Consider the following 60948-nt stretch of genomic DNA (forward strand, 5'->3'; position numbering starts at 1 on the left):
ATGATATTCTGGTCAGTCTGGATTTGGACAGACAATTTGCCAGGCATACCCATTTACTCAAAATGGGCCCAATTTGACAAAAGCTTTGTAAAGTACTCTGGCAGTCAAAAAGAATTGCTATCATGCATGTTGTACACTGATGTCCACCAACTGTTATTAATCTTTTCTTCTGTCTGTTAATGGAAGAAAATCACAACAAATGACAGATATTCCAACAAGACAAAGCAAGATGCCACATACTACATTCCCTTTTTGCCCAGTACAGAACAGCCAGTCACAATAGAGCTCATTTACATACATCATTCTTACCAAAAACATCTTTTTTAATTTTAAGGCATAAAGAGATGTAAAAACTCATCTGGTCATGTAAAAACTAATTAGGACTACTTTTCATGAATAAAAACCTTTAACTCTTTAAATGATGCCTGAATGTGAATGAATGTGTGGCATCTTGCTTTATCTTGTTGACGTGTCTGTTATTTGTTATGATTTTGCTTCTTAAGCGAACAGACATGAAAATGATTTACATCAGTGCATGACATGGTCGTGTGAGCAGTTCTTTGTGGCTGCTCATTTGAACCATTAGAAAGCATTTAAAGTGATGCTACCCTCTTCCATCTTTATGGTATAGTGGTTTTGGTAAACTCACCCAAGAACATCAGTTTAGGTCAGCGTACCTATAGCACATAGGAATTCTTCAGTGCTTTTTATAAGCAGAAATGTTTGTGAAGCAGCAAACATACTTTTGTTACTCTTCACTCCAGTGGATCAATGTCCCACTGTGTGTATAGATCTTCCTCATTTCCTCAGTGGATTCTGTTGTGTTGACTGAACATTGTGAAACTGAATAACATGCATTACCATGTATATATGTTAGAATTATACAAGCAGTTTTTAGACCTGATTTACTACAGTTGATAGCATGTGCAAACAAGCCAGAAAACACCAGTGATACTTGCCATAACCCAGTTATAATTTTACTAAAATTGCATAGACTAACCATATTGAACATGCTATTTGCTTTAGTAAATGCAGGTCCTGGTTTGTCTCACTCAGTTCAGGGTCAGAGGTTTAGAGCTGATTTTCCATATAATTGCTGCTCTATAACATCAGCATTAATCAAACAACATGGGACTACTGGTCTCTGCTTATATGGCTGTATTAGCTTTCGCCATACGAATGATAGGCCAGGGTGTAATGTAGTGCTTGATCTAAGTCTGAGCACTTCACGAAGGGGAGTGTTACATAAGACAGTGCAAAGCAGCTGAGACAGATGGACATACTGAGAAAACCACTGTCATCACCAGCCCCTCTCATGCGAATGTGAATGTTTTCCTTTTCTTCTTCATAATACACTGGAACAGCTCTGGTCCATCCCCAACTCTATGGACTCTATGAGGCTGTGAGAGCCTTTGCTGCTTCGCTCCTGTTTTTTTCCAATGATGCTCAGCACATATGCTGTATTATATACAGGTCTACTAACAATGACATCTTTGTCACGATGGCTGTGGATAAAAAGGTTCAAAAGTGATGAGAAAAGCTGATTTGGACTTTTACATTTGCTGGTTGACATCATTACATGTTCTCCACAAGCTTTCTTCAAGTGTAGGTGGACTCAAACTCTGAAAAAGCCATGTGTAATCATATTGTACTAAATGCTGATAAAATCTGGTGCCAGTGTTGCTGCAGGTTTGGAAGGAAGAAGCGACAGAGCTGCCATTAGAGCTGAGACTTCACGCAGTAAGGAGGCTAAAGATAGCTCAGATGAAATGGATAATAATCTCAGATTTGCACTATAGAATGCTTTAAAATGAGAATCACACTGGCAAGCTGTCTTTTAAAAACTGAAAGAACTGAACAGACAATCTACCAGTAGAAAAATGTTCCTAAAATGTTGGCCTCTTCGGGAAAAAAAAAGACTCAAAAGCTGCCTTAGTGTACTTTCAAATGACACATGCAATCTGCATGCCAGTCTCAAAGACACTGCTTCTGTTTTCCATTATTAAAATTTCACCTCCAAGTTGCCTGCGCTCAAAGCAAAGGTGAGTGGAGCAGTGGCACAGAGGCCTTTAAGTCAGATCTGAATTGCTGGTGCAATTCTACAGAATTTTTGTCTTTAGAGAACTATGCAATATTGCATATGGGCCTGAAAAAACGCATCAGTACGTACTGGTGTACAGCGTGGCATTGCAACAGACCAAAGGGTGTATTGCCAGTATCTAAATGTCTTGTTTTACAGTTTGTTGCTAAATAACATGTTTGCACAAATCTATGGGTACGATTGAATCTGTTCTGTCATTCAGACTTGATTACAACCAGTGTTATTTTTTGTACATTTTATTGTAAAGTGCTTTTTTGTAGAGTGAAAATATTTTAGTTTTTTTTTTTTTTTTGCTTTTAAAATGATTGACTTTTACAACGCTCTGGAAAAAAACAGCGTAATCACTTTGTCTGGCTCTGGGGCATCATGGTGTCTTGTGGAAAATCTTGTTGGCAAAAAAATGTAACAAAGCACAATACATTCTCATGGCTGTCCTGGCATTTTGGTAGTCTATGTAGTAGATGTGCTGACTCACCCTTTTGATTCAGGCGCTAACAAAAAACATTTCTAATACAATCCAATTGCTGCAAAGATGCCAATAGTCGCTATACTTCGCACATGTGCATTTGTAACTTTGGTCCAGTCAGAATAATTGGTTTGTCCAATGAGCTGACGTTATTATGACTAGATAGCACCAGAGAAAAGTGAACATAATTGCCCAAATATTGGTCAGATAGTGACATTATCCCAGCTGTCCAGAAGCAAACTGGGTTACAGGAACCAGAACATCATAACTGATCCCTACATACAGACTGTATATAGAATCATGGCTACAGCCAAAATACTGCTGTACCTACGGTCATTTTCACACAGTATTCCACTTACTTCAGATGTAGTCGATCAGCCAAGACATTTGATGTCCAAACTTTGCTTCTTTAGTTTAAAACTGGAGCTACAAGCCTAAGGCTGCTAACAAAGACTAGAATCAATAGTTTTCCATGAATTTATGCTTGCTCAAACTGCATCCAGGTCTTCATTAAGCTCATAAATGATTTGTCCGTGTGGTTTATTACACAGTATGCCTTAACTGTGAAAATGAACAAATCAAAACTACACACTGTAGCTAATGCAGGTAGGGCAGCCATTTTAGACAAGAGGTGTAGACAGCAGCAAGTCATACTGTGTCTTAAGACAACATTAACAAGTCATTAACTTTAATGAAGACCTGGATGCAGTTTCAGAGGGTTGGAAAAGTATTTTTTGGGAGGTATTTGTGGAAAGGTTGTGCGAGACTGTTGGCTTCTAGAGTTTGTTAGCAATGTTAGCCTTGTAGCTAAAGCGCTAAACTAAAGAAGCAAAACTGGGACACCAAACATGTCTTAGCTGATCTGGGGTGAGAGGAAGACTGTATAAATTGTATGTTCTGTTTATTCTGTTTATACTTAAGAACAAGAGTATGACTACCCAAAGCTTTTCGTATACTTTGTGACTATTCCTGTAAGCCGTAAGGCTTAGCTGTTGTAGCTATTCCTCTGAACTTTGAACTTCTAGTTGTAATATATAGGAATGACTGAATGTAAGTAGGAGAATTACCTAATTTGGCTCTAGACCAACTGTCAGATTTGTGCTCCCAGGAGTAGCAGGCTGTGTCACTAATTAATATAGCATACTTATTCTAGTCCACCTGTGGCCCAGTGATTTAAATGTTTAATGTACTCGGACAAGTGGTTTCCATCTGTGTATTACATTAACGGGAGACTGGGAGAGTAAGCTTTGCTAAGGAGGGCTTGAATGTTAATAATGGTTAGGCTCTGGACTGTTCCTGATTCTGTGCTCTACATTACACCACCACTGCGATGCCGAGCAGCCACAGGCTGCTGGAAATACCTCAGAATTGCAGCTATGTACCTCAAACACCTTAATTTCATGGATTTATTTACTGTCTGAAAACAGTGACATTTTGTAAAATTGATGGTGTATCCCCTCAGCGTCCTTCTGCTACTTGTAAGGCCAGTCTGCAGGTATCACAACAAAACTGGATACAGTTGTGAATATTTAAATGTAGGTGTTGCACTTAAGTTTTTTATGCTCAGGATTGGCGCATCTCTGATATACTTGAGACACAACCACTTGTGCAATTAAAAACATCCCTGCTCCACAAGCCCGTTGAAATACTGAGTGAATGTGTATTTCTTTTCTTGACAGCAATAGTAACATTAATTTAGAGCTATGCCAAAGACGCTCACCAGGTAAATGTAACAACGCAGATAACAGTGAATCAGAAATTTCCAGATGAAGAAGGGTAGCTATGCGAATGATTCCACCTTTTTTCAAATACATGTCTTTTTATTCTCATATTGCTGTCAAGGATGACCTTAAATATTAACATGGACAGCAATCAGTAAGGCCAAACAAATCGCATCAAGTGCTGTGGGAGTATATTCCTTCTTGAATTTGAGCACCTTCTATAGATTTTTCTTCTCCAATGTGCTGAATTAAATAAATACATTTTTAAATCATCAGTAATCATCTGTTTTTCATATGGTAAGAACAATACAGTTTAGTTTCATTTAATGATCCATGGTCCAAAAGCCACCTGCAATTGAATTTGGTTTCATTAAGACAGAATTCTATCAATCCTACTGTAACACAACATCTAAAGCCATTTTTCTTCTTGTTGCTGAACCTTTCCTTTCTTAAAGCTGATTCATTTGGAATAAAACTACTAATGAAATGTCTCTGTTTTATGATTTCATTGAGTAGAAACCCACTGGAATATCTGAGATTTTCAGCAAACATTGAGTTTTCCTTATCCTTACTCTTCCAGTGAAAATAAGCAAGACTATATTTAAAGGGCCCATTTAATGGAAAACCCAGTGTTCCTTTTTTGGGGAATAAAAGAGTTTGATTCATTATGTAAACACTGTCCATTTCAAAACTTGACTGTTTTCTCACCAGATAACTAAAGTAAGCTGCAAAAATGTTTTCAATTAACAGTTTTCAATTGACTGCTTTTGTAATGTCACAAAGACAAATTGACATAAATCCCTCTTTTCAGCCTTTGGCAATTTAGCCCTGCCCATTCAAGCTGAAGTTTGTTTTAGGAGTTGTGGCCCAGACTTTTTGAAAAAAGGCACAGCATGGGGCAAACTCTCAGAACAGATTTCATGTACATGTACCAGTCTGAATGAAAACAGCCTGTTGAATTGTAAGGAATAAAGCAAGATTGTAAAATGTCATGTAAAAATGAATTACCAATACAAAAAAAGTACCAAATGTGGGCCAATTAAGGAACACATCCAGCGCAGATGTATAAAGGTTTCTGAAAAAGCCTGGAGAGTATGGAGTCGGTCTGTATGGAGAGGTACAAATGCTCTGCAAATGCTCTGAAGCTAATTAGAGCTGCACAAGGAGCACAGTGAGCAAAGACCTCGGGTGACCAGTGACAGGGTGCAACCGCATTACAAGTCTATAGTTACCTGTTCATCTAGTGTTTCTTCTGAAATCAAGGGCATTAATAGAGAGCTTGTCTCTCTTTGCTGCAGCAACAGCCTCTACTATTCTGGGAAGGCTTTTTCTAACTATATGTTAGAACATTGCTGTGAGGATCTGACTGCATTCAGCCATAAGAGCATTAGTGAGGTCAGGTACTGATGTAGGATGATCAGTTCTGGATCACAAACTTCAGTCCAACTCTTCCCCAAGGTATTGGATGGAGCTGCATCCCTCCAAATAACACAGTTTCACTGCTCAATATTGTCAAGTGCACTGACTTTCAAAATGCATAGATATAAGCTTACGTTTAGATGGATATGTTGCTATAGCTTCACTGCTAATGGCTGAAAATGAAAAAAGCTGAAAGCAGTCTTTTGAGGAAGTGCATGTATTAAAAACAGTCCAATCCTGGTCCTGGTCAGTGTATGTTATTTGAGACAGGAGCTGAATGTGCACAGTGAAGGATTTTGATTTTACTGTCCCTTTTTTGGTTTCAGAATCATGATCTTCTTCTTCTTCTTCTTTCGGCTGCTCCCTTTAGGGGTCGCCACAGCGGATCATCTGCCTCCATCTTGCCCTATCTACTACCTCCTCTACTTTTACACCAACCATCTCCATGTCCACCTTCACTACATCCATAAACCTTCTCTGAGGTCTACCTCTTCTCCTTCTACCTGGCAGCTCCATCTCCAACATTCTTTGCCCAATATATCCACTATTCCTCCTCAACACATGTCCAAACCATCTCAACCTGGCCTCTCTGGCTTTATCTCCAAACTGCTCCACCTTCACTGTCCCTCTGATCTGCTCATTTCTAATCTTGTCCATCCTTGTCACTCCCAACGAAAATCTCAGCATCTTCATCTCCGCCACCTCCAGCTCAGCCTCCTGTCTTTTAGACAGAGCCACAGTCTCCAAACCACACATCATAGCAGGACGCATTGTCTTGTAAACCTTCCCTTTCACTCTTGCTGCTATCCTTCTGTCACACATCACCCTGACACCCGTCTCCACCCACTCCATCCTGCCTGCACCCTCTTCTTCACCTCTTTTCTACACTGTCCATTGCTCTGGATGGTTGACCCAAGATATTTGAAGTCATCCACCTTTATGACCTCTACTCCTTGCATCTACACCTTTCCAGCTGCCTCCCTCTCATTCACACACATGTATTCCGTCTTGTCTCTACGGACCTTCATTCCTCTCCTCTCCAGTGCAAACCTCTCCAGATTCTCTTCCACCTGCTCTCTACTCTCACCACAGATTACAGTGTCATCTGCAAACATCATGGTCCATGGAGCCTCCTGCCTGACCTCATCTGTCAACTTTTCCATCACCATTGCAAACAAGAAGGGGCTCAAAGCTGATCCCTGATGTAACCCTACCTTCACCTTGAAACCATTTGTCACTCCAACTGCACACCTCACCACTGTCTCACTATACTCATACATGTCCTGCACCACCCTAACATACTTTTCAGCTACACCTGACTTCCTCATACAGTACCACAGTTCCTGTCTTGGCACCCTATCATATGCTATCTCTAGATCCACAAAGACACAATGCAGCTCCTTCTGACCTTCTCTGTACTTCTCTACCAACAGTCTCAATGCAAAAATTGCATCTGTGGTACTCTTTCTGGGCATGAAACCAAACTGCTGCTCACTGATCTGAACCTCTCGCCTTAGCCTTGCTTCAACAACTCTTTCCCATACCTTCATGGTGTGGCTCATCAACTTTATACCTCTGTAGTTACTGCAGCTCTGCACATCACCCTTGTTCATAAAAATAGGGACCAGTACACTGCTTCTCCACTCATCAGGCATCCTCTCACTCTCCAGGATTTTGTTAAACAACCTGGTTAAAAAGTCCACTGCCTTCTCTCCTAAACATCTCCATACCTCCACAGGTATGTCATCTGGACCAACTGGCTTTCCATTCTTCATCCTTTTTAAAGCTGCCCTCACTTCCACCTTACTAATTCTCTGCACTTCCTGATCCACTATCTCTCCCCGTTGTCCTCCTCTCTCTCTCGTTTTCCTCATTCATTAGTTCATCAAAGTACTCCTTCCATCTACTCAACACTCTCTGTTCACTCACTAGTACATTTTCCTCTCTATCCTTTATCAGCCTAACCTGCTGTACATCATTTCCAGCTCTATCCTTCTGTTTAGCCAAACGATACAAGTCCTTTACTCCTTCTTTACTGTCCAGCCTCTCATACAGCTCATCATAGGCCTGAGCCTTTGCTTTTGCCACCATTCTTTTTGCTATGCGACTAGCCTCACAGTACTCCTGCCTACTTCCTTCATCTCTCTGGTTATCCCACTTTTTCTTAGCTGCCTTCTTCTTCTGAATACTCTCCTGGACTTCCTCATTCCACAACCAACTTTCCTTGTCTTCTTTCCTCTGACCAGACGAAACATCCAACACATTTTTGCCAGTTTCTCTCACCACCTTAGCTGTAGTTTCCCAGTCCTCAGGTAGCTCCTCACTGCCCCCAAGGGCCTGTTGCAATTTTTCCCTGAACTGCCTGTAACCACCCTCCTCCTTCAGCTTCCACCATCTAATCTTTGGCTCTGCCTTCACTCTCGTCCTCTTCTTTGTTTCTAATCTTTCTACAGACAACCACCCTATGCTGCCTTGCTACACTTTCCCCTGGTACCACTTTACAATCTCCAATCTCCTTTAGGTGGCATCTCCTGCTAAGGATATAATCCACCTGTGTGCACCTCCCTCCACTCTTGTATGTCACCCTGTGTTCTTCCCTCTTCTGAAAATACATGTTCACCACAGCCATTTCCATTCTCTTTGCAAAACCTACAACCATCTGACCTTCCGCATTTCTGTCTTTCACACCATACATACCCAGCACCTCTTCATCCCCTCTGTTCCCTTCACCAACATGTCCATTGAAGTCTGCACCAATCACTAATCACTAATAAAATTCCTCTTTCTCATCTAACTGACAACCAACCTGTGGTGCATATGAACTGACCACATTCAAAATTACACCATCAACCTCCAACTTCAGGCTCATGATCCTGTCTGACACTCTCTTTACATCCAGAACACTTTTCACAAGCTGTTCCTTTAGGATTATCCCTACTCCATTTCTCTTCCTCTCTACACCATGATAGAACAATTTGAATCCACCTCCAATGTACCTGGGCTTGCTTCCTTTCCGGGCTTGGGACCGGCACCAGAAGTACACAAAGTACACCCCTAATGTGTTTGCTTCCCCTGATTTGCTTCAGAATCATGATATTATTGGTTAATATGATTTTCCCTGTCTGCTGGTGCACGCTGATGTAATGTGCTGACATTTTTGTCTCTTAAATGCGATGATATGTATAATTTTGACTGGAGACATGTAGCTAAACATGGTTTAAATAAGGTCCATTTCCATTTAAAGCAGCTTTCAAATAATGCCACTGAGATGAAAGTGCCCTCTGAAGGTGTTTAATATGTAATGAGCTGGGAATGCTCAGTGAAAAGCTTTGACTAGTGAGTAATTGGGAGCGAATGCTGAGGAGGTAGACAGCTGTAATTAAGCTGGGAGGGCTTGCAGGGCTGGGCTCCACAGCTGTTTTTTTTTCCTACCATATGCTCTCACAAGCTGTGACCAGGGCACTAGTGGAGGGTCTCGACCAACTGTGACAACGACTTAAAAGGACATACTCAAACAAAGCCCTGCCATAACTCATCATTACTCATGAGTGCCTCACACTTTTGAGGCTGTATTCAATGTGTTACTCCAAACTGTTACTACATTAAATGATTTTCACTTGAGCTGTCTCAAAGGAGATGTGATATTTTTATTTTTATTTTAACTAAATTATATTAACATAATATTAATATATACTGTTTATTAATAACACTTGTTATCAAACTGTTAGATTATAATGCGTGATGGTCTGTTATTATGAAGTGTTACCAATATATTTTGTTATTAGGGTTACATCAGAAAAATTATTTTACAAGGGAAATATGACCAAAGTTTTACACAGTTTAAAAATATCTGTTTTCTTATTTGGAGAGCAGGTGGGGTTAGCATAATTTTCTGGTGGGCCAAATCAAATGCCCTCACAGGTCAACTTTAGCCTGTGGACCACACCTTGGGCAGCCCTGATTCAGGCTGAAATAACCCTCGCTGGAGATTTTACTCCATGTAATTTTGGATGACTGCTACTGGTCCATTTATCATGTCTACACAACAGTGTAAAGGACAGCTGGTGTTGTTGAATGGTGTACAAAATAAAGGCCGAAAAAAGGGAAGAGGTATTGACAGTGATGTTATGTTCTCAGAAAACATGTATGTTATGTTCTCAGAAAACAGTCGCTGCCTCACGCTGTATGTTAGATGAGATGAAATTTGGTTCAACATCACTATTAGTGTGAAAATGGTCTGTGAAAAATTACACAAATAACACATACACTCAGTGAGGAGGAAGTGCAGGCTTGAGAAGCACTTCCTATTCTGTACTCATCTTGTCCATACAAGGCTTGAAGTCGAGGAGGAGAGACGGGTGGCCGGGGGAGGGCAGACAGGGTGGGCTGAGGTTGAGTGCACACTCAGAGGGATGTCTTAGATAAGCTACGATATCTGAAAGCCTATGTACAGTAGACAGGAAGGCATGTACTGAATAAGAATATTTCACTTTAATTGAGTGCATGCATGGCAGGAGTACAGGCATGTACAGTCATGGGTCTTTGAACCAATTCTATACTGAGCTCTAATTTTATAAAATACGTACTGTAAACTAAAGTTAATAGTGGCATTTTAGAATAGAATAAAATAAAATAGACTTTCTTGTCCATTTCTGAAAATGGCTTCATCAGGTGTTCAGTATTATAGTGAGCAAATTGTTTTACACAAACAAAAAGTGAGCTCATGTGGTGAAGCTGGAGAAATGTATGTCAAAGCAAGCTGCGGTCTTATAGTCTATTTTGGAACTACTATGTAAATTCAACCACAAATTGTTTTGTCAAAAAAACTCACAATTTTTTATTTGTTAATTTTTTAGTTTTTGTTACCTGTTTATTAGAGGGTCCCAAAGAGGAGTGCTACCTTATTACCTAACCTTGCATAAACAGTGGCTCCAAACATATATTTTAAAACTACTTTTTAAAAAAGTACCCTTTGCACAATTATTAAACCAAATAGGTCATTTTCTCTATCAGCATAACAAGCCCCCCCAACAACAGTACCTGACCTCACTTATGCTTCTGTGACTGAATGCAATCAAATCCACACACCTGTGTTCCAACATCTAGTATCATGCCTTCCCATAAGAGTAGGCTGTCACTGCAGTAAAAGGGGGGCAAACTCCCTATTAACACCAATAGTTTTTGATCAAGCATTGATGGGATCATAAACTCAACGTACCAAAACATTTTGCATACAAACCTGCAGACGTCTGTAAAGAAACTGCTTGAACTATAATCATCTGAATGACACAGCAACCTTTCAAATAATACTTTGCCAAAATGAAGTCTTTGAATGGTTGAATGGTTTGAACGTTTAAAATAAATGCCGCTTAGTAGAACATTTTGTTCTTTTCACAATGAATTTTAAAGTATGGAAGCCATATAAATGTACAATCACACTGTTCAACTTCTTTAACTGCAGAGCACTGCTAATGGTGTCCAATATCTAGACACTAAAAGGCACCAATCATAGAAGGAGCTTTTAGAGACAATGAAAGAGGGAACAGAGGCAGAGTGACCTGCCTGGTCAGTTGGAGATAATGTGGAATAATTAAGGCTAGCCAAGTAGCTTGTTGAAAAACTAACTGAATATGGGGAACCACTTCAGCATTCAGTGTACTACACCTGTGACCTGGAACTGAACAAACCATCATACAATCCAGACCAAATCTTGGGGGAAAAACCTTTCATAAGCAAGACTGAACAATTGTTTTTGGTTGTATTGACCCATTATAACAGTATGCTGAGAGCCAAGACTCAGAATATTAATAGCTAACATTAGCAATAACACTAGATAGCAATGAAAGCTGAGACTTTACTATAGAAACTAATTTGCCCATAATTGAGATTTTGATCTATATTGGTGTTTTCCTTCTAACCATTTTTTATAACAATCTACTCATATCATGAGTTTCTACAATTCCTTATGACAATGAATTAATTTTGTCCACATAATTGAGTTCATGTGAGCCACCCTCAGTGTCTAGCATCGATTATAATAAACATTTTTTTTGTACTCCACATAGATCATAAACCCGCGAATGTTAAATGACTCGGTTGAGAAATGTACTTTATGGTGTTTTTAATCCAGAAAAAATGCAGCTCTCCTGTTTACTTGTCTCTGTTTACAACCCAGTCTTCTCTGGACTAATATGGCAGACGTGTTGACATAACGCAAGCAATGTGTATGTCTGGCTGCCGTGGCCTTAACCAAAGCAGCATCTTGTAAATGTTGTGTTATTAAAGTATCCAAGGACACGAACCAAAGAAGTGGCCAAATAACGCGCCCTGTTTACGGCGAACTCGAAAACACTGTGGGTGATGAGCCCAGCTGTCAACCACTGGAACTTCATAGTCACTCATGTGATGCTGGTGAAGACGAATCCGGGTGCGTCTAGTGTTCGCTAGTCGTCATGACTGTTTGTCGGTTTAGGAACATGATCTGTTCAGACTGATAGTGTAAACAGGCAAAAAAAAAAAAAAAGAAAAAGAAAATCAAATTTGGGCCACTTTTACCTGCTGTGTAAATGTAGCCTATGATACATTTGCATTGTATTATGGGACATTCGTGTCCATCAACTTCATACGTACAACATTAAATTGACAGATGCTTGAATGTTTCACTTTGTTTGACACTTGTAAGTATATACTACATAGTACAGTCAACTCCAGAATCATTGGGACCCCTTAATAAACTAGGCAAAAACAATCATATACAATAAATAATGAATATGATCTTTCAAATATTAATTAAAATGTCTAGACAAATTGATTACTATTCATCTAATAGAAATCAAAACACACAAGACAAAATTATTGGCGCCTGTAAAGAATATTTTAAACAAAGCAAAGAATTTTCATCCTAGATGGAAGAATCTCTCTTTTTAATGCTGCTATCTCCAGGACATCTCTTTGATAATTAATACATAATATAATAAAACCAAATAGCTGACAACTCAGAAGGCAGTGGAGCTGCACAGATTAGGAAATGGTTATAAAAAAGTTCTATAAAAGGTAATAGTTAGCTTAGCGTATTTTAGCCCAAAGTTTGCCACTGTGAAGAGGCTGAAACTTTTCTGTAGGTGGACATTTCAGGAAGATAATGAACCCAAACACACATCAAAATCCCCACAGAAATAGTTGCGGGAACACAGAGATGCAAAGGGTCGCCCAGTTTTCTTGTTTGAGCCCATCTGAAAAGCTTTGAAGTGTATTAAAGAGGACAGTCCACAAGCAAAGACCCAAGAATATAAAGAAATGATCTGCATGGAGGTGTGGTCCAGAACAAGTGTTCCCCAACCTGGTGAAGCACTACAGGCTAACGACTCAGTGCTGGTATTCTCTATGGATTACAGAGGGCAACAATTTAAAATTCAGTTTTTAATCAGCACACCTAGTGATAATGAATTTGTATGTGTATGAACGGTCAGAATCACAAAGCTAGGATAGATCCAGTGTAGTGTTTTGTTGTGTGGTCAATGAGTGCATTGATTTATCAAACCTGCCTGGTTTCATTGTCCAGCTCAGTAGCTTAAGCCAGAAACTCAACATTATGCGGTGACTCTAAATATCAGGTTGAACGTTACATGTGCAACCTAGCAAGCATTGCTATAAAAGAGCAGAGATAGCTCAGTGGGAGCCTGTGGAGTTTCACCTAATGCCAGAGCTAAATCTATATGCTTAACTGATCTACAGCGCCAATGATAGAGTTTTTACACTTTACAAAGAGATAAGTAACCTAGATCATACCCCTTTACAGGCTGCATTATGGATTTATTGTTAGGGCCATTGAGACCATCATTTTATACACAGATCAGTGCAAGCGATGAAATTTTATTTCAGATTTTTTTCTGTATCTGTTCAATTCAGTGGTGAAATTTCAGCTGGAATGCATGTAAATGTGGTGATCATCGCATTACGTAGGCTAATTAAACCCCTAATAGAAAAGCCCAAAGGAAAAGTCCTTTTTGAGCTATGCTTGATCTATGCCAGGGCATTCTTACTCATAAAATATTAGGAAATGTGTGCTGGCATTCAGTGGTGTGATTAATTCTAATTGATCTCAGGCTTAAAATGTGCTACTGATCTTGACTGTGCAATGTCTAATGAAATACAAATTGATATTTATACAGCATTTTAGCCAAAGGATCTCTGCCAAAGCGAAGTTCTGTGACTCAGACCAAACCATGTAGTCACAGCATCGGTCTTTTCATTTCTACTTCTTTAACTGCAGAGCATTGCTGGTGTTGACCGGTATCTAGATACTAGATATATTGCACCAATTATAGAAGGAGCTGTTAGAGACACTGGAAGCGGGAACAGAGGCAGAGTGACCTGCCTGGTCGGTTAGAGATAATGTGGAATGATAAAGGCTGGAGACGTAGCTATCTGAAAAACTAACTGCATAATGGGGAACCACTTCAGCATACAGTGTACACCTAAGGCTGTAATAACACAACATTTACAAGATACAGCTACGGTTAAGGTCACGGCAGTCATAACTAGAATTTCCCAAATAAACCACAGCGTTCTAGTGTTGGCACTTGTTTTTATGGAAGCACATTTCTACTGAATCCCTATGTTTTTTCCCCTCCTTCTCTATTTCTGGCAGCATTGTGTCAAAATAATGACTTCATTTGAAAATAATGACTATCAAAATAATGACTTGTAATTATTACTATTCCAAAATATTTTTTTACTTACTTTCTTGAAATGTAATAACTTTATCATTATTTTGAAAATGAGTCAAGACATGCAGCGAATGTTTCAAGATACTAAATCAATGTTTTGAGAAAATAAGTGACTGTTTCAAGATACTAAATCAATATTTCAAGATACTGAATACATATTTTAACATACTGCTGCCAGGACCAGAGAAAAAGGGAAAAGATAAAGGCAACGTGGTTAGAATGGACTTCCATATGTTTTAGAAAGTTGAGAAAAAGAGCTGATAAACCAAATAAGATGGTGTGAATGGGGGATTCTGTTCTACAGCAGTGTAAAAAAAGGACTACTTTTTAGTCTTCCAACAATCATCCACAGGTATGCCACACTAACCCAGTACCTAGGTTTGAATGTGTTTGTTGGGTTTCCTCTTTATGTTTTTGTGATAGATCCACCAGGGGGAGCTAAAGTCACACACAGATGTGTCTATATTGAGATCTATAGCTCACACAACCACAACTCTGACCAAATCAACCCCTTCTTCCTTCACACATTCTGATACTTATAATCCTTTCATAGAATGAATACATAGTGCCACCTATGGGGGAAAAGCTATAGACACAAAGACCTAGACAACTGACAGAGGGCACACTACTGATTAGTAATTAAACACTGGTGATTTGAGAGGTTTGTCAGTCAAAGCAAACTGGAGATTATAACTCATTTTCTCTTAGTACTGTGGTGCATTTCTCAGTGAAGCAGGGAGTGTCTCTAAACAAGCTCAGTGTTTTTGCTCAATTATAGGTGCGGGTGGTGAGAGGGGGAGGACAAACATAACATTTAACTGACTTGACAAAGAAAATGAGAACCACCAAACTTTGCACAATCATAGAGTCTAGTGTTCTTGTGTTTTTCTAATCAGATGTACAATTTTCATGCAGCATTTGTTCCAAAAATATCTTTCCCCATAGGAAATGAATAGTGAAATGCTCAGAAAATACAAATCTAACTGCTATATCACAATGGACACCTCTCACACTGGTCTCAAAGACATTACATACAAATATACATACTTACTAGCAAACACTTGTAAAACCACAGCAGTCATTGAGCAAATCCAACAAATACCATATCAACCACATAGCAATACCCTAACAACTACCTGGAACAATTTGGTAACAACTAGCAACCATTAGAAACCATAGTACCATAGAGACTATAGTAATTACATAACAACTTTCTAGCAATCACATCCAACACCATAGCAACCACATAGCAACACTCTAGCAACCACCTGGAACAACATATGAAGTGCTTAGGAACATCCTAGCAACCACCAAGTAATCACCTAAGATAAAATAGCATCAACTTAGTCACACCTTAGCAACCACCTTGAACCCTTCAGGAACTGCTTAGCAACACCTTAGCAACCATCAATACCATAGCAGTGAATTGGCAACCACCTAACAACTGACAAGTAATTCCTTAGTAAGCAGATGGAATACCTTAACAACTGCATAGCAACACCACAGCAACTACCAGAAATATCACAGCAGCCACCTAACAATAAAAACATAGAATTACTAAGAAACTATATCGGTGGGAACAAGTCACCAAGTTGCAAGTACCAAATTAGTCTCAAGTCTTGACACTCAAGTCCTGAATCAAGTCCCAAGTCAAAAGAGTCAAGTCTTACCTATTGAATAAAACTAATCTCAGCTCTACTATTTCTAAAACGCATGGTCTTTTCTCACTCCAGCCATTTTCTCCATATTTAGTTGCTAATGCCCTGGCTAAAATTAATCCACGAAAAGCCACTGGAGAAGATGGGCTGGACCATAATTAAAAATTAGTTTTAAATGCCACGAAAACTAAGTTCATGCTGTTTTCCAGATCTTTTAATACTGATTTTAGTACTGTAAATATTACTACCCTGGCAGGATCCACTATTGAGAGAGTCACAGAATATAAATACCTTGGCATATGGCTGGATGATAAACTCAGTTTTATACCACACATAATTAAACTAGTCAGTAAATGCAGACAGAAGCTGGGTTATTTTTATAGACTTAAGTCCTGTTTCTCCATGCATGCCAGGAAAAGACTAGTTGAAGCAACTTTACTATCAGTGCTGGACTATGGTGACGTTATCTATAAATATGCTCCCTCCAGCTCTCTCAAATTACTAAACCCAGTGTATCACTCTGCCCTGAGGTTCATCACTGGAGATCCGTACAGAACTCATCACTGTGAGCTGTATGCAAAAGTTGGGTGGCCCTCTTTAACGGTACGAAGGGAAACACATTGGTTGATTTTTATTTATAAGACACTCTCTGGCCATTTGCCAGAATACATCACTTCATTGATGAATACAAATAACAGTAATTATCAGACTCGCTCCAGTAATTGGATCAGCTGCCAGGTACCAAGAATTTTTACTGAACTGGGAAAATCTGCTTTTAGTCACAGTGCACCAGTGAGCTGGAATTCACTACAGGACACACTAAAACTCAGCTCATTGGTGTCACTCAGTCATTTTAAACTTTTAATATCAAACCACCTACAGACAGCCTGTACCTGTTTTACTTAATCATATTTATTCATAACTTTTATTTTTGTGTTAGTTCTCCTTAGTTTTTTATCTTTATTTATTTATTTCCTCTCATTTTATTTTTAATAGTTTTTATCATTACTTTTTAAATTTGTGATATTGTATTATTACCTTACTAATTTCTTATCTACTTTTGATCTTAATTTTTTATCATTTAAATCTCAAGTTCTATTTTTATCTACTTTTATCTTTTATTCACTGTTATTTAAAATTTTCTTTTAATTTAAAATGATTAAATGTAGTTATTATTTTCTTTGTCATGTCAATCCCTGTTTTTGTAAATGCTTGGCTACATTGAAAATGAGGGTTGCCCTCAATGTACTTCCGAGTCAAAATAAAGGTTGATTGATTGATTGATTAATTAATCCAAGTGCCAAGTCTGTACAGGCAAGTCTCAAGTCTTATCTTGAAGTCCTAATTCTTCAGCTAATTTAAGACCATTTTAGCAGAGAAAAATGATAACAGTACTATAGCTTGTTACAGCATGTTAGTAGTTAATTCAATTAATGCTTGCTTGTTTTACTTTCAGAACCTGTTAAAACTGGTCAGAGAGCACTTTGTTTCTTTTGTTTTGCTACCATGAGGAAAATGGTCAGTTTGCCTGGTACGTTTCTCTTGGAAAAGCACTGAGCAAGGGCCTATTGATGCTCCACTTGTTTCTAGCTTATGGAAGCAGACTTAAATTCTAAACCCTTCATGTGTCTTCTGAAATGAAATAAGCAACACTTAAGCACAACGGACAGTTGATGATGTTGTTGTATATGCGATTTATATCAGAAAACAAATCCATTCACACAAAAAGTAAGCAGGTGTGTAGAGTCCCATCTACAGTCAGACTCTGTCCATGTCTCTTCCACACTGGGCTCAAGTCAGAGTCAAAGTCCAAGACAAAGTTCGAGTTAAAGTCTAAGTCAAAATCAAGACACAAGTATTTCTCGATTTTGTCGAGGCGACTTATCAAATTCATGACTCAAGTCAGACTCCAAGTCACATGACTTGAGTCCACACACCTGCTATATAAATCCTATTAAGTTATCAAAATCAATCAACGGCTATCTACAACTGTTTTTCAATGGTTTTTAGCCATGGCCATGGCCAAGCATCAGCTACAGAGCAGTGGAACTGCAATTCGCTATATTGGCATGAGCTAAGTGGCATTTAATCATCTAACATCAGTAACTGACCTCACGAATGCTATTGTGGCTGAATGTAATCAAATCTTCTGAGCTTCAAAGCTTTCTCAGGAGAGTAGGAAAGGAGAATAAACCCCATATTAATACCCTTGATTTCAGAACAACTCTACAAACACTGGTGCAAAGTGGCAGTATACTGTCTGTATTAAGTCCCTTTCTTGGTAAATCTATGGGAAAAAACAAGTACTTCCAACTGGCTTATGCTTAAAAGCTTTGTGGGGGATCCATGGCAGACTACCTGTGGTACTTTACATCTATCCATACACATATAATGAGCTTTCCACAGCCAAATATGTCAAAGTTGAGAACTCTCAGTTGTGGATTGGACAGCAAATAGCAGAAAACAGAAGAAGCTGAGGGAAAGATCATCATCTCCTGCGTGCAGTTTCATCAAAGAAAGCAAGGAACATGGAACCGAGCTCTAAGAAGTGAAATGAGAAGATTGATTTCAACTTCTCCACGTGACTTGTCCATTCAACACTGCATTCTGTGCTTAAATCACTCAGTGCTCTACTTCTCATTTTTCTTTTACTTGCTTATACGTTTAAGACCAGTTATAGAAGAGTTTCTTCAGAATATAGCAACAAGAGACTGAAAAGAACTGACAAGATCTACAGGTATAACTGCTGTTAATAATCCTGTAACATTATTACTTTAGCAGCTATTTTATTTTGTACTGACCTTAAAGCTATTTCAGAGTTTAATATATTAGTTGTCACAGTTCTCCACAGTATAGCATCAGTCAAGATCTCCTACAGCTGCATTTGAAATGTACTGTGGCCTCAAAATGTACTTGAACACTAAAAATTGTGAACTTTGAATAGGTTTTTTAGGTCACTTCATAAAATGCTTAACAAAATGATATTTCAAACTGCACACTGCACCAATGCTTATCAAACTCTGGAGCTGTTTTTCTTACAGGGGTGTTGGTGAGCTTGTGTTTATTGATGGAATCATGAACTCAGACGTTTAGGCATTTGCAGAACTCTGCAGAGAAACTGCTCAAATGATAAGAGTCTAAACTCACACAAAATAACTAAAAATAACTCACAACACATGAAAAAAAAACAATTAACATTGTATGGATGGGTCAAAATATGGAGGTGAAATTTCCCCACTGTGGCACTAATAAGGGTCACTTATTTCATTTAATTTAAAAAGCTGTTAAAATTGGTCAAAATTGATTCCAGAATACCTCTACAAACATTGGTGCAAAGTGTCAGTAGACTGTCTGTAATCAGGCCCTTTCTTAGTAAATCTGCCCCTCTATAGCAACACACACACCTCAAATCAAAGAACAACAACATTAAAGAGCATTTAAACCCTTTTATTATGGGAAATGTGTGCCTCCCATTAGCGCCCTCACATGGCCCTATGTGTGGTCACTCCTCCCAAGCCTCTCACAGCCATGGCTGAGAGTAGCGGGATGCTACATTATTATATTTATTATTTATATTACTATTATCATTATAAACCTGTTTAAATACAAAATAAAAAGCAATGATTTATAAATCCTCTTTGACCTGTATTGAAATAAAGAAAGTACAAATACAAGATATTGAATGTACAGCATTCATGCACAGAAACGCCACCTACATCATAGACATTGTGTTCTCCGGGAAAAAGAAGAAAAACATCATCCAGACTGTTACCAGCTTAAACGTCTAAATCGAATTAGGATAAAGGGCCTACTTACAAATAAAAATAAATACAGAACGGCAGAAAATAAAACGTTGTTTTGTTTTAAATTGAATAAAATTAACCAAACCTATAGTTTTCATTTGCAGTTTCCGCCTCATAGATATCTGTCACAAACCTGCATTTACATGCCTGTACTGGACACGTAAAACAGGTTAATAAACCTGAGGCTAAATGGACATAAATTCCTAGGATTCCTTCAGTTAACTAAGATAACTTGTAATAATTGTGTCATTTCTGTACAAAGTGATATGGATGATCTGACTCAACTTGTCCCCAGCATTTCTGTCAAATGACTGTGATATGTTGGCTTCTCATCTGACTATTCACAACAGTAGCACTTCATCCTGATATTAATTTATCCTATGGCCACCTACTACATCACTTTGTGAAATACTATTCCTCTGGGTTAATGCTGATATGCCAGAAATGGTATAGATGCTGTATCTCTAACCTATTGACGGCAACAGCTGCTGGTGTTGATCATTCAGTCACTCCAAAGCGAGTCAGTCCAAAGGAGTGACTGATGAAGCAGCGGCCATTCTGAAAGGTAAGCTTGCCATTGTGAGAGGTAAAATGTTTCAAGTATCTCTTAATTCACAGATAAATAAACAAGGAGGAGAAGCAAAAGGACAGAAGTTTTATCATTCCTTTCAAGTCAACGGGGAAGAAAAATGCATGGCCTTTAGAATGAATTTGAATTTTTTGACAAATAATGTCATCTTTATTGAACTGCAAACAAATGTAGAAGCTATTTGAGAGAGCTGAGGTTGCTGAGATGCTCAGCAACTGAAAATATTTATTGTATTTATTGTAAGTATTTGTTGTGGCAGCTGCTGCTTGCTATGTGTTACAGAAGGGGTGTGCAAAGCTGTGGTGCACTCTATCAGACCCCAATGAAAAGAGACATTTGTTGCTGCTGCTGTTGTTTATTAGCTTGAGATGTGTTTATATGTTGTCTGTGTGTTATTATGTGTTGGGGTGTGGGTTGAGAGTCTACCATAGAGAGGAGTCCTATGGCTAGAGGTGACCCTCCCTGCTATTTGGACAGTTTTTCAGTGGCCTTTCTGCCTTCTGCCATATAAAAAGAACTCCTGAAGCAGAAATAATGGCCTCCTCTAGTTCTTCTCTGCCAAGATGCCACCTTGTTAAAGACTAGAAAGACTAAAGCAAAACAAACACTTAACCAAACTAAAACGTGCACTGAAATCTTCCACTGTCTTGGTGTAAAAGAAGCATAATTTATGATCATGACAGAGAGAGAAAACATATTTGCCCCGAGAGTGGCCTGAATATGAGGAGGGGAGGATATGAGGTATGATAGGTACTCATCATGGAGAGCGATTATCTAAAAACCACATCCAGCTGCCAACAGAACTTTGCACTGAAATAAGTAATGCACTGAATTTGACTTAATGCATTTGGATACATCACTCCCACATGAATAAAATGTATTAAATTAAAGCATATATTAACAAACCTAAGTACATTTTGTTTACAAAACAGTGCTCATATATTTTATTCAAGTGAAAATTCAATGCATTGCTTATCTTAGAGTGGGCACTTTACACAGTCACCATGTTTCTGTGAAAAGAAACTGACACATCTTCAATACTTGAAATAACACACTGGCAGCAGTATGAGATTTTTCCAGGAGCAGTACAATTACTGTCTTGCTCACTGCACAGAAAAGCTCACATAGCAGGTGAACAAACAACAAAACCAGAATATTGCTCTGATCCCAGAGAAGCGACAAAAAAATTTTTAACTGACAGTTAGCATAGGTTGGTTTATGATAAAGTAAGATTAGGGATGGACAAAAAACAAAGGTAGATCTTCAATGTTCTTCTTTCGGCTGCTCCCTTTAGGGGTCGCCACAGCGGTTCATCTGCCTCCATCTTGCCCTATCCACTGCCTCCTCTACTTTTACACCAGCCATCTCCATGTCCACCTTCACTACATCCATAAACCTTCTCTGAGGTCTACCTCTTCTCCTTCTGCCCGGCAGCTCCATCTCCAACATTCTTTGCCCAATATATCCACTATTCCTCCTCAACACATGTCCAAACCATCTCAACCTGGCCTCTCTGGCTTTATCTCCAAACTGCTCCACCTTCACTGTCCCTCTGATCTGCTCATTTCTAATCTTGTCCATCCTTGTCACTCCCAACGAAAATCTCAGCATCTTCATCTCCGCTACCTCCAGCTCAGCCTCCTGTGTTTTAGACAGACCCACAGATTCCAAACCATACATCATAGCAGGACGCACTACTGTCTTGTAAACCTTCCCTTTCACTCTTGCTGCTATCCTTCTGTCATACATCAGCCCTGACACCCGTCTCCACCCACTCCATCCTGCCTGCACCCTCTTCTTCACCTCTTTTCTGCACTGTCCATTGCTCTGAATGGTTGACCCAAGATATTTGAAGTCATCCACCTTTACGACCTCTACTCCTTGCATCTTCACCTTTCCACCTGCCTCCCTCTCATTCACACACATGTATTCCATCTTGTCTCTACGGACCTTCATTCCTCTGCTCTCCAGTGCAAACCTCCACCTCTCCAGATTCTCTTCCACCTGCTCTCTACTCTCACCACAGATTACAATGTCATCTGCAAACATCATGACCCATGGAGCCTCCTGCCTGACCTCATCTGTCAACCTTTCCATCACCATTGCAAACAAGAAGGGGCTCAAAGCTGATCCCTGATGTAACCCTACCTTCACCTTGAAACCATTTGTCACTCCAACTGCACACCTCACCACTGTCTCACTATACTCATACATGTCCTGCACCACCCTAACATACTTTTCAGCTACACCTGACTTCCTCATACAGTACTACAGTTCCTGTCTTGGCACCCTATCATATGCCTTCTCTAGATCCACAAAGACACAATGTAGCTCCTTCTGACATTCTCTGTACTTCTCTACCAACACTCTCAATGCAAAAATTGCATCTGTGGTACTCTTTCTGGGCATGAAACCAAACTGCTGCTCACTGATGTGAACCTCTTGCCTGAGCCTTGCTTCAACAACTCTTTCCCACACCTTCATGGTGTGGCTTATCAACTTTATACCTCTGTAGTTACTGCAGCACTGCACATCTCCCTTGTTCTTAAAAATAGGGACCAGTACACTGCTTCTCCACTCATCAGGCATCCTCTCACTCTCCAGGATTTTGTTAAACAACCTGGTTAAAAAGTCCACTGCCTTCTCTCCTAAACATCTCCATACCTCCACAGGTATGTCATCTGGACCAACAACCTTTCCATTCTTCATCCTTTTTAAAGCTGCCCTCACTTCCACCTTACTAATTCTCTGCACTTCCTGATCCACTATCTCACAGTACTCCTGCCTACTTCCTTCATCTCTCTGGTTATCCCACTTTTTCTTAGCTGCCTTCTTCTTCTGAATACTCTCCTGGACTTCCTCATTCCACCACCAACTTTCCTTGTCTTCTTTCCTCTGACCAGACGAAACACCCAACACATTCTTGCCAGTTTCTCTCACCACCTTAGCTGTAGTTTCCCAGTCCTCAGGTAGCTCCTCACTGCCCCCAAGGACCTGTTGCAATTTTTCCCTGAACTGCCTACAACCATCCTCCTCCTTCAGCTTCCACCATCTAATCTTTGGCTCTGTCTTCACTCTCTTCCTCTTCTTTGTTTATAATCTCATTCTACAGACAACCACCCTATTGTTGGAGATGGAGCTTCTCTTTCCAGAGAAGTTTCCAGAGATGCGAGAAAAGCGGCTACAGCTGAGCTAAAGGTTAAAGCAGAGCAGTAAGTCTGGGTTTGGGTTTATATTTTCAGCCTGTACATCAGCACATACTGAGATATACTTACAGTCAAGACGGTATAACGGACAGAAAAAAGTTGAGCCTCCTGGTTTGATTTTTGACAAAACGTTAACATTTTGGTTGCGATTCCTGAGTAAAGCTTACTAGTAAGGGGTGAACAGCGTGTGGGGCGAGCACGTGCCAGTTTGCTCGCGCTGTCCGTGGCTCAGCCAGGTTTGCACAGTCGGTACCAGCCCAGTTAACGACCGCGTTCTGTGGTTCATTGGGCATGGATTGACTGAAGCCTGTAGCAAAATTGTAGGGAAAAAAATTCACTATAGCTACACAAAAATTTGTAGCTGCTACAGCTACTAGCTACATTTCATACAACTGTAGAGGCTACAGCTATTAGCTACTAAAATTTGTAGCTAGCTACAAAAAGCAGTGCGCTACTTAGCTACTCCCCCATCCCTGACCATGACATGATGCTAAGCTTGAGCTAGAGGGGCATAAAGCTCACTAGCGGTGGGCTGTGAAGCAGTGGAGTGATGGAGCTCTATCCAATACATTTGGGACATGTTGGAGTGGAGTTTATGATCCAGAACTAATCTTCCAAAATCAGTACCTGACTTCCCAAATGCTCTTGTGGCTGAATGCTGTCAAATCCTCACAGCAGCAACTATTAATACTCTCATTTTCAGAAGAAACACTGGATGAGCTGGTGCCTAAAGACATTTGGACACAGAATGGACCATGGCATACTTGTAATGTATTATAAAATGTAATCAATATTTTAATACTTTAATCAATATCACCCAGAACAATATCACACCAAAACACATAGCATCTCTATTTTAAGATTTATAAGATTTAGTCTATACAATGTGCAATATTGGTCATGTGAATCAGTTCTGAGTCTGCTGTGTTGGAATATCTGAGAATTGCCTGTGGCAAACCAGCAAAACAAGAAATGACTAATTGCAGCTAATGATCCTCTGAATTGAGAAAACAACCATGCTGTTTAAAGGTAATGCCTGACTCTGCCTCAAGCCTGAAACACAATGTTCTCCCTTCTCTGTTCAATTGAGACTAGCACACATATAAAAAGCCCTGCGGGTTGTTTTTCATTTGTACATATCTGCTTTATGTGGTATGTTATTACAATGGTGTCAACTTGTGACTTTATACATAAAGTAAGTTCAGCAGAATGTTCAGGAGGGAAGAAAGGCAAATATTGCTAGGCCTTATATGTGAGATTCGTTTTGTGGCACTGTCTAGAAGCAATTATGTTTTAAGAGGCAGTATTTTAAGTGATACTTGATCTACCATGTAGCAGTGATCTTAGAGTCACAACTTTTCATTGGCTTTATTTGCAAGAATATGGCTGATTCCATACCTTCCTTGAAGAAGACCAAAGATTATGATTTCGGCTGTGAGGCTAAGCCTACAAAGGAGACATTATCCAGAAACTCAGATGGAGCGTGTTTTGTCTGCACTGTGGAAAAAATGTGGAAAAACCAGTATTGTTTTCCAAAAGCTAAATTGCCAAGACGGGAGCTTTGGTTAAAGTGTTGGACAAATTACATTAACACACCTGAAAAACCACTCAGTAGTCAGGAGAGGTCAGTTTATATCCAAATACCAAAGAAGGGAGGCCAGAAAGAGGAACTTTGGAAAGAGGCAGACTATTGTACAACTTCCCTTATCATATGATCAAGATCATTCAATACAGACTAGAGCCTTACATTTAAAGATAGCTCCTAGATGTGTAGGTGGTATTTAGAAAAGACAGAAGAACAAGGGATATCATTGCTGATGTGTGCTGGATAACTGTAAAAGCCAAAGAATTTAAGAAGGAAGTCAACATGTGTTATTATATGAAAGCTTTCGAACGTGTCATCCATATAAAACTGTATAATCGTTCTAATGAGGAATGTCTAGACTGATCAACAAGCCACAGTCATGACTGAAAATGGACAAGCAGACTCTAACAAAGGTGTAAGACAAGGCTGCATTCTAGAACCTTACTTGTTCAACCGGTATGCAGAACAGTTAAAGAGAGCAGCAGGACTGGAGGAGTCACAGATTCAAAACTAGTGGAAGAAACATCTATAACCTTCAACACCGGAAAACCAGGGAAGATCTGAAGGCCCTTATAATCAAGGTAAAATAATAGAGTTAAAAGATAAGACTTCAGCTCAACATGAATCAGACTAAGGTTATGACAACAGGAAAGACCTCTAACTTCCCCTTTGATGGTGAAGCTAGAGAAATGGTGGGCAGCTTTTTATTAACAACAAAGGATGGCACTTGGGAGACAAAGGATAAAGAAGCTTTAAAAGATCTTCAAATGTGATGATGATGTGTGTCTTTAACCATAGATCATAACTGTCCAGGCAGTGGTCTTCTCTGCGGTTCTCTGCACACATGACTACTGGACAACTTTGGTGTTGGTGAAGACTATTGAGAAAACAAACACTTCACTCATCAGATAAGTGGTACTCGGCCCAGATCAACAAACTGATGCTCTCTTATTTTGGATATATTACACAAAGAACCAATTCATGAGAAGATACTTGGAATAGTTGAAAATAAAAGAGCAAGAAGATGAGATGAGAGAAGATGAAGAGACACAGTCAGAGGAATTACGCACAAGCCATTAAGAAGCCTGAAGACCCAAACAAAAGACAAGACATTTTGGACAAACACTATCCATATGGTCACCAGGAATCAACTTGAATGCACTTAAAAAAATAATGATAATAGTGAGGAAGAAGAAGAAAAAGAAGCAGAATGGAGTTAATTTATGTTATATCAGTTTAAAAGACACAGTAAAGAGAGAGACTATAAAACGATCATGTAAAAATGAATTAACTAGGACATCAAAGGAAAAAATGAAATACAAGAAAAATGTCAGATATTAAAAGATGGCGCTCATGATCATCAGTGCAGTTCCAGAACGCTGTGAACTACATTGACTTATAATTTTAAGTTGACCGAACTTTTCATTTTTTACAGCGTAGAGCAGACGCCATTGCATTTTTATCACTGTTTTATGAGTAACCCATTTTATACATACTCTTTATTTCTATTTAGTACTAATACTTCAGTTTGAGGTATGCTGCCATTAATCAAGATTAATCTAATGTAATCCAAGTTATATAACTAAACCTTTAGTTGGGCATTAAGCAAGGGTCGTTCTCAGTGGTAGAGCCACTTCAAGACCCATTACGTTACAAACCCTTCGTGATTGCAGTCTGGGGGCATATTCTAATAGAATACGAAAGAGAGTGTGTTTTCATGGGTAACATCACAGCTGTGATTCGGTTGCAGGCATGAGCTGAAGGTCTGCAGAATAGACACTAAAAAAGTAAAGGAAAGAAGCCTGGCATACTTACTCAAATGTTTAACACGGGTAATTCCTTCTGCCAAAAACGTAGCATCATTTTGAATTATGGATAGTGCAGTACAGTTATATGGACATTCACTGGATATTTGACTTTCTCTAATCAATTTCTCATGAAATACTCAAAAAATGACCAAACCTACATTTTCTCACTCCTGAAATACAGAGGGCAAACCACAATGAAATACATTTGAAAAATGTCTGTATCAGACATGCACATCACAGACGCTTTAATCATTAAGGGATCATCTAAAAAGCGTTTAACATTTTTAGCATGCATAATGATTTGTTTCTTTAATACAAGTGTTTCAATGTGATTTTTTTTAGCTAAATGAAAAATAAAACTGACACTTTAGCCAAGGGACCATCTCAAAAGGGCTTAACATGGATGTGTTTGTGTTTCCTGTGAACCATTAGCTATGCTTAGTGAAATTTAACAAGGACATGTTTGAAATACATTATGTTGTAGTTTCTTTTCTGACTCCTCAGGAGTGAAAAACGCAGGTTTTATCTTTTTTTGGATGTTTATTTATTGAGAAAGTGAGGACAGACCATTTCATATCCAACAAACAATTTTCTGTATTTGTATGTGGTGAAGAATAAACAAACGGCTAGAAGCTGTCCGTACAAAGTCCTTATAAGAAAAGCCATCCATGCGGACATCATCTTGGCAATCCAGCCAGTTACTTCCAGTCATACAAGACCAGGCTCTCATCTCTTTGAATAGGAAGACACATAAAAACTCAAAACTGTACCACTTTAAAATCATAGGTGAAATAACTGATCAAATCTGACAAAAAAATGTACAGTTTGTAGCGTTTTGCTCAAATAATACACAAAACTTTTTATCATGTTGTTCTAGCTACTGCATTTGCGCAGATTGAGGCAACTAAGGGGGGCTTTTCCAGAGACTTTGAAAAGGAGGAGACTGGTAAATGGCTAAATTATGAATGGGAAAGCTCATAACACTCAAGATGGCCTCTCTACATAGGTAAAGTCTCGCCTTCAAGAAGGAGAGCTAATCTTGTTGGTAAAGATGCAATCTGTGAAAAGCCTCGCTTATTGTTGAAATCTGTGGAAACGCAGTTGTCAAAACAACCTGAAAAAAACCAAAACAAAACAAAACAAAAACACGACACATTCTCTGCTGTTGCCACAAATAAAAACATGGTGCAATTCTCAGCCAATCAGATTGTGCCGTCTCAGTTAACTGTCAAATGCCAGACTCACCACGGTTTTAGTGGTAGAGGGTGAGGACTACAGTGCAGCCTGCCCACTCACATGCTTTATGTTTAGTTCTGTAAATGTATATTTAGATTATAGTAATAAATAATAGCAGCAAAAAAAAATCAAGCAAGGGTCAGATTTCAGTAAATCTGCTGCTGAAAGAAGATCAGAAAGCATGACAAATTATATTCAGGTGTTGCTGAAAGTAGTCAGCCTGCCTGTTTCCTGTTTCCAAAAGATTGTTACAAAACTGACCACACATTTCTAAGATGACTTGTAAAGATACATTAGAACTAATCAAAACAGATACAGCGACAAATTCGCATCACAAACAAACCGATCTCAATGCTATTTGACTTAAACTCCTACCTACTGTATCTTTAAGGAAACCAAATGCCTTGAACTATTCAACTTACCCTGTTACAGCAACTCAGACAACTCAGGGCAACAGTGAAAACACTAAGAGATCATGTTTTACTGTGACCATATCAGGAAAGGGCCTGTATCCAGAGCTGAGAGAATCGTCTGTGTTAAGTGCCAAGTAGTTTTCCACAAACAGCTTATTAGTGGGTCCAGTGATTCTTTATACTCCTCTTTCAAATTTAAAGTGTAAATTAAGGCTTAAAACAACCTTATACTATCAACTTCACTGTATACACACATACTTGCTTGTCATATGCTTAAAGAACTCACTATGTCTGTGAATAAAATATTGTTGTGGTCAAGTGAAAACAGTGTAACTGCATTTTGTCAGGGTTTTTTCTATGTGATAATGCCAGCTGACTAAAAACAGTGTGAACATTTCATTTTAAATAGATTTATAGAAGTGGTTAATATTTCCTTGAATAAAATTTCCTTTATGAATATTAATATTAAGAACATTCATATATTTTTACTGTATCCTTATTTTTACCGTCTCAGAGGCTTTGCTATGACACCAACAAACAATCTCTTTATTTGATAACAATAATGCAAACAAAGTAGGCCTTTTATTCTATTATAACTGATATTGATTACTCTTTCTTGCATTTTCACCACCATATAACTGTGTATACTGTCTAACACAATTTTAATCAGGAAGAAAACACTTAGATTCACTGAACTTTTCAATTTGAGCAAAAATGAACACATTTCGATTGGTTCAGTACTGTGCAGAAGTCAGAGACCACATTTCATTTATTTAATTTCCAGTCAATTTTTTTTTTTTTTTTTACATGTCCACTCTTTTCCTTTTCAGGAGACTTACTCTCAGTTTTTCATAGAAATCTGCAGGGATATTTTTCCACACCTCCGAAGTTCAGTCATTGGTTGGTTGCATTTTCTGTTTCTGACCATCCAAACAAACTCACTGATTTGGATGGTCAGTCCATTATTCTGAAAACAAAAACAGCTTCTTTGTTGGATTTGCAAATGTTCCTCTTTTTTGTCCATTTACATTTCTCAGTAATGGCTTCTTGAGAGCTACACTTTTTTTTCATACTCATAGTGTTGAGCTGTCTGGATGGACAGAAACACCTGTGGATGGTTTCAGATCGGAAGCAGGAGTGGAACTTGATTTTCTTCTCTCTCTCAAATATGAAAGCTGTTTATCTGATGGAGACAATTTTTGGAATTCTTGATTTTTCACTTATTTCCTTTGACTTTCCTTGTCCAAATGCAAGAGTATCGTTTTAGGTCTAAGTTCCTAATAAATAAGCACTTACGGCCCTACGTGACCGCTTATAGGAACTGCTCTCAGTGTACCGTCAATGAATAAATAACATTATATACATATTGTACGGTGTGGGATCAACATTTCCCTGTGGCTCTTATCTATAATTCCTAAAAAATGTCCTAACATGGTAAGTTCTTGTCAACAGTCCTAGCATTGACATTCTTCATCATCCCATAAACTATCATTTAATATGAGAGTCTAAATCATGAATACAGCTGTAAAAAGTGTAGCTACCAATCAATAGGCCTTCAGTAGTTTTAAAATCAACTGAGAATGAATGAGAACGAAAGCAGTGACTCAGTGATTAGAAAGTCTTATAGGTAGTGAATGCCACTAAAAGGCAGCAAAATCAGAACAAAAGCCCATCAGCACTACACACTTTGTGTGGTACAATGGCATAATGAGATGGTGGTCACACAAGTGCTAATCCTTCTTCATACTAATGTCTGATGAAGTAACACTGCCTTTCACTCCCCTGTGCTAACCACTCAGCCGCGTATTGGCTAATACATGTTCAGCCAGCATTTGTTTACCTTCTGACGAATAGTCTAGCCTCACACTGGATCCCACTTTGCAAAAATATAGTCACATGACTGCTAGTTAACTACGGAGTGCTCAGGGAATGTTTTCTAACTTCACCAGACTTTTTGGTGACACCATCTTTTTGTTACAGAAATCATATAATAAAATATTGTTCCTTGTATATAATATGGAATCATATATTATTTTGGGCAGACTACATTAGGCTGCTTACACACTTCTTTTCTATTTATAGCATAATCCTGATTGCAGCTTCTCAGTTTATGGGTAATCCCCCAATAGATATGGCAAAATCTTAGTGTTTGGGTGCTTCAACAGCAATGTATGGCTGATATGACTCATTGCTTAAACACTCAGTTGTGTTTTTAGTTTTAGAATTTGTTTTATAAAGAAGACAAACTCAACTTCATGCATCATGCATTATTGCATTACTTTAGCCATCCTGTCAGCATGCAGAACTAGTTTAAATTGGGCGAGACATGTCAAGATAAAACTGAGAATAACAAGCGCAGTGCATGTTTGGATCTGCTAAGCAGAGCCTTTTAGTTTCAGATTTCTTCTGCAGGCAGAGCACAACTACAAGACACCAAGGAACAATGAGCTAGTGACATTAATACTAGCTTAAAAGGTCATTTATATGAAAAAGAGTGTTGACAGGGGGAGATGAAAAAAAGAATACAGTTAGAAAAGTCAATGATCATTCATTCAACCAATATGCACCAATTATTGTTTGTTATTTGGCCATGACATAATTACTTATTCTATTCAGGATCATTTTTAGACCAAGAAGCACTGCTGTACATTCATATTATGTTGGCAGCATGAGCTTTACCTGTAAATATACATTACTGCTTGTGCCCAGGCATTTATAAAGACATTGTGCAGTAAAATGTACTTTTAGAGTTTGTGTGAACTTCATTTTAGAAAATCAACGTGTCATTTGACTAAAAACCTTTGCATGAGACTGTATGTTTTAAATACTAAGTATTCTTTTTTTTTAAGTTAGGTGGACTCACACCCTGTAGTCCTGCCCTAGCCCAGCCCAACCCAATCCATCCCTATACATAAACACAGCATGTGGAGTGTAGGGCATTTCACTCCTCCACACTCTCACTCCTCCAGCATGCTCTCACTGCTCTCTCTCTGTGTGACTGCTGCTCTGCTGCTGCCTCTCTGCTGTGGTAAGTACTGCATCTCTTTTTTTTTTTGGTCTCGCATCTTTTGTAAGGTTTCACCCCACTTCTCTAACTCATATTTTAGGCTGGAGAAACTGAAGGGAAATTGTCAACAAAAGTGATACACTAAAAAGGTGCTCAAAGACTGCAAATTAGTAATTAGTTCCTTTCTTTAAAATTACACATATACGTTCCTGAGATTTCAAACATGCAATTAGAAGAATGAGGCCTAGAGCCTTTTAATTTCCCAGCCAATTGTGTGTCAGCTTGAAAAGTTCAAGTTTCAAGCTCAGTTTTAGTCTGTTGGCACAGGAGCCAACAGGGGAAAATCCATGTATCCAGTTTTCCTAAATTTTCCTGAACAGCCACTATTTCACCATTCGTGATGAACACTCATCCTTCTCAAAAGTAATTTTCTGGTTTCTAAGGCTGGGGTTCTTACTAAACAGCTTGCAAAGTGGCTTGTGACATTATCTCCAAAAGATAAGAATCATTTGAAAAGCTTCAGCTCTCTCACCACGCAGTGGAGCTCTCAGTGTCGAACAGCTTCACCTGAAGAACACTCACAAGCTAAATGCTGCTCTCACAGAACTCCATTATAACTTTCAGATTAGCATTTTTCTATTAAAAAGCTTAGAAACGTAATTATAAGATTGGACTTGGAACAGAGTCAAAGGCAATAGTGCTGCATTACTAATAAAGCCAAAAACTATGAATGCTGTCATTTTTATTCACCATTTCACACCACATCCACTCATATAGGACTACTCTTGTCCTCCTTGTGATGAAACATGCAGTTTCCTTAAGTACCAACAGTATGTCCAGGAAAGTGCATTGTGACATGACAGTTTATCATATTAGCGACAAAATATCTCACTCTGTCAACCTCAATCCATATTTATTTTGTGGGAGTTGCTTTAGTTACTGAAAGGATCTGTCTTATTCTGCAGACACTTTACCATCTACAAACAAAAGCTCCACAAAGAGACACGATTCTGGGAAACACTTTTGCCTGCAGGCACTTCTCTGCTGTATTAGCTTTCCTTTCTAGATGAGTTCTGTTTTTTGCATCCTGGAGTTGAGTACATTGTGCTGTGTGAGGTGAATAGTAGAATACTGCAAATACACATCAAGAGATTCAGAAGGTGGTAACAGACATTGTCTTCAGAATGGTATAAAGGACAAACATTGGATAACTCTGGTAGAATAATCACTCTCATAGTATTCTGTTCTGCAAAATTGACTGAGTTACTAAGCAACAAAAACTGTACAGTGTCTAGTAAATGCAGCATATGCAATATCACTTTTTTCTTTTTAGATAGGGGGTCTGATGCTGAAACTGAGCAATTTTCAAATGATGCTATACACACACACACACACACACACACACACACACACACACACGTGAGTGCAACCCCTCACATTTCTGCAAATATTTTATTATATCTTTTCCTGGGATGACACTATAGAAATGAAACTTTGAACAAAGTAGTCTGTGTACAGCTTATATAGCAGCACAGATTTACTGTCCTCTGAAAATACAACACACAGCCATTAATGTCTAAATAGCTGCCAACACAAGTGAGTCCACCTCACAGTGAACATGTCCAAATTGTGCTTAAAGTGTCAATATTTTGTGTGACCACCTTTATTATGTAGCACTGCTTTAACTCTCTTGACCATGGAATTCATCAGAGCTCTCATGCAGGTCCAGACCATGAAACTACCACAGCCATACTTGACTGTAGGCAAGAGACAGTTGTCTTCGTACTTCTCACCAGGGCTTCACCACACGTGCTGGACACTGAGCCAAACAAGTTTATCTTGGACTCTTCAGACTACAGGACATGGTTCCAGTAATCTATATTCTTGGACTGCTTGTCTTCAGCAAACTGTTTGTGGGCTTGTGTGTCAGCCTCAGAAGAGGCTTCCTTCTGGGAAGACAGCCATGCAGATTGATGCTTTGTACGGCATATGGCCTGAGCACTGACAGGCTGACCTCCCACTTCTTCAACCTCTGCAGCATTATAGATACAATATCTAGTATGAGAGAATTGTACCCATAACACCAAATTTAACAGCCCTGCTTCTCATTCACACCTGGAACCTTGTAACTCTAACGAGTCACATGACACCTGGAAGGGACAACGACACAACTTGGAGCACAATTTGGACATGTTCACTGTGAGGTGGACTCACTTGTGTTGGCAGCTATTTAGACATTCATGGCTGTGTGTTGTATTTTCAGAGAATAGTAAATCTGTATTGCTATACAAACTGCACACTTACTAAGTTATAGTACATCTATAGCGTCATCCCTTGAAAAGATATAATAAAATATTTGCTTGTTTTTGAGATACTGTATATATGCAATTTATGCAAACTCTTATCTAAAAGAAGGGCCCTTTAAAATATTAGTAAGACATTATGCTCAAAGCCCTCAAATGCTCTACCCTACAAAAAGAAATAACATCACATCACACAATGTGAAGGAGTGCCAATTCAGACTTGATATGTTACAGGTTTGGATCTGAATTATTAGTTTTTTCTCCTCCTATGTCTGATCGAGCATTTTTTCTCCTGATATCTGTCTGATACCGATATCAGGTACTAAATTGGTGCCATCTATTGTCTAGTCAAGATAATGAATGATGTGTCTGAGTTACAATTCACAGTATGAGTACTGTTCATGCTGTGGCGTGTTTGACAGATTAAGAAATATCACCTCCATCATCAGGTTACCTGGCATTTGGAGGGACTTTTCTATCCAATTACTATGTATGCTCTCTTTAAAGACATGCAAAAAATACAATACAAATTATCTTTAACATTCAAGCTTATTTCAAGTAAAGCAAAGCTGCTGATAACTGTGGAGCCAGGCTCAGATCATTCCAAGTTTTACAAGCACTGTTCATAAAAGTAGAGGATGCCCATGTGGTGCTATAAACCTCATGTAACCTAACATATCATGAAACATTCCCTGACCACCCAAAAAGGTAGCCAAATAGGGCCCCACCAAACACCTGTGGGGGTGATTGAATGGATCTGTAACTGAAAGTCATGCACTTTTAATAAAACACATACCAAAGAATTCTCTGGCATAACAACAGTTCATAGTAGAACAACATTTGGTTCCCCACAGCAGTGGTTCTCAAACCAGTCCAGACAGTAAACACTTTTGATCTATCCCTGTGTGTTGAGATTTGGAGCACAAATATTGGGTGGGTCCCTGAGCACCAATTTGAGAACCATTGCTCTAAAAACCTTTCAGTAGTTCTTTAGAAGAATATTACAGTGCTCCTGAGCAGTTCAACCTTCTAAGAATTGGCTCTAACCCTGTTGATGCCACAGCCATCACAAGCATTTATTAGCTGATGTAACAGAATTGCCCATTAATGTTCTCCTCCAAGCATGTTGAGCTGTCCATAGTTGTCTCGCTTTTTTGCCTTTGCTGCAGTTTCACGGTGGTAAATGTAAATCACGTTCTCCAAACATGAAGAAAAAGTTCATTTCACAAAATTCTGGTGTGCTATGCAGAGTCATCCCAGTAACATCCCAAAACGGACTCATCTTTGTTTTTGGATTACACTGCCCAGCATTACTGACCACCTCACAATAAAGTCCATCCAGAGTACTGATTTTAACTCAAATTTAAAAAGCATACCAAAACGGATGGTAAACAAAAACAGCATGTATAACATACATACATCTGTACATATGCAATAGAACAATTCCTGAATGCAATGTTAAGTTTGATACATTGTCAAATGAAGAGGAACAGTGTGGATTTTGCTAACTGTTGGCATACTGTAAAAAATGCTACGTCGTGGGACTTTGGTTGGTTGACAATATGAATGTCTTAATGCAAACTGCTTATAAATCATAGTGCAAATTAACATAGACATGTATTTTGGGATAATTTAAGATTATTATTTGCTGAACGATCAACATCTGCATCAGCTGAGTGAGTAAACAAACAAACAAACAATCAAACAAATAAATTAATTAAAATAAAGGCAGGAAGGTTTTAAAAGGGCCTGGGGGTTGCTTTATGCGCCTCAAAGGAAATTAGAAACATTAAGAGAAGATGTATATGATCTTTTTCTTGTTATCCAAAGAGCAAGCAGACATTTTCTACATTTATATTTAGGTGCAATTTTAATAAACTCATTCAGTGTGTCCAAATGTAAAAAAACTATAAAGAAACAGAAGAATATCAAATAAAGTGTTTCATCCTCAATGTTTAAGGCATTCAACTGAGTGATAATAAATGTGCAGCTCATGGAGGTGGATGCCTGCTGCTGATATTTACAAAGTTTCTTAAGATCGCTGTGAGAACAATGAACACTACAAATATGCACATGTGGAGATACATCTGAGTCATTCCACAGTGAAAAGATCATGCCTAAGGGAATCACAATAGGGGAATTACAAAAAGAAAACACAGGAGACTGCAGCGATGATTTGCGCCACTAATTAAAAAATGAAAAGAAAAATATCAAAGCTGCCAGGAGAACACTCTCACTATATATGAGCTGTATCAAGCAAGGCTGAACAATGTCCCAAAATCCTGTCTATACCTGTTCTGTATGGGCAAAGCAGTGAAGTGCCAGGTCCAGGTACAAGAACCTGAACTGCTGCTTTTTTACATTATCTGTGCTCCATCATGTCTCAGTCTGTTCGAGATGAATGACATCATAAAAGAATGACTTCACCAAGTATTCACTTCCAATTTTGTCCTTTTTGTGTGATCTCCTTGTCTTCAATTCACATATCCTGAGCCAAGTTTCCATACCTTTCACCTCAGTTAGTGGTTTCACCTCTAACACAACCTTTTTCTCAACACATGATGCTTCCAGCATTTTAGCCAAATTTATCAGCAATAAAAAAACTGTGAACTTCTCAGAGTTAGTTCTTTCATTCTTAGAGATGTCCGTACAAGAAGTAATTCAAAAATATTTTTTGAAAAGGACATTTTATATTTTTGTAATATCAGTGACAATCACTTGAAACAAGATCTATTATCAAACAATTTTAACATAAGACATATGTTATCATTTAAACTAAAAAAGACAAAAATATAAGCATATTGATCTTTCAGATAAAACGAATTTGTGAAGCTTTTCATGCACAAAGCATTACAACAAAATTCAAATGAAAAAGTAGTATGTAAAATGGAAATTTGTTCTTATGCTTGAATTTCAATTTCCCACTCATATGCAATTTTGGGCTCAAAACTAAAGACACTACCTATGTTTTAGGTACTACCTGTCTTTTTGATATGCTAACATTGAAATGTCATTTACACAGAGATTTAGATGATTAAATTAAAATGTATTTCCAGAACTGCATATTTATGCTTAATGTAATTGTGTAGTAATTGTGTCAAAATGATAATTAAAATGCGGTTCATCTTATCTGCATTTTCACTCTCTAATAATGCATTTAAATTGCATTATCAAAGAGCACACCAAGCTAGAAAGAGGGCAAAATTCAAATGTAAAACATCTCCTTTTCCTCTTTGAAATGGCCTGTCACTCATGCCATCAGGGTAGGACCAACAACACGACCAGCAGAAAAGGCTTTTTCGGTAAACATGGTGACTGATTCAGTGTTAGAAAATGGAGCGAAACAGAGCAATATGTCCAATAGTGATGACTACTATGTATTCATACATGATTCATGAAGAATCTTTAATTGAAGCATCTTCATGAATTTTCTGTTTTAATTCACCAAAAATGTACTCAGAAAATGATTTTGTTGTAATTGCACTGGCACACACAGACATATGTAAACAGAATGAGTACAGCGGACAAAAGCGTGTAATTCCAAAGAGGAGAGGAGCCGTTTTCCTTTCAACAGATGAGTTTTGCCCTCTTTCTAACATGGTGTTCTCTTTGATAATGCCATTCAAATGCAGTACTAGAGAGTGCAAATGCATATAAGATAAATTAAGCATAAATATGCAGTTCTGGAAATACACTGTAATTTAAACAGACCTAGTTATAAAGCATCTAAATCTCTGTGTAATGAAATGTATACACTAGTGTACCAAAAGCGGTAAAACTGAATCAGAATTTTCATTCTGAGCCCAAAATTGCATGAGTGCGAAATTTTAATTTGAATATAAGAATAAATTTCCATTTTACATGTTACATTATAGCTTTAATTTTGACACTGAAATTCTTATGATGAGCTACTTTTCATGGCTTTTACCATTGCAGTGGTAGAATGACCCAAAACCAGATATAGCTTAATTTAAAAATGAAAAATAGAAGCTTAGGTATTCACTGCCCTCCCACAAACCCCAAGGTGACAGGTGATCGTGCTGCTTTCCAATTATCAGTTGAAACACTTCCACTGAGGCACATTACTCAGAAATGACATCTTTTATTTAGAAAACATAAAAAACAATACAGCCTTCCTGCATAAACTCCTTTCCTAATAGCCCAGTAGTTTACTTTAGGGACCCATGAACGAATAACCAGATGAGATTTTAGCTCTATCGTATGAGAATGTTGGATTCTTCAGTGTAACACTGCAGCCGGGGATAAATCAAATTCGCCCAATGAGAATGTGCTGGATCCACTCAGACATCTTAGTGCTCAGACTGTATTTGTTGGAATAGTGTTTGCTCTGTGAACACTTTATTTGGAGGCTTATCTTTAATTTACAGCATGGTGCAACAGTCCACTCTATTAACACCCTTCATTTATTTCATTTCCAGTCAGAAAGACCATTCATATCAGAAAAAAGCATGTGTTTAATGTGTCCACTCTATAACCTGCCATTATTTTCAGGAGACATGCTTTCAGTTTTTCAGAGAAATCTGCAGGGATATTCCACATTTCCGACGTTAAGGCTTAGAAGTTGGTTGCATTTTCTTACTATCCAAATAATCTCAACTCCATATTTAACCACGCCATAAAACATTACTCCAATCTCAAAAGTCCAATTGTTGAAGTTCTAGTGCAAAATTCCTTCTTTTTTTTCTGTTGCCTTTTCTCAGTAACAGCTACACATCCTTCAGACTCAGTGTTGAGTCGTCTTCTCACAGTGGAGGGATGGACAGGAACATATGTGGATTGTCTCTGCTTTTTTCTTCCTCCTCCTCTGTATAGTTTTTTTTTTCTCTCCCCTGTCCTCCTACTCATGCTATGTGAAGCGACCTTGGGTTTGTGAAAGGAGCTATATAAATGTAATTTATTATTATTAATCATTATTATTATCTGATGCAAGAGTAGAGTTTGATTTTCTCCTTTCTCTCAAAGTTGAAAGCTTTAAGAGCTGTTTATCTGAAACGGGACAGTGTTGGTAGTCTTACATGGTTGATGGAAGTCCCATTTTCTTGGAATTTTTAAATCCAGGTTTGGAATCTCAAGTGAATTTTCTCCTATTTAATCCTGTCAGAAATATCTTCTCTGTACGAGGAAGAAATTTGTAAGGCAGCTGAGGTGTGTTTGGGTAGCTGCTTGTGTGAAAGTTACTGTCTATTTAAAGGGGTACAATGTCAAAGACTTAAGAGCAGCTTTTGTTGGGAGGACACACTGGATGGACATGCTGTAACTGGATGAATTGAAGATTGGAAAGATGGAAGAGTTAAAGTGGCAGAGGGTGCACAAAAGTTAAGAGTGGACAAATTAAACACGGGCAGATTTGCTCTACTAAGTAGCCGTTGAGGATTGTGTGTAATTTTCTATGAAATGTACATTTCCTGCTTTTTTCTAGCACTGAAAAACATGGTACATGGAATGTTACATTTCCAATTAAAAGCCTCTTTCAAACAAGAATAAGAGAGCCTATGATGATTGCATATTAAACTCTCCACTTTATTAAGACCTTCTTAGCATTTGTGTTTTATGTCCTGCCAGGTACCAAAATTCATCCTCAATATGATGGAGTGACACAAATTCCAGATTATGCAGATTACACCTTTGACTATGACGGTATGTTATGATGAATACATCTAAAAATACAATATTTTAACCAATTTTAACCAAATGTTTACCTAAAGTTAGCACAAGTTCTTTGATTGTCATTTCAGGTAATTCAACATTCAGTTATGAGATGTATGAAATTCTCAGTCAAGGAAAAGAAACAGCACCTGGCAGTAACGTGAACAAGGTAAAGAAGACGTGTGTAGATCGTAAATGCATCAGATATAAAATGTATAGTACTGTGTAAAATGCTTCAACAGCACTTCTGCACAGTACTGCATTTAATCTCTGAGGCAATTGCAGACTACAGACACAGTTACACACACTGTCTTCTTCTTCTTCTTCTTTCGACTGCTCCCTTTAGGTGTCGCCACAGCGGATCATCTGCCTCCATCTTGCCCTATCCATTGCTTCTTCTACTTTCACACCAACCATCTCCATGTCCACCGTCACTACATCCATAAACCTTCTCTGAGGTCTACCTCTTCTCCTTCTACCCGGCAGCGCCATCTCCAACATTCTTTGCCCAGTATATCCACTATTCCTCCTCAACACATGTCCAAACCATCTCAACCTGGCCTCTCTGGCTTTATCTCCAAACTGCTCCACCTTCTCTGTCCCTCTGATCTGCTCATTTCTAATCTTGTCCATCCTTGTCACTCCCAACAAAAATCTCAGCATCTTCATCTCCACCACCTCCAGCTCAGCCTCCTGTCTTTTAGACAGAGCCACAGTCTCCAAACCATACATCATAGCAGGACACACTACTGTCTTTTAAACCTTCCCTTTCACTCTTGCTGCTATCCTTCTGTCACACATCAGCCCTGACATCCGTCTCCACCCACTCCATCCTGCCTGCACCCTCTTCTTCACCTCTTTTCTACACACACTGTGTCTGATAGTACATTATGATGAAATATACTTGGGACTTGACAATGTACAATAAATATAAAACTTTCACACTGTGCCACTGTAGAAACTGACAAATTCCTAACATAAAAAGACTACAGCTAACTTCCCAGCACATGATGAATATTTTAATGAACTTGACAGACTATTATTAGCAGAACACAAAACGTCCAAGAACAACTGAAAATGCTCAACAGTGCTACTTTTAGAATTAACAGACACACTTTTCTTGACCAGCTGGCTTCAAAAACAGCACATGGATTCTATGCTGTACTACTGGGACTGACAGTACAACAGTTCTGCCTACAAATATGAATGGGGCTGCACAACAAAGGTGGGTTAGATGACCATGCGTGTATATATATATATATATATATATATATATATATATATAAAATCGCTATTGTCGGAATTAAACCTGGTATCTCTAAAATGGAAACTTGGAGATGCGAAAAAAACAACTGTACTTCTAAAGAAAGTAAATGAAACCAGAGTTTTCTCCAGGTAAGTTTGGGCCGTTTCTTTTGGTCTATTTGTCATGAAATTTACATACAACATAAAGAGCAACAGGCACTTTCAAATTCTGTCAAAAACTGAAAAATGGCAAAAATGGAGATACAAGGTTTTGTTCAGACAGCAACGATACACACACACACACACACACACACACACACACACACACACACACACACACACACACACACACACACACACACACACACGTATAGTTGCTTTTGGAACAAAACCTCTTATCTCCAAAATGGTAACTTTACAGAAGGGAAAACAATCCTAACTTTTAATGGAAGTCAATGTAAAAAGATTTTTTCCTAAAATCTGTTTTCCTAACCTTGTTTAACGTATCCTTTAATAGTATATAATACTAGGGGTGCAACGATTATTCGACTCAGTCAACTAAAATCGATGACCAAATTAGTTGGCAACTGATTAGTTGGTGATGCCATTACGCATCTTTCTCATGCTCACTAGGAATGTTTTGACATTACCACTTACTCGAGAGTTAACAACAGCGTGATGACAGCCTAAAAATCCTCATAAGTGTGGAGCTAAACTCAGAAAAAAGGTTGCCAGTTGTGCTGTGTGTAAGCGGACCTTACCTGGCCATGGATACACAACCTCCATGCTGGAGCTTTTGGAGAGGAAACCCATTGGTCCACTGAATGAAAAAGGCTCTCTGTAAGATATACCGCATCCCAAACCGCATACGAGCCCACTAAATAGTGTGTAAAAACAGCACATATACCATGTAATGTATACAAAGTGCACGTTCTCTGGTATCGTTAATGGATACCAGTTAATTTAAACAGAACAAGTTCGCCACTTTCTTATCTGCTCTGCTGTTAAAGGAGAGAGAGCCTCCTGCAGGAGCACAGAGAGATACTGACTTTACTCCGTTTCAGTGAAGATCTATTATTGTAGAATTTAGTTGCAGCAAAGTGCAGACAGACGGCAGTGCACAGACTGCACTGTTTAAAATTAGTTTAAATTTTAGTTTGATTTCTTTGTTTTCTTTATTAAAGGAAAACTGAATTCGTTTTGTTATATTTTATTGCATATATTTACTTTGCACATCCTCGGTTTTACATTTTTTTAATTTAAAAATTAAAAATTTTTAATTATTCTTTTATCTTTTGCATTGGTAATAAAAATAACAACAGTGAATTTTTGAATAAGTTATTAATTTTTATTGTCTTCATTGTTAATTAGCAAATGCATAAAACAACCTCAAGCTAAATTTAAAAGCTAATAGATATGTAAGTCATTTTGTAATGATTTATATGCTTTATAATGATTTATAATAATCGATTATTCGTTTCAGTAATCGATAGATTATTAGACTATCAAATTAGTCATTTGTTACAGCCCTATATAATACACATAATAAATAGATCATTTTTTTATTACTGTCTCATAATTTATCTAATAAGAATTTCCAACACCCTGTAAAGGGTAACTGAACTTTTCAAATTATGCAAAAAAAAGTTATAAGAAAAAAAAAGTGACACAACTTGGGGTTTTGTATATATCTATAAAACATATAACATACAGTACCTTAAACTTTTTGCATTTTCATCATTTCTACCATTTTCTCCCTAAATTATTTATAGGATCTGAAGCCACAGCGAGAGACCAGTCTAGATGTCCAGGCAATTTACCAGAGGATGCACCATTTCCTTCCTTCTTAATCTTCATATTATACATAAGGTTATTTTTTACTTGTACATAAATATTCAACACAATTGCATCAACTCAAAGAGTATATCAGCCCCCTGAAACCTGAAGCTGCAATCTTTCTATTTTTCACTGACACCATGAGCTGGCTTTCTGCAAATGGATTAAGCCTAGTCCTCTTTATATAGGTTCCATGCTGAATGGAGATTCTCCATGGTAAGGAAAATGTAGTCCAGGTTACGGCTAATGGGGTCAATTTCCAGGGACTTTACTGTAACACTTCACTGGGCTAGGACCGGGTTCAAGACAACTGACAGATACCTACATATACATTTTTTACTTTCTTGGGTGAAACTGACTAAAGCACCCTTTATGATAACTGCTGCTTGTTGGAATAGGCTTTTATGAATGTTAATGTAGATTTAGGTCAGCTGTCATAAAAGGCTTATGCAGGTGTCTTGTCTTACAAATGCTGCCCTTCAGTAAAGTGTTACTAATATTGTAGTCAGCTATGGCACTGTAATGGCCTTAAGTATTCATTTCTTTAAGAAATGCACCCAATAACACCTAAAACAAGAGATGGAAAAAAAAACTAGGCCAAGAAACTGCTGTCTTCAGGTGATAGGAAACAAGATTACTCAACTCATGCACATTTCATTTCAACAGGCCATTTTTCAAAGCCTACTGCAGAATTATATGAACTACTTTTTTTTAAAGATGATTTCCATTAAATACACTGAGTCATTAATGTATATGATCCTTTCTCACCTACAAGAGCCTCTACTTTGTGATAAACTGTCTCTGGTCTTCATTGGACACAAACGATGTAAACATGTTTAAAACATTACAATAAATGGTTCAACACATTTGGGAAAAGGTCATTTAGTTCCTGAAGTGATTTCCCAACATTTTTCCAATGTTGTTTATAAAAAAAAAAAATAAAAAATCAGAATAATTCAGGTTTTCATTTCATTTTAAATGAGAATTGGAGTTACAGTAGGCAGGAGAGGAATGTGATTGTTCTCATGTAAACAATTCTGAGATTACACAAAAAATATCTCTGTGTTTTATATTTACATTACATGTATGGCATTTCCAAAAGTCCAGAGACCACTATTTATTTGTTATTCTGTTTTCTTGAGATATTTTTGCAGAGATTATATATATATATATATATATATATATATATATATATATATATATATATATATATATATATATATATATATATATGTATATATATATATAGATAGATAGATCTGTGACACTGGGGTGTTTAAATACTCCAGCAGCACTGCAGTTTCTGATCCACTCAGACCAGCGCAACACACACTAACACACCACCACCACGTCAGTGTTACTGCAGTGCTGAGAATGGCCTACAGTCTGTAACTGCAGAACTACAAAGTGCACCTATACACTGTGTGCACAATTATTAGGCAAGTCTTATATTTGAGGATTATTTTTATTAATGACCAACTTCAGTGCTCTCGGTTAATCCAAAATGTTAATAAACCTCAAACATGAATGTTTAAGAAAAATAAAGTGAAGTTTTCTTTTTCTTAGGAGAATATCTATATGTGCACATTTGCTGGGCAACTATAATGGTGCAGAATTATTACGCAACTAAATGAAAAACACACGTTATCTCATCTCCATCCATCAATCCATCCATCCATCCATCCATCCACTTTCTAAGCTGCTTCTCCATCAGTATTTTCCTCAAAACTTTCCAATGAACATTTCTGAGAAATAAAAAAAAAAAAAAATCAGTGACCAATATAGCCACCCTTCTTTTCAATAACAGTGATAAGCCTTCCATTCATGGAGTCTGTCAGTTTCTTGATCTGTTGACGATCAACTTTTTGTGCAGCAGCAACCACAGCCTCCCAGACACTGTTCAGAGAGGTGTCCTGTTTCCTTCACTGTAAATATCCTGTTTAAGAACTGCCCACAAGTTCTCAAGTGAGGTGAGGAAGGGGGCCATGTCATAGGTTTTTCATCTTTAACGCCTTTACTGGCGAGCCATGCAGAGGAGTACTTGGATGCATGTGATGGAGCATGTCCTGCATAAAAATCATTGTCTTTTTGAAAGATGCAGATTCTTCTTGTACCACTGCTTAAAGAAAGTGTCTTCTAAAAACTGGCAGTAGGCTTGGGAGTTGATTTTGAGCCCATCTTCAACCTGAAAAGGTCCAACCAGCTCATCTTTAATAATACCAGCCCATACCAGTACCCCACCTTCACCTTGCTGGTGTCTGACTCGAAATGAAGCTCTGTCCCGTTACTGATCCAGCCACGGGCCAGTCCATCTGGTCCGTCAAGAGTCACTCACTTCCTCAGTCCATGAAACCTTTGAAAAATCTGTCTTCAGATTCTTCTTGGACCAGTCTAGACACTTCAGCTTATGTGTCTTGTTCAGTGGTGGTCGGGTTTCAGCCTTCCTTACCTTGGCCACGTCTCTGAGCACTGAACATCTTGTACTTCTTGATACTCCAGCTAGCTTGCAGTTCTGGAATATGACAGAACTGGAAGATAATGGGTTCCTGGTAGCTTCACGCTTGATTCTTCTCAAATCCTTGGCAGTTATTTTGCGTCTTTTTTTCTCAACACGTTTCTTGCGACCCTGTTGACTATTTGCAACAAAATGTTTGATGGTTCTGTGATCACGCCCCAATATCTTAGCAATTTCAAGAGTTCTGCATCCCTCTCTTTTTTGGCCCATTTTGCCTGAAGAAAAAAGCTGCCTAATAATTATGCACACCTTGATATAGGGTGTTGACCCCCTTAGGCCACACTCTCCCTCATTACACAGATATACATCACCTGCTATGCTTAAATCCATTAAGCATTCAAGTTTATCCAGCTTGGAGTTAGAAAATATGCCTAAAAATGATAATATGGTCAAAATACTCACTTGCCTAATAATTGTGCACACACTGTACAGTAAGTGGAGCTGATAAAATGGACAATGAGTGTAGAAACAAGGAGGTGGTCAGAATGTTCTGCCTGATCAGTGTAAAAATTACACTCAATGTATGGCCATGTGACTTGATATTTGTACATTATGGAGTTTTGAACTTTGTATGGTGGAAAGAGCCTTTAGGTGTTAAAAATGCAGATGGTTTAATGTATATTCAGCCTAGCATGATTTGATTTGTTGTATTCTGTCTTCCCAAGGAATTTCCTGCTGGAATTTAAAAAAAAAATCTAATATAATTGAATCTGATCTTATTTGGAGATAACATCGATTATCATCAACAATTCATACAGTTGGCTCAACTCAGGACGATAAATTGGAAGAGGCAATGGAAATAACTAAACTGATATTGTTCATCAAACGTATCTTCTTAAACCTTTAGGAAAGAACTCTATGTAGGATCAAGTGTTACTCTGACTTTTTAAAGGCTTTGGGGATATTTTGCAGTGCAGAGTTGGTGACTAATCTCTGTTTCCATCTCATACACTTCATGCCTTCCCCTAAAGGCAGACTTACTGCACTTTCCTTGACATACTGCTGATTTGCGGTCCCTGATGAATCCACCCTGAAGTTCTCATTACTGGCTTTTGCAGGCTAATGTACTTTATCGTCATGTTTAGTCTTGTTTGTTATCACAGAGTAGCAAACTTGTATTATATTCCAGTGAATTAAATTCCCTCAAAGCTTTAGCATTTTTCATATAAAGCAGAGCCTGTAAGAAGTTTCAATTTTATACACAATGTAGGTTTAAAAGTATCCAGACACTCCTACTAATAAGTCATTTCAGTTAAGGCATGGGTGACTTGCACATCTATAAAGGTACCAATAAAGCGGACTAATACATACAAGTTTTGAAGCAACATATGCTGCCATTGAGATGATGTCTTTTTCAGGGCAGGCATTGATGATTTCAGTAAGACAATGCCAAACCACATTCTGCATGTATTATAACAGCATGGTTCTGTAGTTAAAGAGGCCAGGTGATAAACTGTCCTGTCTGTAATCCAGAACTGTCACCCACTGAAAATATTTGACACAATATCAAATGAAAAATATAACAAAGGAGACTCTGTTGAGCAGCTGACATCCTACATCGAGCAAGAATGGGAAAACGTTTCAATTTCAAATTTACAGCAATTCATCTCCTCAGTTCCCAAATACTTACAGAGTAAGTGTATAGAATACTAGAATAGAATAGAGTGTTGTTAAGAGGTGAAATTCTGTTTCATTCCCAAAGTGGCTTCCATAGACCACATGTCACATTGCTATAGCCAGCTCCTCTGAAACCCTCTGAATGTACGACCCTAACATGTAAATGGGCATGATTACCAGCCCCCAGCTCCTTCTGCTGGGCAAAGTACCAATGCAGCAGTCTCGTGGCATCAGAGTGCAGCTCTAGGTAAAGTACTGCAAAACAAGGACTCTTTCTATAGCCATAATTTTGCAAGCATCCATATGTTTTCACAGAATCCAGAAAGGCTTAGATGCTCATTGAAAATTAATTTTACATTCTGTACTGCAAACCTTTCAGAGTTTTTTCATTAAACTAAAACGTTCTGCACATGTATGGGCAATATGTAACAGCAAAATCTGAAAACGCACCTTCTGCAATCCTCCCAGGCACAATGCTGAATAATATCCTCACACGGAATCTGCTGAATATTCAACATGGCCACTTTTGTTCATTGTCCCCCTGGCTTAATAAATCAGGCTGCTGTTCTGTGTTTTGAGTGCCCAATTAGGGTGATCTGTTTAGCCTGCTGCGAGATCATTAGTAATGGATACAGGTCGGAGTGAGTCATGAGGCCATCTGCCACACAACCTACTGCTACCGCAACTCTCAGTATCTGCCAATGAACTTACTCCGCTTAGTGTTTTTTTTTTTATACAGTATATGTCCAAAGGTGCGCTGCCATCCCTTTCTAATTAGTGCATTCAGCTACTCGATGCATCCATTGTTGACACGTGTTAAAAAGGTGCATCAACCACTATTTAATTTCCACAGAAAAACAATAGAGATAGAATGTGATGCTTTGGAGCAGCATAACGTCACCAGGCCCAATGCCAAGGATTGGCAAGAGGAGCATAAAGCGTTGCTGCATTGTACCTTGGAGCAGTGGAATTGTTATCTGGAATGATGGATCTCTATTCAGTACCTTTAGGATGAGGTGGAGCTTGTGGTCCAGAACTGCTCATCCAGCATCAGTACCTGACCCCACTAATACTCTAATTGGCTGAATGCAATCAAATCCTCACAGCAATGTTCCAATAACTAGTGTAAAGTGTAGAGGATGGAGCAAAAGGGGAACCGACACCCTATTAAAGTGGAATTACATTGATTTTTCCAAACATTATAATTTAGTGGCTGAAATGTAAACAAAGTCATTCAGAGTGGTTTAATGTAAAATGTTCTAGAGAAACTGACTCTGGTTTCTATACAGTGGTTGTGAACCAGGGGTCCAAATGTCTACAGCACAAATATACATATTGTATTACTATCCAAAAGTTCCAATGAAACTGCGTCTTTTTATACCCAATGTATTAATAATGGAAACACAGTGGAAAGAATAGGTCTTTTTCAGGTACTGATTTGCCTTACATCCCCGCAACCCTGAGGGAGAAGCGGCTCAGAAAATGTGTGTTTTGCCTTACATCACCCTGCATGTACGTCTTAGAAATAATACATTTTTAAAACGATGTTTTAGGCTAAAATCTCAACTCATCCAATGCAAAACAATGTTTCTGACATCAGGCAAAATATCCATAGCCATTTCAGCTAATATCTTTCCATGAGGTAGCCTTTTTCAGAGGCATCAAATGCAGCACACATTTGGTTCTCATCACCGCTGCTTTTCAAGAAGAAAGCACATTGAATCACTTCACTCTGAATGACTGTTTATATTTTAACACCATCACGAACTGCAATCCATCTGTTTCTCTTGGCATACTTTTACCTTTTTATCACCTCGTTCGTCAAAGGTCAGCATCCTTTCAGGACCACCACCGAGCAGGTACTATTTGGGTGGTTGATCACTCTCAGCACTGCAGTGACACTGACATGGTGGTGGTATGTTGTGCTGGTATGGGTGGATCAGAGGCAGCAGTAATGCTGGAGTTTTTAAACACTGCGTCCACTCACTGTCACGTCCTGTGACCCCTGATAAAGATGACCAACACAAATTGTGCAGCAGCAGATGACCAACACAGTAGGAGTCTCTAACAGAGTGGACAGTGAGTGGACGCGGTGTTTAAAAACTCCAGCATTACTGCTGTGTCTGACCCACCTCACTGCAGTGCTGAGAATCTGCTCTGTGGGGGTCCTAACTAGTTAAAACCAGGGTGAAAGGGGGCTAACAAAGGATGGACTGCAGTCTGTGTTATTGCAGAACTACGACTGTATGGTAAGTGGAGCTGATAAAAATAGACAGTGTGCTTTTTAATGCTGATCAGTGGAGATGGTAGGTGTGCCTCAAACTGGCCAGTGTACAACACTGTATAGAAAAGCCAAACCGACTGCATGGCCTACTGCTTCTTCCCAACACTGCAATTCAGATCTATTATAATACTACAGTACCTATTATAAATAATAAAACCCGTTTCTTCAACGCCAACCGCTGCCAATCACTTTGATCGATTCGTGAGCTGAAGCCCCGCCCACAGGCAGAGTCACGGCGCTGATCCTTCTCCACGCAGCCGTTTTCCTCGCACTTCTGAAGAGATGGAGCTGACCACCTGTTCTGGACCGAGACACACTGGACACACGAGCTGCTCGTCCGCTCTGCCCACCGTTTCCATCAGCGACACGGATTAACCGCCGGAACTTTTCCTCCAGCTCTGCGTGGAAACGGCAGCATCACTTCAGCTTGATTCACACCGCGAGCAGTCAGAGGCGACACGGTAACGGCAGACGCTGCCGTAGGTCTGCTCGCAGCTTCGTTCTCCGATTAAGAGTGTTGCTCCGAGTCCAGGCCTTCGGACTAGCTCGTATCTTTCGACCCCCTTTCGTTATTTGTGTTATTAGAGCGATGCCGAGACTACAGCACCCGAACAGCACCGCCAGCATTGCCAACAATGATTATGAATGGAGGTACGAATACTACGATGACGAAGAGCCTGTGTCCTTCGAGGGACTCAAGGCGCACAGATGTAAGTGACTTCATCCCCTGCCTGTGAATGAAGTTTGTTATTATATTAGTTTTTGTCCATTCTTGTATGATAGTGTAGTAAGAACAGGTCTTTTTTCCTAGTTATGGTGCCACCCAGGTGGCAGGAGTTGATCAGCAGTCATCACTGGGGGTTCCTAGTACCTCCATATGATGTCAGCAAGACTATAACCAAATACACCTGGGTGTAGATGTTAAGCAAGCCCATCTAATTGCTTTGTATACAATATGCATAATGCGATGAGCTTGGATTCACGCTGAATTAGGTTCTAATGGTGCTCAAATTTTATATTCCAGATTCCATTGTGATTGGCTTCTGGGTGGGCCTTGCAGTGTTTGTCATTTTCATGTTCTTCGTGCTGACTCTGTTGACCAAGACAGGAGCTCCACATCCAGAGTAAGTCACGAGTCACAATTCATGTAGAAGCTCACGTCAATCACAGGAACAAGCCACTGAATCTGTGGGTGGCCTACCTGAGGATTTTTCGAACCTGTTCCACCGAGTCCATGACAAAGCTCCGTCATTGTGCATGTTCCCATCTCCGGCACAGCAAAATGGTTACTGCATGCTCCTTTCCTGTCCATTTTGTTCAGAGCTGTCCGTCTTCCCCATCTTGCCATCTCATTATCTTCTCTTTCGGAGCTTGTGAGTGCGTGTGGCCTGCCAACCTCTCATTAGCTGTCTGTTAGGGCCGGTTCTATGGAGTAACGCACTTTGAACCCAACTCTTGGACTTCTACCAGAATAGAGTGCTTAAATGTTCCCGGCTCGGAGATCACACCCAATTAGCATAATGCTCTGCAGCAGTAACCTCTGCAGAGTCTTATCACCCGGGAGCTGCAAAGACCTTCAGCTGTTTTGTCATATGAATACATGTCATAAAGGCGTGTGAAAATATGAAAAGAAGAAGCCAATCTTTATGTGCTAAGGAAACAAAGCAGGTAATTAAAGCTATTCATTCATAAAGGAGACTTAATGCAAAGGGTAAGGGCCCAAAGATTATTATATATGCCCGTTTGTTTTTTTGGCCCTTAATTAAACTGCTCTAAAGTTATGACTCATCCTTTTCTTTGACAAAGTAATAGCGGCAACCTTAACAACCGTGGATCGCTGAATACAGGAGAAAAAAAATTATATAAATATATATATAAACATACACTTACACATACACCATTAAATCATACAGATGCAGGAGCAGAATGAAAGGGGACAAAAGAACCAAGGGGATGTTAAACTACAGAAAGCTCCAGAAATGGCTGGACACTGGATAGTTTCTTGATGCTTTGGCTGTGCACATTTCCAAATAAAAATGACACAGTGTCTATGAACAGATATCAGATAACATTTTGTGTATATTAGGAGAAAATCAATTTTTATGGCCAAAAGCAGTTCCAATTTCCTTACAGCCAAATTGTTGAGTGGCTGTAGTAGCATGCAACAAAAGACAGAAACATTGGCGACATACTCTCTAGCCAAACCTTGCACTTGGCAGGCTAAATGAATGCACTGATAGGACACTTTGGCTGTAAATGAACTGTCATGCATGCATGGCTTTCAAATGCAGCATGCATCTACATGGCTGACTCACATTTACTAAAAATAAAATCATAGCAGACATCGTCCAGAATAATAACGAATGGGCAGTTTTGTTTTAGGAATGAATTTCCACCGATTATCAACATTAGTAAGTATTGTATGTGACAGGAGGGGGTGTGCTTCACAGTTCATTTTGCTCTGTTAAGAAGGAACAATCTGATATTTCATTTGCTGTCATGATACATGGACCATATGCATTAACCTACACTTGAAACACTATATAAGGTACATGACATGAAATGAAAACGGTCAGGCCTCCCAAACAGAAACACTTTCTTCATTCATGTTAAAAAGGTTTGCAGTTCAGGAACAAATGCACGGGGATGGATAAAACAAAGCTAATTCTACATTAGGACAAAGGAAACAGTGGGGAGAACGACTTGGCGCTCATAATAAACAGCATATCCTCCTGACCTGTGAAACGTGTAATGGCTTGCAAATTGCTTTTTGGCTCTGGAGAGAGGCTAATTAGACCTCGAAACATGCTAGTTGTCCAACTTGCCTGTTATTTCCTGAAATTGAGTGTTGCTGTGTTGATATGAATGTAAAACAAACAGCTGACTTGGTGCACAGCCAGCATAAGATGGGCTGGCTGCATAGCAAAAATAAAACATCACAATATTTTGGGACATTTTCACTATACATGATATGTCTCATGATATTTAGTGTTTGTGAGGTTTGGTAAGCTGGTATGGGAATAGAAAAAGCCTTGTTTCAGCAGACTGAGCATAAACACGCATTGTCTGAGGAGTCGATTTAAAAAATAGTTTTGCTTAGGGTTTACCCAGGGGGCTGCTGTGTTTGTCTGCATGGCCTGCTGTCGTTGCCTCAGGAGATGGGAAGGAGTGAAGTGGATGATGCAAGAGCAGAGATTCTTTAATATAAAGGGAGATGGCAATCCTCTGCTGTTTGGCACTCTATGGAGGCCTAATGTCCGGCTCGGTCAATCAAATCAGATCTCGTAGGTTAGAAGCCAGTCATATCCTACTTTGATATCAGCACTGAGTCATCAATGTTTACAAACTTTACAAAAATATTTTGTAATAAATCACTACTTATCACTGCTATTATAATTCACTGAAATACTGATGCGTACATACTTCAGCCGTTTAGTCATGCATATAATTGCAATGCCCCAGAGTGTCTGTACTGATGCTGTAACTAAATAGCATTTAGAGCCACTGTTAAGAGACACTTTTCTGGGTTACTGCTTCTGATATCTGCTACAAGCTGTTGTGTAACATGAACATGCCTTTTACTGTACAAAGATTGTGAAATTAAAGTGAATCATCAGGGAAAGAGCACTGTTCGGATGTTGCTGGCTTGCCATTTAGTTAAATGTGTGTTAATTTGTCCTGCTTCGGCTCATTTTGCTGGTGTAACACAATGGAATTACTATCAGTATAGCAGATTTTAGCCCACTTTAGCTAGTTAAGGTAAATCTTAACGATTTGTGAGTTGTTTAGATGCTTCAGTAAAATCTCTGAAGCATCTATGATGGGCTAATGTCTAAGAAACCACACACAGCATAACATTGTTACTGTATTTTACTATTTAAACGAAGATTAAACAGGTATATATCAGTAGATCATGATATTATTTTCCACAGTATTTGTTTGGCAACGCAAGAAAGATTTTCTGAGATGCTGGTGGAGTAAATGAACTCTTTCTCTAAGAACTAGATCTTGCTGGCATTGTTATATTACAATCTACATCCACAAAACAGCAGTTAGTTCAGGGTACTCAGGCATTTTTGCCATTTACTCCCATTCACGCACACAGAGCCAGTTTACACAAAGGATTTCCGAACTGTTTAACTTTTCACTCCTTCGACAGGCATGATTTACCTTATATTACCTTCTATGACATTTGCTGCCATAATTAAATATGTTAAGGTGTACATTTTCATTGAAAAGCACAAACAAGGTTTAAAGCAACTACCCTAAATGTTGTCTGATTAGCTAGGACATGTTTGGTTGGTGTTTGAAGTCTGTCTGTTTAGTTCTGCACTGGTGCCACAAAGCCAAGACAGATACAAAGAAATGGAAGTCGCATGCCTTAATCATTGCACCAAAATAAGTAATCTCAAATAGACTTGGTAATGTGGATCCTAACATCATGTCATACTGTTAACTATAAAAAAAATTATTATAGGTAACAGCTTGAAGCAGTTTGAGGGAAGTGTGTGATTTAGGCCAACAATTTAAGCTTCCATTACTTGGTACCAATATTAGTCCTTTAGCTCCATTACAAAACTAAAGAAATAGACTTGAAAAACCAAATGTCTCAGCTAAAAACTGATCAAATATTGGTTTACACCTCATTTAGGCTTTGTATATAAAGTGTACACACTTAACTAGCATCTCTACAACAACCTAGCCTTATTTACATGGTTATGAAGATGTCGTAGCGCTAGTATACAGCTGATAATGGGCTACAGGACAACTAGCATGTTTGAAGGATGTTAGCAAAAGAAACAAGAGAAGATGCTCAGCTCCTTTGAAGGTACTTGCAGGTCATCTAGATGTTTATGTTCATGTTTATTTTGCCTTCCATCTGTGCAACTGAATGAAATCTTCATGCCAGTATAATCTCTCACGCAGGACTGCTGAACCATGCGACGACTGTGTGCATCTGACCAGCTGTGTTGAAGAATTAGGCCGTCAGCGGGATGCAGACAACACCAGACCTGGTTTATCTCGGCCCTTACTGGAGGAGTCTCGCTTTCTCTTCAACTGCTACATTAATGAAGATGAGCAGGCAGGAGAACGCACTCTGGACAGAGCATGTAGAACTCATGCACAGTCCAGCAGCACAGAGTCGAGCGGGCAGGGGGAGACTGTTGGCTTCATCGTCCAGAGCACACAGGTGGAGACAAGGGAAGACAGTGAGGCAGCTTTTCTAGCTCACTTTAACATCCCAAACTCTGTGAACTCTGAACTCAGTTCCACATTGGGTGATGATGACTTACTGCTGGGCGGGGCGCCAATAATCATGGACAGCGAGTCTCATACACGCAACATGCATCACATTAAAGACTAAACATTTACCACCATCATTTTCACCAAATGGATATAAAAATTAGTCTGAGTGGAACTAAGAACATGCATGGACAGTAAATACTGTGGCACGTCTACTCTGAACATCAGACTAAAGTCCATAAACAAGAGTATGTGAACCCATTTTAAAGAAGAGAACACAGTGTTAGCATTCTCTTACTAGAGCTCGGAGCAGTGGGCCAGGTGCTACAAGACAGAAGGATGTACCTCTTGGCAAGCTACCACCAAAACATATTTCCATTTATCCTCATCTGCCCTCACTGTGCTGTAAGAATAACATTCTTTTGTTGCTGCGGTGGCTATAAAGAGCACAAGCTACAACCTCTGGACTCCTGTTTCTGTAACCTGTGGAACAGGCTGGGAAAACACCTTGGGAACACCGTTCTTGAAAAAAGAGAGCGAGAGCGAGAGCGAGAGAGCGAGAGAGAGAGAGAGAGAGAGAGAGAGAGAGAGAGAGAGAGAGAGAACGAGAGAGAGAGAGAACGAGAGAGAGAGAGAGAGAGAGAGAGAGAGAGAACGAGAGAGAACGAGAGAGAGAGAACGAGAGAGAGAGAGAACAACTCATTGAAACCCCTTTGAAGGGAGTGACTACATGACAGCATTGGCGTCTACAAGCCACTGTACATTAATCAGCTCGTTGTCATATTCCAATAACAACCAGATCACATTAGACTGATTACACAAATCAGTGTGATTATACTGTAGATTACGACTTTCTTTTAGGAGGTGTGTCTCTGGGCTAGGGTCATAGTTTTTGAGGCTGGTTTTAGTCTCAAGAATGAACTGGACTAGACCTCTATGACCTTGGGGCTTGTGAACATTTGCACTTGTCAAGACCAGTTACAAACTGTGCCAAGATACTTAAAAGCGAGAATCCTATTTTTTTGTTCTACATTAAAAAAACCTGCCTTTACAACTGTATTATTCAGAGAAATAGGATATGATTTAGTGAGGACCATGTAGCACATTTATTCTGCTGGCTTCATGTTACATCCAGTCAACGTTTTGCTTGAAATTGATTGGAATCATGCTGATCTTTAACTGGACCAAGAGTGAGGGGTTTGCATTTATATACAATAAACAAGTTTCATTTGTTGCTTAGTTAATAAAATTGTGTTTCATATATTATAGGATAGTACAAGAGGTGCAAAGATCACTCATTTTTTCATTTTTTATGCAAAGCTGCAATATAATTAACACTTCACTCTTTAATGGGCCAAACTGACATTTAAAATTCTTAAATAAAAAAGTAGTTTCCTATTTTAATTACAAATAAACATCAAAATAAAAACAGTGATAGTGGTACATCAATCTAGGCAACTGGCTATTTAGGGCAATGAGTGATATATTGATGGTTATTAGGAACAAGTGCTTGTTTGGAGCAAAAAAATGGTCTGATCTTGGATTCTTAATGCATCACTAGATCCTACCATGCTGGTGCAGGGGACTGAACTGAAAGTCATGCATATTGGAATACTGGAAATGGTTTAATGCTCCCAGTGTGGTGTCACTGAAAATTCCCTTAGAACATACTGACTGTATTGGGCCTCATTACCCCTGCTTGAAGTGCAGCCTTTGGCACATAGAAACAATGTAACAGAGCAGTTATGGATGTAATTGTAGTCCTGTGATTTGTAACTAAACTGATGGTCTCTTGTTTGATATCACAGCTTTTGTTTAGAAGAATTTTAATTTGCCCAATTGACATTTTAAATGATTTTATTTGGTATCGTATCTGCACTGAACACCAGTATTGAACTGTTTAAAGTTGTTCTTTGTCTTGCTTGTGAGCATAAGCACCTTGTTCACGCTAAGCTGTACATTTATGATTTTCAGAACCAATTACATGCATATATAGTGCTTAACAGTGCTTAACATCTATAGTGCTTAACAGTGCTTAACATCTATAGTGCTTAACAATGCTTAACATCTATAGTGCTTAACAAATGTGAGAAATGTGATCTTTTCTATACAGCATTGTCAAAAAACCTGCCCTCTCCCAGTCCTTTTAATGATTTTAGTTGGATCTATCTGTTCTGTCCTGTTATTTAAAAATAATATACTGTCCTGTATTGTGCTGTGATTTTCCCTGAGCAGCTTTTCCCACAGCTCTCTGGCCACCTCAAACCTGAATCTAGCCTGTGTCAAGGTTTTGTGTAAATCTGTAGACTTAGCTTTGTTCGATAAACAAACAATACTGATGTACATATATGACAGGTTGTCTTGCTTATATCTTTGTTCGTGCCTGTTCCAGTCTCGTTCTCTTCCAATGTGAGGGGATATTCTTTACTGCAGTAAAGCTATGCATCTCCAACCTGAGCTCACAAAGAACTTGTAGGAATTATAATAAGTATATCAATTTCAAAGGTTGTAATTCACTGGTAATTCAGATTGCGAGCTCAGAAAGTACAGATGATCTTCACAGGTGAGGAAAAAAGGAACATACAAAGGATTAAAGAATGATGAGGAGAAAAATAATATACTCTATACTCAAGATATTAACTAATACTTGTTATAACAAGTAAAAATTGTATGCTTTGTTAACAGGCTACAAACTTTAACACGACAAACCTGTCAAATTCACTTCTCATTAAAAACTGGAAAAAATGCAACTTGCGAGTCCGTATGCAATAAGGACATTAACATTTATAAAGGGTTATTCCATTAGGCTGCTTTTAACAAAGCATGTTATATTTGACTTTGTGTACATCACAGTGAGGGAATATTGATGTAACATAGCCTAAATCTTATAAATGGTAAAATGAAACTCACTTTATCCGAGGACCACAGAAAATGCTAGCTTGACTAGTAAACTGTCATTTTACCAGTATTATGTCATTGTGGAATTAAGCTACAAACTCTACACAATTTTTACCCTAGGGGTCAAAAAAAAGTCAAATAAATAAATAAATACTAAATAAAAAGACTCTCAGGGCCTTCTAGGGTGTTTAAAGAAAGCCTAATGATGTCTACTTTTTAGTTCAGTCATTTGACAGAATCATGGTTGTATATTATCTCTGTATGTATTATTGTACTATTCTTATATTCTTACTTCAGTGTTAAGTTTTGGATGAGAACAAAATAGTTAAATTGATGAAAAAACAGCAAAAAATTTGCCAGTCAGGTTTTCATTTCTAGAGGGTCGGAACAGTTTTGAGAGAGAGAGAAAAAAAAAGTCACTCTAAGCCTCTGGAAGTCTGAGTCACTGACTGAATATCAGTGGCAGCCTGTTCAGAGGATTCAGAGGAAAGGGAACATAAAGGCGGCAACTCTATTCCAGGGTTTACTACGGAGTCACTACATGCCATATATTATGCTAATATGTCAGGTCACAAACTTCAATTAAAACATGGAATCTTTTAGAAGCTTCAAGTGTCTATGCTTAGTCTAGAATTGCCAAAAAACATGTATGAAAATCGCTATAGGCTTAGTGCTAACAAACAGCAGTCCAATAGTCCAAAATCAGAGCAAGTGGAGAGTCCGCTGAAATTAAGTAGACGTGTCCTTTTTTGAAGAACTAGATGAAATTTTGGGGACCAGTGCCTGTGCTAACCCCTGCAGAGATCCTTGAAGGGGGAAGCGTCGATCTAACAAGCGATGAAGAAAAGGCAACAATATTCCTGATGAGTGATGTTTCAGCAGACACGTCAGGCTGTACAGATCCACCACCAGTTGTAAAGCGGCCATCATCAAAACCTAACCATCCTAATGCTAAGAGCACCATCACAGAAGAGGCCTCCATGATAAGCTCAATAATTGAGCAACAAAGGCCGATTCTGAGCTGTTCGTCACTAAAGAAGATGAGCGACACCGTAGACAAATGGAATTGGAGCGAGAACACCTTAGGCTTCAAATGATGGAGGAGAGACGCCCACAGGCCCAAATGGAAAGTGACCAAGCCGCGATGCGAATAGTTACTCAAGTGATGGGTGCAGCAATTTCCCCACACTTCGCCTATTCCAGCAATGAACCAACACTGTCATCACTTTTACATGAGATAAACAGATTCAACAACTAAATGTCTCATTGTGACAGCAGGTTTGAGGGCTTTTTGAGGTTTGGATCTGTTTTGACCTAATGCTCTAGGACACCTCATACGCCCTAGGTTATTTTTGATCAGTGTTCTTTGCATTTGGGTAAAGACCTGTTAGTTTGTTTTATTGTTTGTGTCCTGGTGGTAGAATGTAGTAGAGTGGTGACTATTTCAAATGCAGTAGGTTCAGCAATACTGTATTTGTATTCAGGAGCTTTGATCTGTTTTTCAAAAGAAGTATGACTTTAAAATGCATCAAGCACACTGTACTTTTGAGAGAAAATTTTATTTTATTACATTTTATTACAATGTACATTTTTGTTGTACATTGTTTCAAATGCACTGTTGAAAACAGGTTAAGTGTTGTTTAAATGACATTGTTTATTTAGAGTAATAAAAGACATAAACCAGAGACGTTTACTTTGTCTTAAAAAGATCATACAGAATCAAGAATCAAGTGGAATAGCTGTTTTTAATTTAAATCTCACTGTCCTGTATGAGAAATCAATAATTTGCATACTAACAGAAAACAAACAAAATTCCAAATCAAGCAATGTTTTCACATATTAAATTTGACTGAATTAATATGTTAAAGCCCTGCGAATATCTTGAACTGTTGAATTATCAAGGACTGGCTCTTCTCCTTCCTCCATATCGATCACTCCATCATCCACATTTTCCAAAAGCTCAGGGTCTAGCTCTTCCCCTCTGCTCTCACACAAATTATGCAATGTACAACAAACAGCTACCATTTTATTGATCATGTTTATATTGTGATCATTTCTCTTTAGAAGGCAACGCCATCTGGCTTTTGGTCTGCCAAAAGCTCTCTCTACACACATTCTTGCTCTGCTCAGTCTGTAGTTATACATGCGCTGATCTTGTGATATTCAGGATATGGTTTCTGTAGCCATGGTAGGAATGGGTATGCTGCATCTGCTACAATAGATACTGGAACAGAAACACCTTGAAATTCCTCACTCCATGGTGGAAAAATTTTCCTGACTGACCTTTCCAGAAGATGGAGGAATTGGCAAACACTCTTGCATCGTGCACCTTTGCAGGCCAACCTACACTGATGTCCCAAACATTAGCTTGTGGTCCACGACACCCTGCAGCAGTATGGAGTAGTAGCCTTTCCTAATGTAATAATCTGCCTTATTATACATTGAGGGAAGCCCCATTTAGCCCTGAAGCCATTCATTATATTTCTCAGGTGGTTTCCTTGTGGGACCTTGATAAGCAGTGGCTTCAGGATGTGGACAATGGCAGGTACTAGCTCTCGAGTTACAGTGCATGCTGCTGATATGCTTATACCAAAGAGGTGCGAAATGGGTCAGTACTCAATATTTGTAGAGAGCCTCCATAAGGTCACTGCAACTCTTTGCTCCAATGTAAGAGGAACTCTATAGTGTGTTCTTTGTCTCTCCAGGTGAGGTCTCAGGTGATTGCAGAGATACATGAATGCGTCTTTTTGCATCCTTACATTGTGCAGCCAATCAGTACCTGTCCAACTTGCTGAGCTTTCCCACCAGACACGAGATCTATGATCTATGCTTTGTCCAACAAGACCTGTGAATTCATGGAACATACATACAAATATATATATATATATATATATATATATATATATATATATATATATATATATAGGCTAATAGTCATACCATCATATATATATATATGTATATATAACATCATACTATTGAAATTATTAGGTAGTTAAGCTACTGCACAGTAACTAATGAAAATATTATATATGACAGGAATAATAGTTATTGCATACAGTATTTCTATTGTAATATATGTAGTGTATGCATGTATTTTGTCTACACCAACCTTTCTGATGGCAGGTGATGAGTCAGAAGTAGATTTATGGCAAGAAGCATCAGTTGATTTTGATATCTCTGCCGCAAAATTCGCCTCCTCCGTACTTGTCGCCTCTTTAGTGTTTTGAAACAGTCTTGGTGTTTCAAACCAATTCTGTTTTTGTTCTCTTTTTTTCCTCTGCTTCATGAAAATGTAGCAGAGCCAAACTGCAGCAACATGAAAAGTGGCCATTTTGAGCACATTACCCATAATTCAGTGTTACCTAGCTGGGGGGAGTTCTAAATGAGTTGTGGTGTGAACAGAAAGTGGTCGGAGATCTCATCAGTGCTAAAGAGGACCAGAAAGAGAACTCACTCCTTCTTATAGTTCACTTACAATGTGAACACAAAAAGCACTGAGGTCATTTGCATCTGGATCCCTTTCAGGTTCACTTTAACAGAACTGAGTTCGGTTCATTTAAAAAGAACTAAATGTGAAAACACTGGAGGAATAATG

At 38.6% G+C, this 60948-nt stretch overlaps 2 protein-coding genes and 1 long non-coding RNA gene across 3 annotated transcripts in view; all 3 read left to right on the forward strand.

Moving 5' to 3' along the window:
* Nucleotides 1-4775, forward strand: part of plekho1b (pleckstrin homology domain containing, family O member 1b) — a 33233-nt gene extending 28458 nt beyond the window's left edge. The window contains exon 6 of the mRNA XM_017706875.2: nt 1-4775. This exon is cut by the window's left edge and continues 785 nt beyond it. The gene's annotated coding sequence lies outside the window, so the exon portion shown is untranslated.
* Nucleotides 4776-31721: 26946 nt separating this feature from the next.
* Nucleotides 31722-43668, forward strand: LOC108432740. The gene is made up of 5 exons (XR_001858247.2): nt 31722-31762; nt 39628-39702; nt 39801-39880; nt 40840-40936; nt 42729-43668. It is a non-coding gene; the product is annotated as an uncharacterized LOC108432740 (long non-coding RNA).
* Nucleotides 43669-49402: 5734 nt separating this feature from the next.
* mrap2a (melanocortin 2 receptor accessory protein 2a) lies at nt 49403-59114 on the forward strand. Its single transcript, XM_017706802.2, has 3 exons — nt 49403-49918; nt 50233-50332; nt 54135-59114. The coding sequence occupies exons 1-3, from the start codon at nt 49798-49800 to the stop codon at nt 54571-54573; spliced, it is 660 nt and encodes a 219-aa protein (XP_017562291.1). The 5' UTR covers nt 49403-49797; the 3' UTR covers nt 54574-59114.
* The last annotated feature ends 1834 nt before the right edge of the window (nt 59115-60948 follow it).

Source organism: Pygocentrus nattereri, chromosome 3, assembly GCF_015220715.1.
Source record: "Pygocentrus nattereri isolate fPygNat1 chromosome 3, fPygNat1.pri, whole genome shotgun sequence".
Taxonomy (NCBI): domain Eukaryota; kingdom Metazoa; phylum Chordata; class Actinopteri; order Characiformes; family Serrasalmidae; genus Pygocentrus; species Pygocentrus nattereri.

Coding starts and splice junctions, on each gene's coding strand:
- mrap2a (XM_017706802.2), top strand. CDS start 49,798: ATGCCGAGACTACAGCACCCGAACAGCACCGCCAGCATTGCCAACAAT. Junction 49,919..50,232: donor GGGACTCAAGGCGCACAGAT/GTAAGTGACTTC, acceptor TTTATATTCCAG/ATTCCATTGTGATTGGCTTC. Junction 50,333..54,134: donor ACAGGAGCTCCACATCCAGA/GTAAGTCACGAG, acceptor TCTCTCACGCAG/GACTGCTGAACCATGCGACG.